General features: G+C 43.1%; 1 protein-coding gene across 1 annotated transcript; it reads right to left on the minus strand.

Moving 5' to 3' along the window:
• Positions 1-27530: 27530 nt before the first annotated feature.
• Positions 27531-56785, minus strand: SNX18 (sorting nexin 18). The gene is made up of 2 exons (XM_006074169.4): positions 54929-56785; positions 27531-30189 (listed from the first exon to the last, which is right to left on the minus strand). The coding sequence occupies exons 1-2, from the start codon at positions 56553-56555 to the stop codon at positions 29936-29938; spliced, it is 1881 nt and encodes a 626-aa protein (XP_006074231.1). The 5' UTR covers positions 56556-56785; the 3' UTR covers positions 27531-29935.
• Between the last annotated feature and the right edge of the window lie 15304 nt (positions 56786-72089).

The raw sequence follows: 72089 nt of genomic DNA on the forward strand, positions 1-72089 counted from the left end.
CTCATGCGAAGAATTGACTCATTGGAAAAGACTCTGATGCTGGGAGGGTTTGGAGGCAGGAGGAAAAGGGGACAACAGAGGATGAGATGGCTGGATGGCATCAGCAACTCGATGGACATGAGTTTGAGTGAATTCCAGGAGTTGGTGATGGACAGGGAGGCCTGGCGTGCTGCGATTCATGGGGTCGCAAAGAGTTGGACACGACTGAGCGACTGAACTGAACTGAACTGAATATTTGTTAAGGGCTTCCCTGGTAGCTCAGATGGTAAAGAATCTGCCTGCAATTTAGGAGACCAGGGTTTGATCCCTGGGTCAGGAATATCCTCTGGAGAAGGGAATGGCAACCCACTCCAGTATTCTTGCCTGGAGAATTCCATGGACAGGGGAGCCTGGTGGGCTACAGTCTATAGGGTCACAAAGAGTCAGACACAACTGAGCAACTGACATATGCACAATATTTGTTAAACTTGGACTTTGTGGAAGTGTTCTGTAAATGCTTTTTATTTTGTTGACCAGTTTTTATCATCCCCATCAAACAAATGCCTACCGTGGAATTCTGTGTGTGTGCGTGTGTGCCTGCCCGTGTGTTCTAGCCAGTGTAAACTGAGCCAGACTGTATGAACTCATTAAATAATTAAATGTGTCTACATGTGGACAAATGAATTATTGACAGATGAATATTGAGTCCATCTGGCAAATGCAAAAGCATATCTTGTTAGAAGGAAAACATATTTCTTTTGCTCAAATTCTATATTTAGAAACTACTGTTTCTTTGTTTTTCAAAAAAAAAATAATTTCTTGAAAGGGAGGAAGAGGCATTTTGTAGTACAGCTAAAGCCAGCCACATTCCCCCATCACCCATACCCAGGACCTTGCTAGTGAGTCCTCTTGGGAACAATCTAAGATTCTTCCTCATCTTTGATTAATTTTCCTTTCTAGTCCACAGTCCTTCTAGTCTCTAAGCGTCATGGATTTTATTCCTAAAGTCCTCACACAGGTACCTTCCTCTGTATTCCTACTAAACAGACCCTTATATCACATTATGCTTGGGGAGTTGTAGGAAGTTTGAATTATTTTAGCTTCTCCCAAGCTCTCTAAACCCAAGCTACTCAGATGGCTTAAGTGAATGAGTGACTGATAAATGGATGAAGAAGGGAATAAGTGAAATTTGCATCTTTTAAAGTAAACAAATAGCTGAATTGGTTCCCGATTCTATAATCAGTTTCTTTATTATTTTAAGCAAATAAAATATTAAAAATTAATGTAATTATTGGCTAAAGTATATTTGATACTGACCCAGGCACTGTTAGGGGGTGCAAAAAATATTTATGACATGTTTTTTTGAAATGAGGCCATTTTCAGTCCAATTAGAGAGTTAAGATCAACAAACTTTGAATAATTAGTAAATAATTAGCTGCTTAAACAATATGGTAAGTGAAATTGAATGGTAGATGAGTGTGGGTGTACTTATGAAAGGAACAAAAGACATGGAGATTATTTCAAAGGGATCAATTAGCTACCTTATGTAACCATTCTTGACTCTCCCCACAGTGTCTGGCATTGCACATTAGGTAATTTAATACTTTTTTTTTAAAAAAGGCATTTGGGGGACTTCCCTGGTTGTCTAATGGTTGGGACTCTGCGCCTCCACAGCATGGGGCACGAGTTTCATCCCTGCATGCCATGTGACATGGCCAAAAATCATCATCATTTTAAAAAATAAAAATTAAAAGTAAGAAAAGCATTTGATTTCAGAGATAGAAACCTGTCCTGCTCATAGAAATGAGGAGAAAATTATTCTAAGGGTTCAGGGACATTGCGCAGGACCAGAGTAGGAAGTACAGCAGGCCCCACACAGTCAACAGGGGAGCCCCTGGGACCAGGTCACTTCTCTCCATCACCGTCTCTCTCCCTGGGGCAGGAGGAGCTCTTACTGCTGCTATACATCTAATTTATTCTGGTCTCTCTGGAGATTAGTCAAAAATGCAACTTCAACTCCCTGGTCTCCATGGCCTTCAGCTCACTGCCTGTGGCTTCCCATTCCCAAGTACACACACAGCTGGAGAATCGGCTAGGCTTAGCAAGGGCTGACCAGCTGCTGCATTGGAAACAGGGTGGGTTAGGGCTCTGGGGCCTCTGCTGTGGGGCCTGGGGGTGGGGAGGAAATGATTGGCATCTGCATTCCTAAAGCCAGTGAACACACTCAGATTCTATCTCCTTCTCTAGTTTTATCACAGGGAGAATGTCTTTGTTTAGAGAAAGGATTAATTCTCCTTTCTTCTCTGGGGCAACTACCCTGGCAAGTGAGAAGTGGAAATGTCTGTGATGTATCACTTTGCAATGGATGTGTTTGTTTCAACAGTAAATTAAGTCATCAGACTTGATTCATGGGCTAAGGTTGAAAAGTTGGGAGGCATGGCACTTAGGGGACCTCCAGAAACAGCACATTAATTTTCCAGAGCAATGGACCCAGCCCTTCCTGAAGAGCTTTAATTACAAATGGGAAGGAGGTGGGGCCCAGACAGTCTGGGAGCAAACAGGGCATTTTGTGTCCTAACTTGCAACCTCAGTTGCAAATCTGTGGCATTCTTTTTGCTTTGTGTCAGGCTTGGATCTGACCTAGTTTAGTTCTTCACACCATAGGCTCTCAGAATTCACGGGAGTTTCAACAGTCACACGTGGTGCTGCGGCCACTTCCTTAGCTCCTACACACAAAACCCAGAAGTGGATGGAAGGAAAGAACTATGGGTAACTCCTCCACCTTCCTCCTAGCCTTTACAACTTCAGCCACCCCGTCTCAGTTTTTCACAGGCCTTCGGGATGCCAAGCCCTCAGCTTATACTGAATCCCACTTCATCCCTACATCCACCTTAGTCTCCTGCATCCCTTCTCCTGAGTTACTCTGTTCAGCTTAATATAGCTGAAAGAACAACAGGGACTGAAATACTAATCCTAGCTCTGCCATAAATTAGCTGTATGACTATGGGCAAATTGCTTAATCTCTCTGGGCTCCAATTTTCTTCTCCATAAAAATGAGACCCTACTAAAAGCAAAGTCCTAGATCTATGATGCTGCTCTGTATCCCCTGAGCTGGTTTTCTCATCTCTCTTCTTACAGAAGAAAAATGCTTTCTAAGAAGATGAATGACTTGCTGAGGTGTCGTGGCCAAGATCTGATGGAGTTAGAGGACTGAGGTTTAAACTCAAGCTCAGAATCAAATCTTCACTTAAAACAACATAGCTCCTTGTTCCCCACCAAATAAACACCAGGACCCAGGGCTGCTGTGGCCCCATTAGGAGGAAGGGGAATGATCCTTGCATTGTTCAGCCATGTTTGAGGTTCACACTTCTACTCTGATGAATTACATGAGGTTAGGCAGATCAGAAGGGGAGGATGGTGCTGAAGGAGCCAAAAGGCATCAGGAAACTATTCTGTTCTTGGTGCTCACTGATACCAGCAGGGTAAAGGCTGATGATCCCAGGGGGCTGAGGTCTACTGTGATCGAACCCAACCATCTAGTTCAGATGGGGAATCATGAAACTCTCAAAGGGCTTCATTCCCATTGGCCACTCTTCTGAAAGGGGTCCCAAGGACTCCAAGCCTCAGGAATACTTGCATCCCATAGTTGCCTTGTGCTCCAATCACTATGGTTACATAATATATCCCCACCAAGCTTAGTGGTATGGACCAACCACTCATTATGCTTATGGATTCCATGGGTCAGGACTGTACACATGGGGAGCTGGCTTATCTCTGCTGCACCCCATCTACTGCCTCAATTGACTGACTCGAAGCATCGGGGTGTGTGGCTAGAATCATCCTAAGGTTGGTCCTCTCAGACGTTAGGGATCAGGACTAGGAAGACTCAGACAGCCGGGTTCATTGGGCATCCCTGTCTTTCCTTCCAGCACAGTGGCTGCAGGGTAGTTGGATTCTTCACAGGACACCTCAGGACTCCAAAGGCATGTGTCCCAAGAGAGCCAGAGCCAGGAGGCAGCCGCACCTTTCATGACCCTGCTCCAGGAGTCACTCAGGAGCACTTCCACCACATTCAGTTCATCCAGCAGTGACAAAGCTGGAGGGGCTGGGGATGGCAAGGTGCTGGAGCAGATAGGGCTGAAAGTATTGTTGTGACCAGCTTTAAAAACTGTAGCCTGTTATCCTTAAGGTCAAGATTCTTCTCAACAGTTACACGGCCACCTCTATGGGATAAGGAAGCTGGCCTCATGAATAAATCAACCACCTAGGGCTGAACAGGTTGGTGGTTTTCTCTATTCACCCCCGACACACACACACAATTAGGGTTCTATTAGCAAAGGAAGAAAACTAGATCTTGAGGAGGCATTCAGAGACTTCCCTCCAGCCAGGCTAGTTTTCTGGAAAATCCTAGAGTGTGGCGCACAGTAGGAGACCAACAAGCTCTCAGCTGTCATTTGTGGGGCGGGGTGGGGTGGATAGAACTGGCAAATGTGCAGTGTCCTCAGTCTCCCCCTCCCCCACAACACATAAGCTGCCTAAACTGCTCCATCCTGCTTTTGCAACCAGTAGAGGAAGAAAGCCACCTGACCCTTAAGGACTGGGGCCACTAACTGTCCATCTCCACTAGTGACCACAACTTTAAAAACCCAGGGAGTCTGGCCAGGGGCACTTTCTGCAGCAGTCACAGTGCCAGCAAGCATTCTTTGTTTTGTTTGTTTGTTTTTTGTTTTCTGGACTTTTACTTTTTATTAATTTTTAAAAAAAATTTAGTGAAGTATAGTTGATTTACTGTGTTAATGTCTGCTGTACAGCAAGGTGACTCAGATACGTGTGTGTGTGTTAGTCGCTCATTCGTGTCCAACTCTTTGGGACCCCATGGACTGTAGCCTGCCAGAGTCCTCTGTCCTTGGGATTTTCCAGGCTAGAATACTGGAGTGGGTTGCCATTCCCTTCTCCAGAGGATCTTCCCGAGCCGGGGATCGAACCCAGGTCTCCTTCGTCGTAGGCAGATTCTTTACCATCTGAGCTACAGGGAAGTCCTGTAGTAGACACAATGTCCATTTGTCCCAAAGGAAATGGGGACGTCTCTGTGGGGGCATTTCCTGAAGGTACCACCTCCCAGATATTCAGAAAACATGAAGATTTCAAGCTCTTCCGATCAGCTAGCCTGCAATGAGCACCTACGTGAGCAGCACAGTTTTCTTTGGATTTCCATACTGAACCAAGAATTCAGAGCAGTTTTTGTTGCGCTCTAGTCATCCAGACTATTATGTTCAGAGTGGCTAACGACTTTGAGAAAATGGCAAAAAGCACTGCCAAGCATCTTAGAGTTAAAAAAGGTTTTATTTTTTTCTCCAGGCACTTTTGGAGAAGACTCATGGTCTGTGGAAGAAAGGAAAAGAGGAGCTTGGAAGGGCTTGCAGCCACGCAACTTTCAGAGCTAAGCACTTAGCCTGCTGCTCTGACTTGGCACCGTCAGAGACCGGGAGGGGCACCGTGGCTCCTCTCCAGGTTTGCCCCATGCCCGTCCTTCTGTGTAGAGGAAGTCACAAATGAGCCAAGAAACAAACAGAGAACTGAACTTGAGAAGGAAAACGCAGGAGGCCTCATCCAACCCAGGAGCCATAAAGAAGCGGCAGAAAAGGTCTAGAATGCGCGGGGTACGTTTCCGTAGTCGTCTGCCAGGATTACATTTCTGAGTCATTTCTTAACGCTTGGCAAAGAGGCTTAGATGTTTAAAACTGCTTTTGTGGCTCGGGAACTGGAAGTATCACATCAGTAAGAGCAATGGGATTTAACCTTTTTGTACTATAATCACTTTCATTTTAAAATATTTGATGTTTTATAGGAGTGCTCAGTTAGGTTGAAGTTTTTACCTGTCCCTCCAGTCACCTAACCAAGAAGGTTTCCAGAAGGGACAGGACTGTCTTGAAAACTTTAATATCCTTAACATTGGGCATCCTTTAATATAATGCTGGTAGGTGATCAAACTTTGTATTTCCTGGTACTCTCTTGTTGGTGTTTATAAGTTAATTGATATTTAATGAAAGCTAGGCCCTGTGGAGGAAAGAAATGAAGTCTGTGAGAGAGGTTATGAGTCGCCCACTTTATTGTATAGAATATAATATCATGCTAATTATTGAACTATATTTCTTAGACCTATTTAAGATTGATTAAATAAGTGATGATAAATAGGAAAAGGAGTACATCAAGGCTGTATATTGTCACCCTGCTTATTTAACTTATATGCAGAGTACATCATGAGAAATGCTGGGCTGGAAGAAGCACAAGCTGGAATCAAGTTTCCCGGGAGAAATATCAATAACCTCAGATATGCAGATGACACCACCCTTATGGCAGAAAGTGAAGAGGAACTCAAAAGCCTCTTGATGAAAGTGAAAGTGGAGAGTGAAAAAGTTGGCTTAAAGCTCAACATTCAGAAGACAAAGATCATGGCATCTGGTCCTATCACTTCATGGCAAATAGATGGGGAAACAGCAGAAACAGTGAGAGACTTTATTTCTGGAGGCTCCAAAATCACTGCAGATGGTGACTGTGGCCATGAAATTAAAAGGACTCTTATTCCTTTGAAGGAAAGTTATGACCAACCTAGATAGCATATTCAAAAGCAGAGACATTACTTTGCCAACAAAGGTCCGTCTAGTCAAGGCTATGGTTTTTCCAGTGGTCATGTATGGATTGAGAGTTGGACCGTAAAGAAAGCTGAGCACTGAAGAATTGATGCTTTTGAACCATGGTGTTGGAGAAGACTCTTGAGAGCCCCTTGGACTGCAAGGACATCCAACCAGTCCATGCTAAAGGAAATCAATCCTGAATATTCATTGGAAGGACTGATGTTGAAGTTGAAACTCCAATATTTTGGCCACCTGTTGAGAACTGACTCATTGGAAAAGACTCTGGTGCTGGGAAAGATTGAAGGCAGGAGGAGAAGGGGACGATGGAGGATAAAATGGTTGGATGGCATCACTGACTCAATGGACATGAGTTTGGGTAAACTCCGGGAGTTGGTGATGGACAGGGAAGCCTGAAGTGCTGCAGTTCATGGGTTCACAAAGAGTCAGACATGACTGAGCAACTGAACTGAACTGATGGTTACTGTGCACCTATGAAATGGTGCACAGTATGTTAATATGGGTAACTGTGTTTGGTTCCAAGGGCTGCTATAACAAAGCACTTGTTATAAACTCTGGTGGCTTAAAATGACAGATATCTGTTCTCTTACAGCTCTAGAGAACAGAAATCCAAAATTATGGTGTCAGCAGGAACATGCTCTCTGAAGGTTCTAGATGAGGGTCCTTCCTCAGCTCTTCCCAGTTTCTGGTGGCTGCTGGCAATCCTTGATATTGCTTGACTCATAGATACATCACTCCAGTCTTTGCCTCCATCTTCACATGGCATGCTCCCTCTGTGGCTGTGTGTCTTGTTCCAGTTTCTCTCCTTATAAGGACATCAGTCATTAGCTTCAACTACCCTGAGGCCTACCATGTCGTGAGGAAGCTCAAGCCACACAGAGAAGTCACATGCAGGTATTCTCATGGACAATCACAACTGAGTCAACTCTGTGAGTGTAAAAAGAAGCTTCCAGGTATTTCCATTCCCCAGATATTCCAGTTACCCCTAGCCATTTGAGTTTTCCTAGCTGATGTCCTAGACTTCATGGAGCAGAGGAAAAATATCCCAGCGCTGTCCTCTGAACTCCTCACCTAAAGAATTCATGAGCTGCAATAAATGGTTGCTCCTTTATACCTCTAAGTTTTGCATTGGTTTTGTGTGGCAATACATTGGATGGTTTACAAAACATCATGAATAATACAGTCACATTTTTTTTAAGTATAAATGGATGTGCATGCATAGGAAAAGCTTAGAAATTTGACCCCAAAATTCTTAACCAGATCATTTGAGGGTGGGGGTGGGGGGGTACCCTCTTCTTTACATTTTTCAATATTTTCTGAAGTTTTTACAGTGACTTCATATTGTATAGACAATCAGGAAAAAAGAAAACAGTTTTCATTTAGAAAAAATGTACCACTTAACTCTGGGGGTTTTAGCCACAAGTAATGAAGGACAACTGATAATGATTGAGGCCTCTCTGCACTCTAACCATTATCAACACCCAAATTATTTTGGAATCAAAGTTTATTTTAGCTAAGTCCTCTGGGACTCACACTAAGTCTAGCCTCTTATATAGAGGCTGGGTTATATAGAAGAAGCAGGAACTATAAAAGAGGTTGGGGCAGTTTCTTGGGCACTGCCCTTCAGACCCAAAGCTCTCTTTCCTTTGGGAATGAGGAGGGCAATGGTTGTGCAGCAGTTTGGGGAGGGGAGAAGGTGGCCAGGACAACAACAGAAGTGGGAGTGTGTATTGAGGGCCTAGATGATGGAGGCCAGGTGATGCGGCAGGGAAAGGCATAGCTTCTGCTTCTCCAAGGCTTGGCATAGGGATGCCCACACCTGCCACAGAACTGGGCTCGTGTACTGTTGTTATTTCTTTTTTCTGAAAAAAACAAAATTATTTATTTGGCTGCACTGGATCTCGGTTGCAGCATGCAGGATCTTTAGTTATGGTGTGCCAACTCCTCGGTGCGCCGTGTGGGATCTAGTTCCCTGACCAGGGGTTGAACCTGGGCCCCCTGCACTGGGGGCTCAGGGTGCCAGCTACTGGACCACCAGAGAAGTCCCCTGCTGATATTATTTCTACCACCACTAACAAAATTTCTAACATAAAGTGTGTCACTGGAGCACATCCTTCTTCTCCAGAGATGTAGCACTTAAAGGTTAACAACACGTCCTGCCAAGAGCACAGACACAAATCTTGGCGTGACAAATGAGGCCTTGGCCCTCTTGAATGGTCACACTTTGGAGACTGAGGGAAAGCAGAGAGAAACAAAAGGCCACAATTAAAAAGCACAGTCCTTGTGACTTCCACAAAAAAATCAGTGTCAGGACAGAGCCAAGGGTGAATTAAGTATTATATGCAAGGTTTCTAAGGAAACTTTAGAAGCAAATAGTACATTAGGAGGCAGACACTCGTTACACACAGAAGTTCCCAAACCCAGGGACCAACGTTCCCTTCCAGAAGCAATTCCCCACAAACACAGAACATTCCACGCAGAGACCCCAAGCACAGCTGGCACACCAGCAGTCTCCACAGGGGCGGAGGGAGCCCCAGGAGACCAGGCAAGAAGTGGACGCCAAGGTACTTTGAGCTGCTGGGCCAACATGAGATACTTCCTGAGTATCCTCCAGGGTGCCATCACTCTCTTTACAGCCAATAGCCACTTCTGCTAAGTCTGTGATCTTGTCTGTACCACTTGCTCGTTAGCAGATACTCTGGTGGTTTAGAGTGAACTACTTAAGCGGCTCTGGTTTCTATAAAGAGAGTAAGATGTGCAGTGGAAAGCAAGGCACATCCTTCCAGTGCCTTCCTTTTGTACTTCCCATCACATGGCCCTGATGTTTTTCTAAGGACAAAATGAACCATCTTTAACTCCCAGCCAAGGCAGTTTAGGGCTGGGGAAAGTCCCCAATCTGCCTACTCTAAAATGCACAGGACACCTTCTGGCTGTTTCTGGTCCCCTGCTGATTTGCCTTCACTGTACAAAGAGCTCTGACAGATCTTTCACACCCGCCCCTCCTCAACCTGTCCTGGGTCAGAAAAACCTCACTCTAATTCTTTCCCAGTGACTTTGTCCTCACACACAATTCATGAGGGCCACAGCATAGTATCAACTCTCCCCACCACATGTGCGTGCGCACACACACACGCACACACACGCGCATCCATACTTCTGCTTAAAGGCTAAGTCACCTTTGTTCCCAAATCAGCAAAATTTGATTGTACTTGCACAAGTTTGACAAATCTAAAGAAAGAATGTGGGGTGGACAGTATTTTGTAAAATCCTAAAAGAGAAGAAAACTAAAGAAGCAAAATTATTCCCTTCCTCAAGATTATAAAAAGAAATTCCAGTAAATGTCCACCTTAAATGTTTATGGTTTATGTTTTGTAAAGAAAGGACTTCCCTGGTGCCTCAGATGTTAAGGAGTCTGCCTGTAACATGGGAGACCCCAGTTCAATCCCTGGGTCAGGAAGATCCCCTGGAGAAGGAAATGGCAACCCAATCCAGTACTCTTGCCTGGAAAATCCAATGGATGGAGGATCCTGGCAGGCTACAGTCCATGGGGTTGCAAAGAGTCAGACATGACTTGAGAGACTTCACTTTGTAAAGAAATCTGATATGTATGAATTTATTATTTTGTTGTAAGAATTATAATTTGTTTTCTGGGGACTTCCCTGGTGGTCCAGTGGTTAACACTTCATGCTTCCGCTGTAGGGGGCATGGATTTGATCGCTTGTCAGGGAACTAAGATCCTATATCCCCATGCTGCAATGCAAAAAAAAAAAAAAATATATATATATATATATGTATAAAATTTGTTTTTAAACAAGAAGCAAATTGGTCCCCATTTATTTATGAATAATGATATCTTTTCTGCAATGATTTGAGGGCCTTCTTTTGCATCTACTTGTTTCCATTAAAATTAAAATCTATTTCTAGACATCATATTCTGTTCCATTGATCTGTTTAATTCTGCCTTCATGTCATACTATGGTAATTATTATAACTTTATAATAAGGCTCAATATCTAGAAGGCAAAAAATTTCTTTTGTACTCTTCTTCTCTAGAATAGCACACTTTAATTACTAGATTAAGTTTAGCATCATTTTAATAATTTCCTTCAAAAATTTACTGGAGTTTTGATTGTGTTTATATTAAATGTGGAGACTAGAGGCAAGTTTTATGATTTTTAAGACTATACTTTCTAAAAAATTCTCTCTCTCCATTTATTCATTATAATCTATAATATTCTCATAAAATTTCATAGCTTATTTTTATGTGTTTAATGTTTTTTCCTATATGTTAAACTTTTGCTACTATTGTGAATGATATTTTTCTCTGTGTTTTATAAATGATTATTATTTGAATATAAGGAAGCTGGGTTGAATTTCTTTGATATTAATAATAGATTGCTTCCATTAAAATTATTACCTTCTAAACCATAATTGGGGAATGTTACAGAGAGTTTCAGAAAGAGATTATTACATAATGGTGACAATACTTCTTTATGAAAATATGAATTCATAGTAGAGAAATTTTTTTTATTTCACATTTTTATATATTATACCATAAATTTCTCTGTAGCTTGAAACAGCTACTGGTTTCTCATTACAGAATACACCATCCATTTTCATAGCATAAATACAGCATTAAGATCTAATGATGGAGTTACATATGTCTCTTCAAAGATTGAATTTCCTTCAATATGTCTTTGCACCTACAAAAAAGTAGAATCCTAATGCACTCATGCTTGTAAGTAAGAGACAGGGTCTCTATATGGTCCATCATTGACTGAAATAAGTCTTTTTCATTAAAAAAATTTATTTATTTTGGCTGCTTCAGGTCTTAGTTGTGGCACATGAGATTGGGTCCCCACCTAGGAATTGAACCTGTGTCTCTTGCATTGCAAGATGGTTTCTTAACCACTGGACCACTAGGAAAGTCCCCAAATAAATCTTAATTGTGGTTATTTTAGAACATATAGTAACTTCTAGATCAGAAATATTATATTCTAGATCAGAGATATATATTATAATATTATATCTATTTACTCACACCAATCCTAATTCAAAAATCTATGAGGAGATCAGAAGAGTGTGCATAGTATATTACCATGTATATAAAAAGGAGAGACAGTCTACATGAATGCTTATATATGTACAGAATATCTCTACAATGATATATAAGAAACGCATCAGTGGTAGCCTCTGGAGGATACAGGTAAGCAGGAGACTTCTTTTGTGTATTCTTTTGTACCTTTTGAATTTTCCATGACATGAAGGTGTTGTGTTTATTAATCTTCTATGCCAGACAGTAATATTCCAGGCTAACAGCACTCTGATGAGAATGAGATGGGAATTTTTAAAACTTTCCAATGGGATATAAGTTGGTACAATTATATTTGACATGTCAGAAGCCTTTAAATTTTTCCTTTATCCGCATCTCAGCTTTTTGCAGCTGGATAGACTCCTCAGAGCAGAATTCCTGCATATGGTAGGCAGAATCCTGGTTCTCCCAAATGATTTCCTGCATCCTGATTCCTGGAACTTGTGAATATGTTATGCTATATGGCAGGGAGGAATCAGGCTGCAGGTGGGACTGAGGGAGCTAAGCAGATGACTTTGAGATGGAGAGATGATCATAGATTACCTAGGTAGACACAATGTAATCACTAGGGTTGTATAAGCAAAAGAAGGGGACAGGAGAGTCAGTGTCAGACTGATGCATCATGAGAAGGATTCAACCAGCCATTGTTTCTTTGAAGATGGAAGGGTACAGGAGCCAAGGAATGTGGGCAGCCTGAGGAAAAGGCAAGGAAGTGACTCTTCCCCTAGAACCTCCAGAATGAATGCAGTCCTGCCCAACACCTGGAACTCAGCCCAGTAAGAGTAATTTTGGACTTCTGGCTTCCCAAACGTCATGTTGTTTTAAGCCGTTACGTCTACAGTAATCTGTCATAACAGCAATACAAAACGAATGCACTATGTCCAAAAAGTACTCATCTATAACAGTAAAAATCTGAAAAGAATCTAAATGTCCATTAATAAAGGAATAGAAGATAAGTGATGCTACATTTATATAAAGGAATAGCGGGGCTTCCCTGGTGGCTCAGACCAAAAAGTAAATACTTTGTGGTAAAATTTATTCAATACTTCTGAGAAAATATTAACCTGAAAAAATAACTTGTATCTCGTTTCAATTATAAAAATTTCATGTATTATAAAATGCATGTAATAGATATGTCATTATTAGTCCAGGGTTCAGCTCTAGAAAAGAAACTATTCAAGCTATTTCAAACAGAAAGGGAAATATAAAGAATCAGATCCATGCAAAAAACTGTAGGAGTGGCTCTTAAGGGGTCTCCCGAGAGATCAAACCAGTCCTGCCAGGGTTAGAGCTACTACTGCTTGGCTCACAAAGCAGAGGGTCAGGTGGAGTCCTAGCTTGAGAGAGTGTATCCAAAAGGCAGAGGAGAAGAAACTGTGCCTTTTCTTACCAGTCCTTTCTCATAACCATCACATTCTATTCAAATGATATAAGGAATATTTAAATATCACAAACGATTGATCTGCCTATATATTTATCATATTTTTAGAAAACAGGCCAGAAACAAACAGGGAAGATTATATTATCATTAAGAACACAGGCTCTGGAGTTAGATGGTATGCATGCATGCTAAGTCACTTCAATCGTGTCTGACTCTTTGTGACCCTATAGATTGTAGCCCTCCAGGCTCCTCTATCCATGGGATTTCCAGGCAATAATACTGGAGTGGGTTGCCATTTCCTCCTCCAGGGGATCTTCCCAACCCAGGTATAAAGATGTGTTCCTTGAGTTACATGATCTGGATTTAAACCCCTCTGGAGAGTTACCTCGCTCTTGGTGCCTGAGCACCTTTGTCAGGAAAGAGCTCTTAGGATGGAATGAGCTCATGGAGGCCAAGCACTTAGCAGGGAGTTCCATGGGTAAAGGAAAACTGCTCAATTAATGGGAGCAATTATTTTTATAATACTTCCCTATACTTAATAGGTATTACTTATCATGTACTAATTTTATCATCAGAAAAACAAAAACCTCATTTCAGAAAAATCCAAACTGAATGCTAAGCTTCCCCCAAATAATCATGGTCTGATGAAAAAAATATATATATAAATTTTTAAAACTTGCTGCCTTGTATGAGATTTTGTCCTTTGTATATCTGCTTCCTGTTGATAAGGGGAATAATAATGACACACAAGCTCTATTCAAAAGTCAGTAGTCAGAAGACCCGGAGGATTTTTCATTCTCAAGACCATGAATTCAACAAATGACATTCTCCATATGTGTTTCAGAAAAAGCACCCTATTTCATCATTTGACAATGAATGAAGTAAGTTTTGGGAGACAAAGGGAAAATTTCTGCTCATAAAAAGGGGTAAAGGAGACAATTGGCTTAGTGATTTACTAGCTTGACTCTTTATCATAGAGCCATCTTAATATGGACATTAATAACTGATAAAATGTAAACTTCTCAGAGCTCACCCCTTGGTAGTGGCTACTCGATATCCAGCCGGTCTCCTAATGAAGAGCACAAATTCAGACATCACCATCTCTCCTTACAGGATGGGGATTCTGAAGGTTTACATTTCACATAGATTTGTCACTCAGTGCCATGCCTCCCTTTGTGATCAGCAGTTTCACATTCTCTTGCCAAAATGAGAATACAAGTCCGGTGCCTTTCCCATTACCTCACACTGCATAGGGCACCATCCAAGAACCACATGGGGGTGATTTAGTTTAAATAGCCGTCTTTTAAAATTAATTTTAAAACCTCCATGCTTTTACTCCTTTCCAACCTTCAGCAAGTTTTGGGGTCAGAAAGACATTCACTAGTACATGAGTAGTAGTTAATCCAGGACTCCCACTGAATTTCAGCATGACATTTTATGGCTTGTTCATTGTCTGCATCAAACAACTTTACGGTCCCCAGAGATGAAAAAAGCATCCAAGTACATGAACTTTAAGGGACCTAAGTATAAACTCCAATGGGAAGTGGTTTTACTTTTATTCCTAAATTCCATTACACATAAGTAAAGGAAGTAAGGCTAATAATTTAGTCAGCATTCGAGATAAGGACCAAACAGGAAATAACTTTTTATGTGATGTCATCCAGGGCCCACGTCAGAAGAGGAACAGGAGGGGCAAGCCCTTCATCCATTACAGATCTTTCCCAGCCCTCTCTGGATGAAAGAATGATATGGGCAGAGGCAGCTCTAATTATATATATGCATTATATATATATACATTATATATATACTATTATTATACTGCTCTGTGTGACCATGATGTAGACATTACTCTAATATTGAAAGAATGAAAGGAAGGAAGAAAGAAAAGGAATTAACATCCTATTACTTAGTAAGATAAACCTTAGCTGGGGAAGCCAATGAATGTTTCTAGGAATTTTATATTCCAGCTAAGTAAGTGTGTGCCCTGTGTCACTTTTAATATGACCATGTCTACCATGTCCTTGGACAACAAGGAGATCAAACCAGCGAATCCTAAAGGAAGTTAACCTTGAATATTCATTAGAAGGACTGATGAAGCTGAAGCTCCAATACTTTGGCCACCTGATGCGAAGAGTGGACTCATCAGAAAAGACCCTGATGCTGGGAAAGATTAAGGGCAGGAGGAGAAGGGGGTGACAGAGGATAAGATGGCTTGATGGCATCACTGACTCAATGGACATGAGTTTGAGCAAACTCTGGGAGACAGTGAAGGACAGGGAAGCCTGGTGTGCTGCAATCCATGGGGTCACAAAGAATCGGACACAACTTAGTGACTGAACAACAACAACTTTAGAGAATATTTGGGATAGTGTTCTCAGTGTAAATCACTTTCATCTCACTCATGCACCTTTAGTGATTAGGCATGAGGACACAGGAGAAAGATAAATGCAGTTCAAATCCCAGTTTGTGTGACTCTGGGCAAGTTAATAATACCTACCACAGAGGATTGTCGGGAGGATTAAACAAAATGATGCATGGAATTGCCCAACACAGTTGGCACTTAATAAATGTTTGCAGTAACTTCCTCCTATGACTGCTTAGTAGATAACCATCTCTTAGATTTTTAAAAATCACAGGTAAAACACATAAAATTTACCATCTCAATAATTTTTGAATGTACAGTTTAGTAGTATGTAGTATATTTCCAGTGTTCTACCACTGATCTCCAGAAATCCTTTCATCTAATAGCAAAACTGAAACTCTCCACCCATCACACAACAAGTCCTATCTTCCCCTCTCCTCAGCCCTGGCAACCACGAATCTAATTTCCATGTCTATGAATCTGACTACTCTAGGTAACTCTTATAAGTGGAATTTGTTTTTTTTATGACTGGCTTATTTCAGATAATCAAATTTTTAGATTACTCTTTGAGACTTAAATTTTTATACTCAGACAAAAGTTTGGCCACTACATGTTATATCGATATATTGCTCATTTATCTATTTCACTAAAAATCATAACGTTTTCCAAAATGAAGGTGATCTATTATAATGTTAGATCATATAAATTTCAGTGGATGAATTTTATACAAGTACAGTCCATCCTCAAATCATCTGCCATGTACCGGCACTTGTGTCTTATCCCCTTCACTGCTTTGGAAATTCTTGGAGGTCAGGCAGTGCCTGGTGTGCATTAAGAATATATTAAATACTAATGAACTAATTAATAAATTAATAAACTAGTGGATTCGGATTCTATTTTATGAATTGCTAGCAAGAAAATGTTCAACACGGGTTATTTCCCTTCTCATTGATTCTGTGCCACATCTTTAGTCATCAACTGATGGTACTTAGAGAATGCAAAATTATTTAAATATTAACCTAAGCAAAGCACAGTTTCAAAGATTAAGTAGATGAAGAAAACACTTGCATTAGACCTTCAAAATGCAAACTCAATCAAGTTTTGGATCACAAACACTTTTGTGTCTCATCAGCTTCTTAATGTCAATGTACATGTCAGAGTTCCTTAGTTTTCAAATTCTGGAGTACTAATTGACTTTTAAGAGTAAGACTGGCAAATGTTTAAACATTAAAGATTCAGAACTTAGGAATTTCCAGTCTAGTGGTTAAGACTTGGGGATTTCACTGCCAAGGGCCTGCGTTCAATATCCCTGGTTGGGGAACTAAGATCCTACAAACAAACAAAAAAACCCGAAATAATTCAAGAAAAATTTTGTATGTCTCCCATCAATCCCCAACTCTGCAAGTTCATTTCTAGTTAATTTATTCAACAAAGACAGTCATATAAATGTTCAAAGATGTGGCTATGTTAAGCTAAATAATGGTCACCCAAAGATGCCTAGCAATTTAATCCCTAGAACCTGAATACCTGTGAGTATGTCATGTTCATGGCAGGAGGTAATAAAGATTGCAAATGGAATTACAGTTGCTAATCATCTTGCCTTAATATAAGATGCTCCTGGATGATACCAGGTGGGCCCAATGAAATCCCAAGGGTTATTTAAATGTGGATAAGGGGTGGGTGGCACAAGAGTCAGTATAGGAGTGATTCGGTGCTGGTGTGGGAAAGACTCATTCAATGTCTGCTGGCTTTGAAGATGGAAGAAAGCCAGGAGGCAAGGAAGGCAGTGATATTCAGAAGCTGGAAAAGGCAAGAAAAAGGATTCTCCCTTGAGTCACCAAAGAAAAAATGCAGCCCTGCCACTACTTTAATTTTAGCTCAATGAAATCTATTTTTGTTTTCTAACCTCCAGAACTGTAAGATAATATATTTATTTATTTTTATTTATTTATTTCCTCAACTCCCTAGTTGTAGCATGCGGGATCTAGTTCCCCAACCAGGGATCAGACCTGGGCCCCCTGCATTGCGGGGCTGTATTCTATCCACTGGATCACCAGGGAAGTTCCAATATATTTGTTTTAAGCTACCAAGTGTGTGATACCTTGTTACAACAACAATAGGAAATTAATACAGTGAGTAAAGAGCTCACTACAGCATCATTTGTGACAAAAAAAAAAAAATTGTAAGCAAATTTAAAGTGAGTAAAGTAAAGTGAAGTCACTCAGTCGTGTCCGACTGTTTGCGACCCTGTGGACTGTAGCCTACCAGGCTCCTCCGTCCATGGGATTCTCCAGGTGAGAATACTGGAGTGTGTTGCCATTTCCTTCTCCAGGGGATCTTCCTGACCCAGGGATCAAACCTGGGTCTCCCACATTGCAGGCAGATGCTTTAACCTCTGAGCCACTAGGGAAGCCCAAGCAAACTTAACACCCATTAATAAAAGCCTGACAAAATATTGCATTGTTACCATGGATGTTGAGGATGTTAGGTTTTCACCAAAGATCAAGCTGCTCCCCTCGAGGTACTCTCTCTTTCTGTTTTTGGCAGGGGCCTGCCCATCAATTTAAAATAGAAAACAGGGGGCTGCCCTGGTGGTCCAGTGGTTAAGAATCCACCTCCCCGTGCAGGGGACACGGGTTTAATCCCTGGGTGGGTAAGATTCTACATGCTGTGGGGCAACTAAACCCATATGCCCTAGAGCCTCTGCTCCACAAGAGAAGCCACCGTAATGAGAAACCCATGCACTGCCCCTGGAGAGCAGCCCCAGCTCGCCACAACTAGAGAAAGTCTGAGTACAGCAACGAAGAGCCAGTGCAGCCAAAAATGAATTAAAAAATTTTTTTAAATAGAACAAAGGTTCTAGAATATAGTAAAGAGATTCCAGTTAATTGTAAATGCATAACAAATAGAACACACAACACTGAGATTATAGTACTCTGGGTTCACCCAGTCTTATTTCCTTCTTATAATCGACCTGTAAATACACCAAGCACTTGTTAAATGCTGGAAAATACAGAGAAAAGCTGGCTGACTAGAGGAGGAAGAGAAGAAGCAAAAGGATATCATTCAGTGCAAGACATGGCAAAGCAGAGGGAAGACTGGGTACCTTGAGGGCACAGGAGGTTCTCATGCAGGAAGTCAGGGTGGGAAGGCAGGACAGGGACAGTTGCCAGGAGGAGGCAAAGCCTGAATCCAGTCCCACAGGAGGCGTGAGATTCAGCCAAAGAAGACTTGGAAGCCCGTCCCAGTAGAGGAAACAGCTTATACAAGGCTGGTTGGTATGAGGTCCACTGTGGGTGTGTATCCCAGGTGGCATTTGAAAAAACCAGTCAACTTTAAAACCCTACACAAGGACTTTCACATAATTAGCTTTGTTACATTCTCTGAACCTCAGTTTCCCCACCTTCATGACAGAATCATAAAAATCTTCCTTTCAAGAGAGAATTAGCGGATCTGCACAATCTTGGGTGGGAAAAGGAAGACCTGGCTCCCAGAAGTCCCTGCCCTGCACTCTGCTCTGCAGGCCGAAGCCACTCCTAATTCTCCAAAGCCCTGATGGATTAAAGAAGGAAAAAGATTTTGTGGTATATTCTATATTTAACAGATCATTCATTTTAACACATACGAAACACAATGAAATAACATTATGTATTAATTCACAGTTAATGACAATGTGTTCTGAGAATGGAACAGATTTGAAATTTATATAATGAACAGTTTCTTCTTTCAATCCCTTCCCTGTATATGACTCTCTGTAAGGCCTCACGTAGAGGGTACATTTGAGAGCCTAGTGAATAAGATGCTGCAACAGCCTGCCGGTGCCAGGCCCTGTTTATATTGACTGGAAGAAAGAAGGCCAAGTTGTGCATCAAAATCATCTGAGGAGCTTTTAAAACAGGCTGAAGCCTGTGTCCCACTTTCTAGATTCTGACTCAATTGATCTAGAGTGGGGTCCAGGCATTTTAATGTATGTGTGTATATATATATATATATATATATATATTTTTTTTTTTTTTTTTTTAAGCTCTTCAAGTGATGCCAATGTAAAGCCAGGGTCAAAAAATACCATAAATGAAAGTAGGAGAGACTGACGCAGGAACCCCTTAAAGTTTTATCAATTCATTTGTGATATTCAAAGAAAATGGTAAAAAAAAAAAACAAAACAAAACACAGATGAACAAATGGGAGCCAAAGGAAGTTTCAATAAAGTCTCACGAAGGACACCCTGGGCGCCCAGCGGGTGTTGGTCATGGTGCAGGCCCGACCATGAACAGCAATGCATCTTCATGCATTTGCAGATGCATAGTGAGAAGGACTGTGAACAGTCTGTTAAAGTTGTCTATTCAGTTTGCAAATATCATGTGGCAACATCCTGACTAAGCAATTGGGAGGTCCCCAGGGTGGATGGAGAGGCAGGCACTGGGCCCTCAACCCCTGTGCTGGAGATCCCAGCAATGGTCAGAGGTAGCCTCCATGGCAACCAGGCAGACATCACCGTGCCAAGTGAGAGACAAGATTCTCAGACTGTGACCAGGATAGTCAAGCTACTATTGAAATACAGATGTGTGCATACAGAACCATGCAAGTTAATATTCTGTGTCAGAGCTCTCAGGTTCTTACACCTGGGGACAGTGATGAAGGGGCCCCTAGGGACTTCCATAGGGTATTCTCTGAGAGCTTAGTTACAAAATCAATACTTAATGGGAAGAGTCATGCTAAGGAGAATGAATGGCTCTTGAATCAGAGCAAGATGGACTGTGAAATTACAGAGTAAGAAGTTATCTAATTGGAAGGAGTGGTCATCAGCCATGGAGCCACAGAAAACCAGGAAGGCACTGTACCTGTGCTTCGTAAGTTCCATAGTGGGGACACAGCACCCCGGTCAGGGGTCTCCACCCAACTGTCCTCATCTCCCACTGCCTCCATTTTAGTGTGGCCTCCACTGTGTCTGCTGCTGCTAAGTCACTTCAGTCGTGTCCAACTCTGTGCAACCCCATAGACGGCAGCCCACCAGGCTCCTCTATCCCTGGGATTCTCCAGGCAATACTGGACTGGGTTGCCATTTCCTTCTCCAATACATGCATGCATGCTAAGTCGCTTCAGTCGTGTCCGACTCCCATTGTGTCTGGACTATCACAAAGCCTCCCAACTTGTCTCTCTGCTTCTGCTTTTGCTGCTCCCAGCAAGCAGCTAAAGTCACCCTGTCAAAATATGAGGCAGGTCATGCTCTTTTCCTACAAACCTTTCATTGGCTCCCATCTCAGAGGAAAAGCCAAAGTCCTTACAACAGCCTATATATGGCCACCTATGACCTGAATCCACACCTCTGGGCCTCATCTCTCCTACTCAGCCCTGTGTTACCTCTACCCCTCTCCCCACTTCCCACTCCCATCCCACCCTGCCTCCCTTGGTGATCATTCATCATTTTGACTGTCAAATCCTCAAACATGCTGAGGCCTTTGCATTTGCTGTTGAATTTCTGGAATGTTCTTCCCCTGGGTGTCCACTGGGCTTACTCTCAAGTCCTTCAGGTCTTTACTTCAGGTTGGGAGGCCTGTCCTGACCTCTTTATTTAAAATAACAAATTCTCCCACCTCTACTTATCCCCACCCCCACCCCAGTTTATTTTTATCCATGCCACTTATCATCATCTAAATATACCGTATTTCACTAATACATTGGATTATTATGTCTTGCCCACTAGAATGTAAATAGGTGAGGGCAGAGATTTTGGTTGGTTTTGTTAACTGCTATATTCCTAGAGCCTAGCACAATACCTAGAAAATAGGCATTCAGTAAATATTTATTAAACAGCCAGGATATCTCTACTGTGCCAATGGATTCATCAAGCTTTCCAAAGTAAGTGATGATGTTGGGGTGACTACATTTTCACAGCAACCTTTTGATGAGGGTTTGGTTTCCCATAGAGTAGAGCAGGAGAGGATATGTAGTCTAGTTCCAGTCAAAGTTTTCCTATTGAAGGAGTAAAAAAACACAGCAGGGCAGTGGTGACTTCCTCATCTTATTTAGGGCTTCAGACTCCAGACAGCTTCCATTGTAGTGAGTTCTCAGTCTTGACCCATGAGACCCTCTGCCCCAACACTCAGAGGCCAGGAGGCCAGTTTTCCTCTTGATTCTGGAGCTCAGATTGTACCTTTGTGTTTAGGGAAACTCTGCCAGTTGTGTTTAGGGAAAACACACAGCAGCAACCTGGTGTTTGTGGATTTGACAGGCAAAACGATGGCTCATGGCTGCTTTGGGCTGACTGCACTGCCATTCCCCAGCCCCCTCCTCCTGTGGCCACAGGCTCCTTCCTCCTGGAACCAGAACACAGGTCTGTCTTTGTGGAAAACGGCCCTCACAAGAAGGCTAACCACTTATGCTGGTAGTGTAAATGCAGAGGGCTAAGATTTTTTTGGCCTTTCCTTTTTTCCTAAAATGCAATTTGGTGTAATTCGTGAACCGGGGCAGTCCCAGACATCCTTTGTTCTCTAAGCACAGTCCCCTCTCCCGCACTTACTGCATGGGCCCTGCATGCTGCCTGCTGGGCCCCCAGGAGGAGGACAGGGTGGGTCCTCGAGGGGAATATCATGCCTACTCCTCCTAGGCTCAAGCACTTGCACCTCTGTTCTCAAACAGGAGGACCGAGCTGTGGGGTTAGGTGATCCCGGAGTCAGGTGTGTGCATGCGTGCTAAGTCGCCTCAGTCATGGCCAACTCTTTGCAACCTCATGGACCATAACCCACCAGGCTCCTCCGTGCATGGGGATTCTCCAGGCAAGAATACTGGAGTGGGTTGCCATGCCTTCCTCCAGGGACTCTTCCCAACCCAGGGATTGAACCCACGTGTCCTGCGGCTCCTACGCGGCATGCAGGTTTTTTATTTCTGAGCCACTGGAAGCAGTGTTGGAATCAGGTGACCTGGGTTCAGATCCCAACTCTGCCTCTTTCTGGCTAGTGTAACCATCAGAGAACGTCTAGAAGCCTGTATCCTTGTTTGCAAAATGGTTTCGTTTAAGTCGGTTCTGTAGATAAAGTACTTAATGGCCAGTAATAGTACCTCACCTAGAGCATAACACACACTCTAGAGGTAAGCAGCAGGAAAAAGAAATCCATCTCAGCCCAGGATCCACGTGTGCTTATTTGCTAAATGTCATCACAAAAGTGACAGGGGTTCAGGGAAGGGACCAGATGCAAGGGCGCATTGTGGAAGGTTTCACTGGGCAGGGAGGAAGGCAGGAGAGCAAACTAGACTACAGAAAACAGGACTATGGTTTGGCCCTACCTCTCTTCACAGTCTGGCTTACCTAATAGCTTGGTTGGGAAAGAATCCATCTGCAATACAGGAGACTCGGGTTCGGTTCCTGGGTTGGTAAGATCCCCTGGAGAAGGGACAGGCTACCCACTCCAGTATTCTGGCCTGGAGAATTCCATGGACTGTATAGTCCATGGAGTCGCAAAGAGCTGGACATGACTGAGCGACTTTCACTTCACTTTCACTCTTTACAGTTTACTTTACCCATGCTGGTAACAGTATACTTAGTAATGCTGTTGCATTTCAACAAGGACTATCACAATGAAGGCTAATTTGCTCACTATTGTGAGTCCATTGTCCACAGGAGATTGTTCCTTCTACATCTGGACAACCTGCTTCCAGGTCTCAGGGGTGGTTCTAACCTCCTTTGTATATATATATATTTTTTTGACTAGTACCTCTGTCAACTTTAAAATTTATCCTTATTTTTAAAATAGAAAATACATTCAACCTTTCAAAGATATAAAAAGTCATATAATAAAAAAATCTCCCTCCCACCCCTGTCATCCAGTTCCCAGACCCCAAAGCAAACAATGTTACTCTTGTCACCAATTGCTTGTCTCTGCTTCCAGAAATAATCCAGGCGTGTATAACCAAATAGAATTTCCTCTTTTACTCAAAGGGTAACACATTCTTTTTGTCATGTAATTTTTCTTGAGAAAATTCTATGTTAGTATATGAAGATATTTCATTTTTTTAGATTTTTTTTAGATGTTTAGATTTTTTTTTTATATGTTTTATCAAACATCTAAAACAGTAATCCTTCAGGTAACTGTGCAATTTATCATGGGATCACCTATCAACATGGGTACCTAAAATGTCAAATTTTCTTTCCATGGATTGTAGAATAGAAGCCATTAAAAAGCACCACTTGTTAAGAAGGCACCCCCCTCCTTCCCCCAAGGGAAGGCTTTGCTTTCCCATAGGTATTTGGGTTCAGATAAAGGACATGGACTTGGTCTCACGTGGCTGTAGCTTTCTAATGAATATGCAGCTAGCACCTCACTACTCCAGGTGACTCAAAATGAGTTCACAAACAGAGACCAGGACATAAGTGATCAAAACTACAGACTCTGCACATCAGCAGATACACTGAAACACTGCAGGATTTAAGCTGAAACTAATTTGCTAGATACTAAACCATACTCCAACTTTTAAAAAACATTCTTCTCCCCAAGTGAACCATTCTGAATTAAAAACAAAAACTTTGCATTTCCTAAAACCGTGAGGTTGAACAAAAGCTGAACTACCACGTGGTCTAACCAAACTTGGTTACATGGATGTCTTCTTTAATACAGGGCACAGTTGCTCCAAAAGTCATTCGAAGGTATTAAATTCAACTTCCCAGAATGAACACAATGACAGTCATTTAGAAATGTGTCTAAATGTGCATGAGGTCAGGGCTGAGACACTGAACACAGAGCATGTTGCCCCTCTTCGTTCATCCTAGGCCTCAAGTATATAATTTTAGGGTATGAACACAGCAGACATCAATAAAATCGTTATTAATTTGGTGAACAAAAGCAGAATTCTGAGCTGTCTTCTTCATCTTGGTAAGAGCTACAGGACAATTTTGTAAACATACTGGTATTTAAACTCTTTAAAACCAAGTAGGGAGCCTTATGGACAAGGGATGGTCTCTAGAGAGCTGAGCCCCTGCCCATCCCAGCAGGAAGAATTTAGAGTCCGAGAAGCAATGAATTATGCTGCTAGGCAGAATATGTAAGGATGCTGTGCTAGGATTCTGGGAACCTAGAGAGGGGTTTAGACCTGAGCCAGAGCTGGATGGGGGACAGCTGGCCAAGACAGGTACACGGTGACAATGGGAACTCCTGTCTGATGGGGACCGGGGTGTGGGTTCCTTGTAGCTTATACGAGGTCCCTATAACATCTCATCCCTTCTTACATAATCACCATTTATCATTCTTAATCTTGCCATGCACTGGGCTCAGGGCTCTTTATGTGTCATTCAATTCTTGCAATTTCTGTGAAGCAGTCTATCCTATTCACAGACAGAAAACTGGCTCAGAGAAGTTAAGTGACTACCTCAAGGTCACACAGCATTTGGGAACATTACTATCATTTACTAAGTACCTACTTCTGGAATTTTTATCACTTCCCATGGTTGTTATTTAGAGAGGGAATACGCTGAATGTGAAGGACTGTACATACTGGCTAATCTACTGTCAATAATTCAATAAAATCTAAATAGGCCTATCTTACAATGGAGGAAATGGAGGCTCAGAGATGGGTTGGTGAGTTGCCTGAGGTCATTCAGAGAGTAGGAGCTAGGATATGACCCCTGGCTCCAATGCATTCTCTTTCTCACAGACATGCTGGGTCAGCTTCCCCATTATGTTGGCAGAGAAGCCCAGCAACTCAGCAATTACTAAATCCTGAGAGCTATATTTCTTGGAGTAACTGAACATTTAAACCACTAGAAAAATAAGATCTGATGCATCTGGCCACTTCAAACTTAGAAATCATTTCCACATATGCTGATGGGATGCACAGCAAAGGAATGTCACACATCTTGTGTCTTTCTAAGTCCCTTTTAGGGTAGCTTCACAGGTAACGCTGGCTTCTGGTACAAGTTCATCCAAGGAAATGGAACTTCCTCAATGGCTCAGCAGGTAAAGAATCTGCCTGCAATGCAAGAGACCCAGGTTTGATCCCTGGGTTGGGAAGATTCCCTGGAGAAGGAAATTACAACCCACTCCAGTATTCTTGCCTGGAGAATCCCATGGACAGAGGAGCCTGGCAGGCTACAGTCCAAAAAGGCACAAAGAGTTGGACATGGCTGAGTGGCTAAACATGACTTAACAAAACAAGCCACTTTTGGAAGCTCCATCTCTGCCACAGGAATAATGGGATTGGGAAATCAAGACCAAGTAGGAGGAACTCGTGATCCCTAGAAAGGCTTTAGCTATGACTCAATCCTAGATTACCTGCCCACAAAGTCAGAGGTCCGGGATAGAGGCAAATCCCCAAGTTGGGTTTTTCCAGGAGCCTGCCCCCAGATCCCTAGCATAGCACCCTTCTGTACTCTGCCTAGAAGTTTACTCCACCACTCCTCAGACTCATGAGAACTTACCACGTGGAAAATCGTGTGTTGCTTCTACCTGTGACCAAGGGGAACTTGTCATGGCTAATTCTGACCCTGACCAAGAGGAATTAAATGCTGAATTTCACATTAGTTCCTGTGGCTTCCTTTCTTCTTTCAAACACCCTTTAAGAGACCTTCTCCTTCTCATGTCCCACCCTCCAATCTTGGGCCACAGATGACATCTCCAGCTTGGGTCAGGTTTCCACCACTGGCCTAAGGAAATCTGTGAACTGGAAGATAGCTTGGCCATTTTAGATGTATCAGAAGAGGCTGAGAAAGCCAAGCCACAGGAAAATAAATAAATAAAACAGACCCATAAAGATAAGACCCTGACAGATTACAAAGCCCCACATGGATGGCAAGCTTAGTTCTAGATGGGGTGTTTGGCCCTGTGTGGGATTTCCAGGTCCCTGTACCCATCGCAACCCTTCACATTTTGGATTAGGCTAGTTGGAGCTGGCTTGCCGCTGGCAACCAATAGTGACAATTCCCAACAGAGAAAACATGTAACTACTTAAGCACCTACTATGTGTCAGGTGCTAGACACACAGTAGCTACTATTTCAAAACACCTCACTCACAATTTATTGTTATAAGTTCAATAGCTACTGAAGTTACTAACACAAGCAGATATTCAGTGGGACTTCCAAATGGCTTACGGATTTAAGTTAATCAAACAGTACAGAATTTCATGAACAATTTATATGGCAACTGCAGATGGACGCTTAAGACAGTGAATTCAGTCTTCTATTTTTCTGTTTAAGTCTTTCACATTAAATAAATGCCTCCTTGATTACTGGAGAAAAAAATAATTATAATATTCCATTGAAGCTGAGAAATAAAGCAACCTTTGTTTATTTTTTAAAAGATAAACATGGCTGATCTGCACTAATCATAATATTTTGAAGGAAATAAAACAATATTTGATATTTTTCGTCTAGAAATAAACAATACTCTGTTTTACTTAGTCTGTCAGCCAAAGACAAGGCTGGAAATGAGAATATTGGATAATGCCTATGGATTTAAAAGTATCAACCATGGTATTCAATTCTGAGGAAATAAAAGCATAAATGGATAAGCATTACAAGCATAAGCTTATTGCATAAGTATTATGCAATAAAAGCATAAGCATAAACTGGCTTAGTAAATTAATAGAAAAAAATGAACTTAGGAAAGAATGACATTTAAAGGTTTATATATAAACTTTACATGTTTCATTTGAGAGACCAAAACATTTTTCAAGTCCTTAATGATGAGAACAGCAGCAAAATTCAAGACAATTAAAAACTGGCATTTAAGAAACTGCTGTATTGTTATGAATAAATGTAAGACAAGAGTACCAGTGAAGCCCAAGAAAATCCCACTTAAACTCCATTCAAGCCAATGAGCACTGGCTTTCCATTTCACTTTCCAACGTGTTCCCTTATTCCAGGTTTGAAATATACCTTCAGATAAGAGAGTCTAGAAGAGTAACAGAGTTCCAGTACACAGCTGCAGAACCAGTCTTGCTGCATTATAGTTTCAGCACATGAACAACTACAACTGTTTCCAATTAAAATAGCAAAGCCAGGCTCAAGTGCACGCCCTGTTCTAAATACATATTTGAATCAAAACTTATGAATTATAGAAAAAAAGACAAATAATAGCATGAAGGGCATGATAGTTTATTTTTTAAAAATTGTACCACACTGATCATAATGACCAGCATACACATTATGATGGCTTTTCTCTTGGGTATTAACATCGCAGTATTTTTGTATACTGAAATGTTTCAATAGGACCAAGAACGTTAGAGAGATAAAAACCTTAGATGAAAATGAACACTAATGAATCTGGTGTCCTACCCCATAGAATTAATTTAAACCCCTTATGAATCAGTGGCATTATCATGTTATGTAGCTCTGAAGAATGAAAGTTCTCTTCTAAATAGGCAGCATGAACCTATACCTTCTTCCTCTTTAATCTTTAGCTCTTACAATTTGAACTATGTCCACCCTGGCCAAAGCACAATCATACAAGACACCTCAGATAATTTCCATGCTACCATTGCACAAGTTTAGTGATTTTTACTTAAACAAACAAAAAGTCAAACCACTTTCAAAAAAAAGGAGGCAAATAAAAATGATTTTCCAATCATTTGAAAAGCATAGTGCTTATTTGTCCAATACAGACTCAAACTTAAATTAAATGCTATCATTATCATCTCTAAACTTCTGCAATAAAATTAACATATATATATATATGGGTTTCATTTATAGAACTGTATCTTGCAATCAACAGGAGAAAGTTATTTTTTTAGAGAACAATATATTTGGTTACAGTTCCACATGTCGGTAGTAGAGACAAAGCCACATGATGTTAAATCTGGCTCTAAGTTACCTAAGGTATAAAATTTTGATCAAATCTGATCTTAAAAATTCAACCCATGTGAGATTACTTTTTAGAGTAAATGTGCTATTGAGAAATCATTTCAATAACCTTCACTTTGTATGACTATCTGCAAATTGACCCTTTTCTTTTAATCAATGTGACTCACCAACATTTCAAACTGACCTCTTTACTTCTACGTTACCACTTGAATACCCAGGGATTTCTGAGGCAGCATAAGTTTGACTTCATTAAAAACAGTAGACACTTTAACCTTTCAGTGACAGCTTTACAATCTGTAAACTCAAGAATCACATTATTGAGCTCAGCAACTATAAAAACATTGAGATTCTGGTATTTCAAACCAAAATCTCTTTGTGCTTTTTAGATTAAGCTGCTTTTGAATATTTTTGGTATTTATCAGCCATTTGTATTTCCCTTATAGTAATAAAAGAATATACTTAAAGTAATTTTTAAGGTTAAATGTCCTGGGGGCTTATCAATACTTAAAGAAAAAAAATTACTTTTTTCCATCAGCATTTGGAATAGTAGAAATTATTTCTGGTCCCTCATTAGATCAACCAACATTACTTTTCATCACGTATAACACTGAATTTTATAGACATCCCTGAAAAAGTTTTTGATTAAGTAAACAAGTGAATCACAGTGGAGTCTCAATCAGTTAACAGTGTAGATCCATTAAAACACACACACACACACACACACACACACACTGAATATTAAAAAGAAAAATTTCAAGCTAAAAAAGAAAAAAAAGAAAACTCTCATAAGAATTAAAACCGAGTGTGTATTGTCACTGATTCTGTGCTCGTGTCCCCAACAGGTTAGACCCCTTCTCCGGGTTGTAAGACATGTTCGATTAAATCTCCACGTCAAGTTTCCAGGACACTTGAGTGAAGAGACTAGGACTGCAGCATCTAAGGGAGCAGAGTGGCACCATTCTCTTCCCTAGCAGACACCCTGTCTGAAGGTGAACATGAGGCTCCCTCCGCTGTGCTCGCCAGCATCTATCAGGAGACAAAACTCGCTGGGCAAACTGATGACAGCTGATCCTCCCGCCCTGCCCCCAGTGCCGACAGGAGGTTCCCAGCAGTTCGTCATTATGTGCACTGGCCTTTCACTCTTTCCATCAGAAAAGTTGTGGTTGCTTTAAAAAGGGGGTACGGGGTGGAGAAATGAAAAACCAAGAGTCTAAAGGCACAAAGTCGCATAGCTGCTCTAGTTGGAGTTTGTAAACAGAGAATAGGCTGAATTTAGGTAATCCCAATCTATGAGAGTAAAAAGGCATCCACAGCAGGCTTTTAACCAGCCAGCTTCTTTGAGACCCTTCATGGGTTTTGAGGTCTACAAAGTACGCACTAAAATACCCATACTTCAAAAAGCAATAAGGCAAATAGTATACTCATTATTCCAAAAGTTACAATGGTAGTGTAGGCATACAGAGTATAATTTAGTTACAATGTGTGGTACTGTTTCTATTATATAAACATATTAACTGCTTCTTTCCTACATAATTATATATTCAGCCCAGTTTCAGTTGAACACAAAACCATCCTTGTACCACTGCTGATAGTTGGCAATAGTTCTTTGATAGCAGTTTGTATTCTGCTGTAGAAATTATCCTTGAACTGAAAAAAAAGTCCACAATCCAACGTCCAGTCATTAAACACTATCATATTTGTGAAGAGCCTCTTCCAACTTCTGCGTCACTTTTTGGAAAAATATTATTTGTTGTTGTAAGAAATGCTGCATTTGTGATTTAAAGTCTCTTACTCGAATTTGATGGAAGTGGTGAATTTCAGCCAAAGTAGCAAAAGAAATAGTGTTACAGCGATCCTGAATGCCATCAGCCTTTTGGACTTCCATCTTCCCTTCTTCCACGTGTCGCCTACTCTCCTTTACTTTGGTAAGAGCTCCTGTGGTTTAAAAAAAAAAATTAATTAAAAAATACATATAAAAAAATAAAAAAGACATATGTATCCCAGTGTTACAGCTACACAGTAAACAGAATGTTGGGCATTATAAATACTTGCCTGAACTATTTTGAAGTCCTTTGGCATTTAAAGGGGTGACTATAATTATTTATTAAAAAAGAAGAAATCTGGTAAAGTTTCTGAAAACACCTCCACTGCTACAAATTCACTTATCAAAACTAGCCTTTGCCATTGACCAAATAGTATGTTTCATCTCTTCCAACAGCAGAGATACTATATACTACAGACAAAAACTGCAAGGAATTTTTCCTAAAAAGACAAACCAAGAAACTCTGCAATTTTAACATTCTTAAGGGACAAAGTGTAACACCACTCTGTGTGTGTGTGTGTGTGTGTGTGTGTGTGTGTGTTAGTCACTCAGTCACATCCAACTCTTGGTAACCCCATGGACCAGCCCGCTAGGCTACTCTGTCCATGGAATTCTCCAGGCATAAACACTGGAGTGGATAGCCATTCACTTCTCCAGGGGATCTTTCCAACCCAGGGATCAAAACTGGGTCTCCCACATTGCAGTTAAGATTTTTTTTTACTGTCTGAGCCACCAACACCACTATATACACACACATTAAGAAGGTCATCTCTAAAGTGGAGCATACTGCAGGCATGCCTGATTCTGACTCCACATTCTACCAGGAGATCCATACCTGTAGCATAATGGCCCTGTGCAGTAAACAAATGCCTCCGTCTCTTTACAGGCTGTAAAGATCAGTGAGTGTGGAGTTTGCCCTAATGGTCACCTGGGAATGAAGCCAGAGGTGTCATAGCTTCCGGCCAAGAAACATCACCAGAGGATGCGGGGCCGGGGGGTTGGGGACGGGGTGGGGTGCAGAAGATGGTTTCTGTCGCAAGTGCCACAGGAGGGCAGATCTTCCCCTAGAAGCACAGTCATAAAAAAAGCACAAAAGCCTGAGGATGCATAGGAGGTAGGAAAAATAAAGACTATTAATGTGTATTAAAAATGAGTGATGATAAAGTTCAAATCACTTGAGCACAGCCAGCTCAAGAATCCAGATTCCTGACCCCACATGCATCCATTCTACTGAACCACGATGAAATACGAGAGAAACACTCAGGGCACCAGGCTTGCTGGTCTGAGGATGTGATGATGCTAAGTGGAGGGAAAGGGAGCCTGTTTAGAAGGCAGTGGGGAAGCTAAGCAGCTTTGTTGTGGAAATGTTGTTTTAGCCAATGGTGAAATATACAGGAGAAAAGCCCTGTATCTAAATTTCTTCAAATCTACAAAATAGAGTAAACCTACTATTAAATAAAATCCTTAAACACTGTTTTGTTTTTTTTTGCACAACTCAAAGACCTGAGAAATTAAAACTCATCAACAACAAATGTTACAGATATAAATGTATGTATGTTTGTATATTTTCATTTATTTATTCTAAAGATCTTTACCTGAAAAGCAGGAGAGCCCTGGAGCAGAGAGAATACCCTGCTTCCCCCGTGACCACACAGTGGAGATGTCATCTATGTTAACTGGGCTACAAGAAGACCCCTACCCAATCCCCTAAGTAGCCATCACATTTCCCCCACAGCAGACAAGACTCAAGAAGCAATGCAACCTGCCTGCCTGTGGTCTACACTAAACAGAGAACGCTCCTCCTCCTTAGAGACAGAAAAGAATAATTTCTTATAGCGAACTTATGTTCATTATATTTGTACAAGTGTCATCGTTAATATATAAAAATTGAAGTTGAATAAACTAGGAAAGCATGAGACAGAAAACTAAAAAAGAAAAGAAAAAATTACCTAAAAGATGACTGAGAATATGAAACTATGAAATTTACGTTGAAAATGGTTGAGAGAGAGCTTGCTGTTATTGTTTAGTTGCTAAGTCGTGTCTGACTCTCTTTTTGCAACCCTGTGGATTATAGCCCGCCGGGCTCCTCTGTCCATGAGATTTCCCAGGCAAGAATATTGGAGTGGGTTGCCATTTCCTTCCTCAGGAGATCTTTCTGATCCAGCGAAGGAACCTGTGTATCCTGCTTGGCAGGTGGATTCTTTACCACCGAGCCACCTGGGAAGCCCAAACAAGGCATCAAGAGAGCAGAGTCTCAGGCGATCTGACTGTTCATGTGATTCAGGGCCGAGGTGCCTGCTATTGAGCATGGAGGACAAGCACTGGAGCCCTGCCCTGCACAGATCCCTGGGCAGCCGAGAAGCAGCTGGGTACCGGGACTATGCTGCGAGGGTCACTTGCTCTAGTCACTGGAGTCCAGCACAGAGGAACTCAGAAACCTGGCCCTGAGCGGCGCCAAGGTCAATGAACCTGCAGCTCGTCAGCCTCCAGATGAGATCACCATCTTCTCAGAAACGACATTCTATGACACAGGCCTGCAGACGTGCATCCGTAAAAACCAATTTACAAATGAACAAGCCTGACGTTTTCACAACCTGAATCACATCAGAATACATTTTCAAAACTCCTGGACACAGTACAAGTGTTAAATCTCTCCAAGGCCTAAAGACCTTTTGGCATTTGTCACCTTCAAGCTTTCTGAGTGTACATACTAAAAAGGAGTTGTGAATCGAAGACTCACTTTTCTCCCAGCTATGAATTTATTTTGTAAATAACACAGAGCCCTGAACAGTTGGGTTTCTGGGGCAATAATCTCAGCTCATTTACCAACATTTGTGGAGGGCCTGGCTTCCCCAGTGGCTCAGTGGTAAAGAATCCACCTGCAATGCAGAAGCTGCAGGAGACATGAGTTAGATCCCTGGATGGGGAAGATCTCCTGGAGGAGGGCATGGGAACCCACTCCAGCATTCTTGTCTGGAGAATCCCCATGGACAGGGGAGCCTGGCGGGCTACAGTCCATGGGGTTGCAAAGAGTTGGACATGACTGAAGCAACTTAACACACAAAAGGACAGCACAGACCCGGCAAGGGGGATGCACATGGCGGGGCTCACACTAAGTGTTCAAGTCCCCAACCTCCGGAACTCTCAAGGAAGACACCTTGAGAAAGCACACTGAGGGCCAGCACATAGCCATGGCGTGAAGTGACAGAGCCGCAAAGCACGGAATTCTGCATGGCAACTGACTGTGGCTTCTTTCAAGAGAATGTAATCATGTCACAAGGGAAAATGCTTGGAGGACCTGCTCTGTGCCAGGCAGTGCTGAGGACAAAGGGTGCCAGGGTGGGGGCAGGAATAAGCGGAGATAACAGTAAATGGGAGCTGCCTAAAACAGATATCAAATATGCGAGGCACTTTCTGTGTACCAAGTCTAACCCTGCTGCAACTCTACTACAGACATTACTGCTGTTTTACAACAAGGAAACTGAGAAAGCCACCCACATTCTTTGAGGCCCGAAGTTAGCAGTAACCCAGTAAGAGGTGGGAGAGATGGGATCTGAATGCAGAACTGACTTCAAAGCAAACACCACAAATATTCAGAAAAGAAAGTGGAGACTGAAGAGACAAAAAGGCAAGTGGGCTGGTAAGCAGGGTGCTGGGGATGAGGGCAGGGGCTCCTGCCCTCCCCTTCTCTCTTTTCACCTTCCATGCTGGTCCCTGGCTTTTATTCTGACGTGCACGTCAGGAGACCTTGTGAGTATGTAAAATAAACCATATAGGTGTTGAAAATTTCCCTCTGGAATCTTAGTAACCTCATTCAATTCATTAATTGTGCCTGTAAAGCCTTTTAATATGTATAAGATGTCTGATTTTCTTATCCTTGAAGCATACAATTAGGGTGCTACAAAAAAAAATCAAAAAGGCAGCACATATTTCATTATTTTGACAATTTAAACTCAAACTTACATGGGGGGTGGGGGGTTTTGTCTTCCCCCCACTTCCCCCCTTCTCACCGACTTAGATTCTAATGGAAAAGTATATAAGTCAAAATAGGAAGAACAGAACAAACCACTGAAGAGAAGCACCCAAAGGGCAATTTCACTTGGAATTTTGGTTTAAGGCACTTAATACAATTCAAATCTATTAGCATAATGCATCAGGAGATTGCAAGGAGCAAGGAAACAGGTGAAATATGTTTATCAGAAACAGACATGGTTCCTATTTCAGGGACTCGAATTATTTTTTGAGGTGACAAGATTTACATGCTTGCAACCATTCAAGACCTACACAAGATAGAAAATGAAGGTATTGAACAGCATTCTATAAATGTACAAACTGGTAGAAGAGGGAGTACTCGGTGTAATCAAGGAAGATTATGTCTTCACAAAATTGGACCCATGAATTTGGAGCAAATTTTAAAACCACAATGTCTTTTAACTAAAATGTAGTTAAAGTGGTTTCCCTCCAGACCCACCTTCTGAAGAAAGATGATTAACAAAAAACAGGCTGACAGCAATATACTTTTTGAAAAATCGAAAGAGTTCCCGAGCTGACAGCAATTCAGTTCTCTAAGCATCTGGTTGTTACATTTCAGGAGGACAACCCACAGACCTTCAACTCCAAGCCCCCCCAAAAGTAAGTTATCTTTTGTAAAATATTATTGACAGTTAAAAAATTATTTCCTTCAAGAAGAAAACCATTCTGTGTTTAAATATTCACCTCACAAGCCTCTGATTAGTTTTTGCCATACAGTTTTAACAAATACTAAGGGTTTAGTGTGTTTTCTTATGAGAAAGATAAAGTCAAATCATTCAATAAGCTAATTATGGAAGTTAATTAGTTTACTGTCTGAGAGTATACAGAAAAAAAAGAAAAAACCACTGGGGAATTGATGAACAGAACTACTTTCTGGAGTTTCCCTGAAGCTCCCCTCTACCCCACTTCTACCCACTGCACTTCTAAACTCTGGCTTCTCTCAAGGTCAAAGTGGGAACATACTTTTCCAATAGAAATGATATTACAAACATCCATTAGATATAAGTAAAATAGTTTTACTATTAGAACTAGGACTTAGGTTTTGTCACAGACGGTGTATTCTTGCAGTTTATTTGCCAATTCTCAAACTGGGAATTATCTGTACACACATCTACGCTTCCCATATTTCCAAATCTAAAATATTAAACATCACAAGGCAGAGATAGCCACATTTTCAATCAGGTTTAGCTTCTAAAGAGTGAAGAGTTGGAGAAAGAAAACTATTGGGGGCAGGGTTAGATCCCTACAGACTTGCTACTTCTAGGAGAGCTTAAAATATTAACTTGTAGCTAAGAATCAACTGCAGAGGTACAATGTAACCAGCTGCAGAGTTGTAACAAACATTACAGGCATATTTTAAGTATTCTCTCAGCTGTACCAAACCCAAGAGGAGTGTAAATAAAAGCTAGAAACATGGGCCAGAATCTAAAGACCAACAGGAACGCATACTTTTATCATGCAGTCAATACAAAAACAGGCAAAGGTTTTCAAAACCTGTATTTTTTTTTAACTTTATTTTGTATTGGGGTAGAGCCAATTAACAATGCTCTGACAGCTTCAGGTGAACAGGGAAGGAGCTCAGCCACACACATACACGTACCCATTGACCCCCAAACTCCCCGTCCCCAAAAGCTGTACTTTGATAGTGGCTAATTTAGGAGGAATCTAACCCTACCAGGCCTCTGCTGTCACAAACATCACACTGTCACCCTGCTTTTGTAACAGTAAGGAAAATCAAACAATAAGGGGGAGAAATTATAAAATAAAGCCTAAGGTGAAAAGTGGTTGCTTCTGCATTAAACAAAAGACCCATAATACTCATGGGTAGGGCAACTATTTTAAAGTGAAAGAAAATTAAAAATAGGAGGGATCAGAGGGAAACATATTTCAGAGTAGGAACACAAGTACATAACTACAAAATTATTTCTCGGGCTAAAAGACAAACATTATATGGGGTTATATATGGACAAAATAAGATTTTATCAAGAAAAGAAAATAGAGGCAATTATTAAATTCTGATATTAAATAAGAAGAGGCTGACATTACAGAACAATGAACACATTCTTCATTAAGATACTTATAGCCAATAACAAGACAAAATAACAAGAAGGTAATATATGAAAAAATGGTGCAGCCTCCCCAAGTTACACAACTAAAAATAAATTCTTAAAGGGTAATAGAAGTACAGGAAAAGGTATTCATGAACGTGGGCAATGTATTTCCATCACACCCATGACTGTGCTCCCCAACAGGCAAAAGCAATCTAGCTCCCATGCAGGACACTGGGCTGAGTTGGACACATTTCAGGTGTTTCTTCCTCAGGGAATCTCTGTGGCGGGGAGGCAGAAAGGAATACAGAGATGCGCTTCCCAGGTGGTGCTGGTGGTAAAGAACCTGCCTGCCAATGCAGGAGACATAAGAGATGCGGGTGTGATCCCTGGGTCGGGAAGATCCCCTAGAGGAAGGCATGACAACCCACTCCACTAACCCTAACCCACTCCAGTATTCTTGCCTCAAAAATTTCATGGACAGAGGAGCCTGGTGGCTACAGTCCATGGGCCCCAAAGAGTCATAATACAGAGTCACCCCTCCTAAAAAGGCTTCCAGGCTAAGAAGGAACTTGCAGCTGAGCACTCAATCTAACTATTAAAATAGTTGGACAAATTATTAAAGGATTTCCACAGGATAGAAAGTTCACTCAGGAACTGATCAGCCTAAACCTTTATTCCAAAGGATGGAGCAGGACCATGACAGACTTCTACCACTACCACTGGGGAAGCTGGAAGAACTGAGTCCTTTGGTAAGAAGGGCAGAGTTGGGTCTCCGATTTTTTTTTTTTTTCCAATGAGCTATAGGTTGTGAAGGTTAGACGAGGTTTTGGTGCAGTTTTTTTCAGTCTCTCTAGCAAGAGGCTGTGACTTGCCCAAAGTCCCACAGCTAATTCCTGGCAAAGAACTCGCCCTTCCTACCTGCCTGCCAGCCCTGCCACTCTCCACTTAACATTCCAGTCAGGGCCTCTGCTCCACTCTCTTGAAAAGGGTCCTTCCCTTTCTACATTTGGAGTCATAAAAGGAAAACTAAACCAGTATTTCAACTTTGCTTTAGGACCTGCTATTAACAAATCTCCCAGACTTTTTTGGCATTCTTAGCTGACTCTGTACATGCAAAATTCCTAACTGTGTTCATTTTGATACTTATTAAAATTACTCAGGCTCAGAGAAAGGCATTTTGCCCATTTTCCTATCACCAAACCCAGCAGAACTCATGTCCTAACTTCATTCCCACTCCTCTCCTCCCATGTTCTGGGTATTTTACCAATGTGAGCATAATTTTAAAGCATGCTCAGGCCAGAAGGAGCATCCTAATTAATAACCCACATGCACTCAATTTTAGAGGAATGATATTATGCACACTTGTGGGGAACACAAAATAATGACACATAAAAGAATCCAATCACATGATTAAGTTCATTATTTTTATAACCTTAAAGGGCTCAAACTCATAGATTAATTACAATCCAGGAAGTCAGCACCATTTTCAAAAGCATCACATTATTTACACAGCATGCCATTAAATTATGTACATCAGTAAAACTGTTCAGGAAGCATCTCATTGCCATTTTGGTTTTTCTAGAATGAGAGCACTGAAGCTCTGGTATCATCTAGTCAATGAGAACATGTGAAGAATAGCCAACAGTCAGGAACAGTCTTCCCTTCTTTAAATTTTGAGAGCAATCGCTTAGGGAAATATGTTTGGAAACTGTACCCAGTTTTCTTTTTTAAAATATAATGTTTATTTTTTCCCTTGCAATTTAAAAAGTAATACACATACATGTAGAAAATGCGGTAGGATTTCAGGCTTGGCCAGAGACTGCCTTGCTCTGGAAGGGATGTCTGAGCCCTAGAGAGCGAACAGTGATGCCAGGGCAGAAGAGAACAGGACGGCACTTAGGGACAGCCAACCAGCTGGCTCTCTGTTGCCCTCAAGCAACGACGGCTGCTCAACCCTGTTTTCAGAGATTTGATCATTCCGTGTTACATGTGTCAGTTTTGATCAGTTCCATGAGCTGAAGTATAAAGCACATTAGCCGATACTGTTACACTACACTGAACCCTGCTGTATCATCTCCTTCTGATTTGCAGAAAGAAAGCACTGCCCTGGCAACTTCTGACCCAGCAAAACCAGAAAGGGGGAAAAAACAAAAAAAACAAAAAAAAAACCCCAACCCACTCACATACTGCAGTGCCTCAGACATTTTAACCAGGGAGGCTCTAAACTCAGTTGAGTTTATCTGGCCTCCCTTCAGTTTCTCTGGTTAAGGCCCTCTCTTCCACCTTCACCTTCTCAGGCCCCACCCTACCCCCCAGGCTTGCTGGCTGCTCCAAAAGCTCCCAACCTACTAGTCTCTGTACCTGAACTTTGCCTTCCTTTCCTTAACCAAATCTCTTATTCTCCTATGCTTTGTCCCTCCTCGGACCAATTATACAAAAGGTTCAGTCACTAAGCAACAGGGATCCAAAGGCTACATTTTCTTCCTTTAAAAAAAAAAAAAAAAAGAATTAGAAGAAAAAAGTAAGCGCTTCATTTAATTTTGAAATCATGAATGTGCCAAGAACATTAACAAGATTTTGTCTTCCTGGGGCCCTGCCCCAGAAAACGCAGGCAGTGAGGGACAGAACAGGAGACGGGCTGAAGGGCACAGGGACAGCTGTACAGAAGCTGCGTGAGCTAGACCTGTTTTTCTTCATTCCCTGGTACTTGTGAAATGTTGAAAGAAAATGCTAATTTGGCCAACGTGGCCTATTTCGCTCCTACCCTCCCATCACTGGTACCCACCCCTGGGTCCCTGCTAACTCCCCAGTAACTCCTTCCCCCTAAACTTTTCTCCCTCCTTTCGGTTTCCATCCACCCACTTGTTGACTCTTCTTCCCCTCTCTCTGCTCCAATATTTACTTTTTGATTTTTTTTTTTTAATTAGTAAAATAGCTCCCAAAACAAAGACTGACATTTACATAAAAGGGGCAGGATAGGATGGCTATCCATCCAGGGAAAACAGTCCCATGTGAGTACCTGCTCTATGCAAAGCTGTGGTCTGTACTCTGCATGTCTAGTTTTGTTTTGATCTTTAACTTGGAAAGAAAAACAAGGATGACTCTTTTGTTTTCAGAGGTGGACAAGAGGCTTAAGCAAGGTAAATAACTTTACAAGGTGCCAGCTACATGTGAATCTGGGTCTGCTTCATAACCCACGCAGTTCCCTGTACCTGCCCAACTGGGGCTGCCTCCTGCCTGAGACCTCAAAACCCCATGGACCAGGCCCAGAACACAGGGCACCACACCACACCAAGCCTCCAGAAGCCTCATGTTGGGATAAGCAACCCATGAATCACCTCCATGGAGAAGGAAAGGGCAACCCACTCTAGTATTCTTGCCTAGGAAATCCCATTGACAGAGGAGCCTGGAGGGCTACAGTCTATGGGGTCGCAAAGAGTAGGACACAACTGAGCAACCGAGTAGGCATGCACGAACCGCCTCCAGGCCCTCACAATTCTATTTATTCCTGCATCAAGTCTGACTAAGTGGGCTCCAGATTTGGACCATGTAAATAAACTTGAGAGCGTGCAAATAGTACCACTGAACTCATCAGTGAGAGCAACTTTTTGAAGGGACAAAATGTCCCTAGAGCCAAGAACTATCAAAATTCAAAGATACAAGTAATTCAAAATTCACTTTCAATTCACAATGAGAACTTATGAGTCATTCAAAAAAAAGAGAGAGGGTCAGGACCAGGATAATAAATTACAAAAAAAAAAAATTAAATAATAATAACAACAACAAAGACCTGATTGCTTGATGATGAAAAAAATTAAAGAACCTTAAAGAACTCAGGCCTCTAAGTTTGGGTCCTGAAGATACAATAAGAAGCTGTTTGTTCTGGTAAAAGTCTTATTATTTCCTAATTAAGCAGCCCTTTTAGCTCCATTCAGCAATCAGCAGAAGTGTACAGGCAGGATGACATTTAGTATGAATGAAAACACTCACTGACGTGCACCGCATCTTAAAACAGTGGATTACTTCTACTCACTATGTACATACATCCATACAGCTCACCTTGTCCAGAAATGAAGATGAAAATCACGGGATTATATCTCTTGTGGCTCATTTGGTAGCATAGGTTGTTCTGTTCACAGCTAGGAAATGTTATATATAATAAAGGTTCTCGTGTTTCAGCTTATATTAAGTGTTAAATACATGATAAAGATACTGGGGTGACAGATTCAAGAGAATACTGTAAAAATAGTGCTTTTATTTCAGAAGACTCTGGATACAATGGTGAAAATGTTGATGTGCTTATGGCCAAGCAAAGAGAGATAAAGACCAAAATTTGAGGATAAGAAAAACATTTATCATTTTCTTTCTTAAAGGTTTTCTACCCACAGAATCATAATAACATAAGGTAGAAGGAATATTCTTGATAATCATGAACATACAATAAAACTCAAATAAAACAACTGATGCTGTAAAACAGAATCCATGGTGTGGTTAAAATTCAGAGAATACACTTGATGCCTGAGGTGCACAGTGGATAGTTCCTAATTCCTAATCCTTTTGTTTCCTGATATACACGCATGGGTATAGGTCTGTACAAATAAAGCAGCATTAGGGATATTTGCAAGCTGCCAAGCACTTTGGATTTAAATGACCTTTGACATACAACAAAACATACCTATACCTAAGACTAAAATGGACTTTGGAAACTACCTTTAACCAAATGTAAAACCTTAAGTTTCTTTTTTTCTAGGAAGATAAAGGGAGGCCCAAGCTAAGAGGTGGTGCAGTAGTAAAGAATTCGCCTGCCAATGCAGGAGATGCAGATGCAATCCTTGGACTGGGAAGATCCTTGGAGAAGGAAATGGCAACCCACTCCAGTATTCTTGCCTGGAGAATCCCATGGACAGAGAAGCCTGGTGGGCTATCGCCCATGGAGTTGCAAAAGAGTCAGACACGACTGAGCACACATGCACACAGACTAACATAAATCTAATAGAAGCTGCTAAGCAGACAGGACCTTCTCTATGGGGGAAGGAATAGAGTGAGGTGGCACTGGCCCTTTAGAAAAGAAACAGACATGTTAGGTACACATCCAAAGCCAGATCCATGATTCCCAGGACCGCTTCTGAGAGGGCTGCAGTTACTACTACAGTTAGAACAATGTTTTCAAAGGATCTTTTTCTTTCTTTCAAGTATTCTTCCCAAATAATATCTAGTTTTTAACTTTAGAAATGTAATTGTAAACCCCAGCGTTACCAGCTGCTATTTAAGCTACGGTGGGTACTAAGTGGTGAGCAGCCCAGCATTAATGGCTTCCTACAGTGCTGTTTGCTGTGGCCATTATGATCGGCACTTCACATCACTTTACAATCACTACACTTCGGGGAAGATTCCTAAATCAACAGTTTTAAACTTAAGCACACTCTTGGCCCTGGGGTGTCCCTGCTTTCTGCCTATGGCGGGGACCAGGTTTCCACTGGCTATGAGTCTTTACTCTGGCCACATCTAGACTTCCTGAACTAATCATAAATAAACAACTGAAGTCAAAACAATCTACCAATAGAAATACAGTATTTTAAAAGACATAAAATATAACTCAAAACACATGAAAACTTATAGATTACCCATGCTGACATTTACTAGCATTTATAAAGATTTCTCACTGCAGGCAATAGGTGGGCTTTTGTGAAAATCACAAATGTCAATATGACGAAATATAATAAAAAGTCCAGAAAATGGGATTTTCTAAGGATCCCTTCAGCCCCATTCCTTCTCTTTCCCTCTTTCTTTTCTTAAACCTACCTATTTCTATTCTTGGCATCACTACTTTCTGTCACTCAAACTTAATACTTCAAAGGTAACTCTAGACTCAAGCTTCCCTGGTGGCTCAGTGGTAAAGCATCTGTCTGCAATGCAGGAGATGCAAGAAACGTGGGTTGGATCCCTGGGTCGGAAAGATCCACTGGAGGAGGAAACGGCAACCCACTCCAGTAGTCTTGCCTGGGAAATCCCATGGATAGGAGAGCCTGGTAGGCTAGAGTCCACGGGGTCACAAAAGAGTTGGACATGACTTAGCAAGTAAACAATAACTCTAGATTCAAGAGAGCCACCCCTCACCAGTCCTACCACTCTCCCTGACAGGTGTCTTCAGTTCACCTGCTCTTTCGAAGCCTGCCTCGAGCCTGGTCTACTAACAAGCCTCTGCAGGTCTGTACTCAGCCAACAGGAGCAGCTTCTTGGGAACCAGGTTGCACTCAGGGGACGCATGCCAAGAGCTCACAGTTAGGTTCTATGGCTCACCGCCTTCCTGCCGGCAAAGTGGGGATAATGAGAGAATTTACCTCAAAATCTTCCATGAGGTTTAAATAGATATAATCCAGTGCAAAGCACCATGCCTGATGCACAAAAACCCTCAATGTACATTTGCTACTTTTATCACAGTTCAGAAGTCACGCTTCAGTTTCAAACCTTTAGTGGCTGCTGACTGCCTATAGGATAAAACAATTTTCTAGCAAGCATCCTACCTATTGTAGCATAAAGAGTACTGACCTCAGGTCAGGGATAAAAGTGAACTCAAATCCTAGGTCTCCTTATTAGCTGCATGATCCTGGAAATCACTCAACTTCCTTGAGCCTCACTTGGCACCCAGTTGGGGAGTTAAACAGCTATACTGGGTTGAACAGTATCTCCTCACAAAAATTCACATCCACCTGGAAACTGTAACTGTGACCTTATTTGGAAACAGGGTCTTTGCCCACATAATTAGTTTGGGTGAGGTCATACTGGATTGGGCTTCCCAGGGAGCTCAATGGTAAAGAATCCGCCTGCCAATGCAAGAGACGCAGGTTTGATCAAAGATCCCTGGGGGAAGAAATGGCAACCCACTTCAGTAATCTTGCCTGGGAAATCCCATGGATAGAGGAGTTTGGCGGGCTACAGGCCATGGGGTTGCAAAGAGTCGGACATGACTGAGTGACTGAGCATGCAAGCACAAGGCCATACTGGAAGAATGGGCCCTAAATCCAATGTGGTAGAATCCTTAAAAGAAGAGGAGATGAGCACACAGGGAGAATGCCAGGTAAAGATGGAGGCAGAGACTGGAGCCATGAGTCTACATGCCAAGAACAGCAAGGATTGCCGGCAACCACCAGAAGCTGGAAGGATCCTCCCCTCCAGCCTTTGGAGGGAGAGCGGCGCTGCCGACGTCTTCATGTCAGACTTCTAGACTCCGGAACTGGGAAAGAACAAACTTATACTTTTCTTAAGCCACCCAGTTTGTGGTAATTTGTTACAGCAGTCCTGGCAAACTAACTCAACAGCTAATCATTAATGCTTAGAGACATATTTGCCACAGAAAATGGTTATTCCAGGTGTCACACAAAGAAACTGAGGCTGAGCGAAGCTGCTGGTGGGAACTCAGCCCCATATGGTTGAGGTCCAGGCTCATGACCACTCTGCTGCTACACCCACCCCTGAATGGAATTAGACGCAATGGTTGTGACTGCCCGGAATACTGCTGCTCACGCAGTAAGTACTTAAAAATGGTAGCAACAGCCACACATACATCAACTCCCTAACCTGCTTGACCTCCAAGGGTCAGCAAACATTTTCTTTAAGGGTCAGACAGTAAATATTTGATGCTTTGCAAGTTGAGGCAAAATTGAGGCTTATAAAACCATTAAAAAATATATACATATATATATAAAACATCCTTAAGCTCAAGTGCTATAAATGAACAGGCACCTGGGTGGGTTTGACCTGTTGGCTGCAGACCCCGCTGCATCTTCCAGCATCTTTGCTGGCAGCTCCATAGGCTCAGTGTGCAGGGCATTTTATTCTCCCTGCCCCTTCCCCCACTCCTGTTGGCCAACACCTCCTTCTGTCTGCTCTTCCCCACCCGCAAAGACATTCTCTTAGTTTAGTATTTCACCATGTCTTGCCTGAATTATTACAAGAATTTCCCATCTTGCCCCACCCCGAGCCACCCTTCACACCTGTCACCAGGACTGCAGGCCCGAGCACATCAATACCCCTGTTGATCTTCCATGAGGCTCCCTCCATCACCTCCAGCATCAAAACCACAAGGACCTTTCTTAAGAACACCAGTGTCTAGGCTACATGTTCCTGCCTTTCAGATTCAGTGCATCCAGAAGGGGCCCTATGTCCAGCTGCAACCATGCCAAGGCTGATGTGAGAGGCAGCCGGGTTTAGTCCCTGATTTTTGTACTTATGGTTCCCTCTGCCCAGAATGCCCTTCCCTGCGCTGCCCACCAGGCAAACTCCCAACTGCTTTCAAAACTCTTCTTTGGCTGAGACAGGGAGGAGCCACCCTTGAACTCTGCATAGTTAACCACACCTCCTCTGCCCTACTTCACACCGTGGCATGTGCTACCGTGCCTGTATGGGTCACACAGGATAGTGACAGCTAACTCACCTGTCAGCCTCCCTCAGTGACCTAAGCTCTGGGCATGGAGCGTATCAGCTCTTATATGCTTATCAAACCTATCCTAAAGCATTCCCAGATCAACCACGCACTGTCCATCGATGTTCCTCCAAAAGGCAAAATACAACCATCTTTCAAAGGGAAAACCAATGCTACCACCCAAACCTCTAACACAACCCTGGACTCTCACGCACTATTATTCCACAGGCACTAAGTCAGATCCACCTCTCATTTCAGTTTTCTGCACACACATTCTCCCTCCCTCATGGAACTGCATTTTCCCTGAGGGCAGGCACCTCCTGCCCAACACCCACACCCAATGGTTTGTGCATCCAAGTCACTCAACACCCTGAACACACATGCTCTAATTCACATGTTTTGAATTAAGCAAAAGGGACCCCAGGGAAAGAGTAGTATCATGAAAGCTTCCCAAAGAGGAGAGAAACATACGATACACGAGTTTAAACACCAAGAATCAATATAAAGTTCAATCATGAGGTACATAATTCTTCTGGCACATAAAATGAAGCATTTTCAAACTTCCTCTCCTCCTCCCCACTCCAATGAATTTTGGAAAGTCATTTTGTAGATACTTAAGTCTAAGATTTAAACTGCTCACATGTTCATGACTTCACCCATAAAACACATCCAAATCCTATCTTTATTTCCTGTACACTTTTAAATCCTGTTATCCATCATCACATAAATAGAAAAACAAAAACATTCTATAAATTACAGAAGAAATCTATTTCAAAATTAATCAAGAAGTACTTTGGAGTGCCTACTTCATTAATTCAATAAGCATTCATTAAGTACTTACTATGCATGTATGAAATAGTGGAACTTTATACTTGAGGAACGTAAAAACACGATCCCTGCACACTAACCAAGCAACATACAGTCTCTGGCACACCAGTCAGCATTCTATCAGCAAAGACGACTTAGAAAAGGGCTGGGATACTCCAAGGACAGGAACTTGACCTGGGGCTTGACTGTGAATGTGCCAGGTAGGGGAGATGTGGAACAGAATGCAGGAGCCTGTCTACCCTCAAGGCTTACACTCAAGTCCTAATAGCCCATCCCCACCCCTGTGTCACTCACAGCCTTTCTCATCTCAGTTGATGGAAACTCCATTCTTAGCATTGATGAAGCCCAAACCAGACTCACTCTAACATCTCCTCTTCCTCTCAGGTGCCACATCCGTTCCTTTAGGAAAACCTGCTGATTCTATCTTTAAAATAAATCTAGAGTGAAACCTCACTGTCTCATCATCTCTCAGCCACATTATCAGATTTACTGGCCCCTAGCTACATCTATGGGGTCACACAGAGTCGGACACAACTGAAGTGACTTAGCAGCAGCAGCAGCTCCTACTTTTGACCTCCCCACCATGCCTCATCCCTGCCCATTCTCTTCTCAGCACAGCAAGTGGAGTAAGTCTGTTAAAAGGTCTACTGGTATATCACTCCTTCCCTCAAAACCTGCAATGGCTCCCGTCAAACTAGGGCTTTCACTCCAAATCCTGACAATGACCTACAAAGCCCTGTAAGTCGAACCTTCTGGGACCTCACCTCCTACTCAGACTCACTTAGCACCCATCACCTGGTCTCCCTGCCGCTCCTCAGCAGGCCCTGCACACACCCACACTAGCACATTTACTCCAGCTGTATCTCCTGCCTGAAGAACTCTCCCCCCATCCCTGTTTGGTTAACTCCCTCACCTCCTTAAATCTCATCTTCTCAATGAGGCCTCGATGATCATGCTTTTCAATACATACCTCATTCTGCCTCCTGCCTCCGCAAGTCCACTTGTTCTGTTCCACTTTTATTTTCCCCCTAACATATACCATGAGGTGGGTGACTCTCACTGTGCTCCAGAGTCAAGCTCCGGGGTCGCCTCATCAGGTCGACCAGCATCGCCCTGTGTCCCTCCGGCCGCAGAGACGAACTGACCCAGCCTTACCTGGGCCAGGCCACCGCGGTGGGAAGGGAGAGGGTCTTCTGCACCCAGAGCGCCTGTGGCTTGGCGGTCTGGTCTACTTCTGTGCCACCCTTAGGAGCGTTCATTCCCCCTTGGCCCCAAGGTCCCCCAGTGACCTGCTCTGGAGGTGGGGACAGGCCCAGACTGTGGCACTGAGGCGGGTGGTGGGCACACCTGGGTCCCGGTTGCCAGATTCTTTCTGACCGAGGTGTTTTTCCCGCTGCACTCTGGAGGTGGGGGCCGGCCTGGGTCGTGAGGGGTGACCCAGAGAGGCTGGTGTGGGTGCAGGTGCGGTTCCCCGAGAGTCCCTTGGACTGCAAGGAGATCAAACCAGTGAGTCCTAAAAGAAATCAACCGTGAATATTCCTGGAAGGACTGATGCTGAGGCTGAAACTCTAGTACTTTGGCCACCTGATGCGAAAAGACCTTCACTGGAAAAGACCTTGATGCTGAGAAAGATTGAAGGCAGGAGGAAAAGGGGATGACAGAGGACGAGATGGCTGGATGGCATCACAGACTCAACAAACTTGCTCAAATGAGTTTGAGCAAGCTTTGGGACCCACCTGGCATGCTGCAGTCCATGGGGTCGCAAAGAGTAGGACAAGACTGAGTGACTGAACTGAACACATACCAAACTTGGACACACATTTATAATTACTCAGTGTGTGTTTTTTCTTTGTGTCTCCACCCTGCTAGAATGCAAACTCTACAAGGGTGGTGATCTTTGCTTTGACTTCTGGTGCAACCGTGGCATCTTTACTAGTGTCTGATGGGCACTTAAAAATTTGTGAATAAAATCAGGTTTACCTTTCAGAGGATCCCATGAATAAACTGAATGATGTTAAGCTCCCCTCCCTGACCAGTGTCTCCCTACCTGCTAAATAACAAATAAAACTTCTTTATCAGAAAAAAAAAGTCACATCACAGTGAGAGACACAAAGTTCCAAGGAAAGGGAGAAGAAATGACATGTGGGCTAAAATTCATTCACATTGAAGTTTAACAGAGCTACAAATGCAAGATCAACAATACAAGACTGGCTCTACGTCTGAAGAGGAGACAGTACTTAGAACTCAAGGTGAACTACAGCTTGTAGGAGGGAAAACAGCCAATTACACCTTCTCTCTTTGGTGGCCCTATTAATTACACCCTCATCTGGGTCAGAGGAAGGCTGCTCCAGCCACCCAGCACACCTGGGAGCTCTCATCACAGGCTGGAGGCCAGGGGGTCATCACTTTCACATTCGCAACACCTGGCAGGGGAAGCCCTGGATGCGTGTTTGCTGATCCAAACTAAATGTGCGTGACTCTTCTTTCATGCCAACCGATAAAGGATTTTCATGCCCCTAGATTACAGAGACACATAAACAAATAGAATGCTCTTGAAACTAGCCTGAAACAAGGTCAAAATGTTCACTATATACTTTGGAATATTTTATTTTCGGTTTTTTTAATATTTTGTTTTCAATGCAGGAACGATGCTATTAAAAAAGTTAACCAACAAAACGACATCTAGGAAACCGGGAACCTCATAGTTTGAGGTGACAGAACTGAAGCTCAGAAACGCCAGCACTTGTGGAAGGACACAGTAATCTGGAGGAAGAGAGAGGCTGACAAGAGACAATTTACATAACCTCCCTAATGTGAACAACGGCAAACTGGTGACTCCAGTAACACCAATGATTATTCCTGTCACCATTTTTCCTGGTGTGCAAAACAACAGCTGCTGTAAAATACAGCACTCAACTATTGTACCCGTGACCCTATGCGGTTTTACACTTTGTCTGCAATTCTGGTGGTAAAAGGCCTCCTGAAGGGATAATAAGATCTCTGGAATTGTCTTTTAAGGGAGAGAATCTCCCATCTTAAAAGTACCTTTATACTTTGCAAAATCAATTGCTTAGTGAGCAACTATTAAGAACCGTAACATTTGGTCCTCATGATGACCTTATGAGGAAGTGTTCCCTCTGTCAGGGAGAAAACGGGGCTCACAGAGGTTAAAACAGCTGCCCAAGGATCCCCTCACATCTGGTCACCCAGATGTCAAGTTGGCCCATGGTGACCGGACTCTGCTGTGGGGCTCCAGAGTTGACTCAGCCCCCTATCAGACCCAGACCAACCCCATCTGTTCTGTGCAGCCCCGGGGACTCTCAGCACCCTGGCACACAGCTTCCCTGCCACCAGTCAAAAAACTCCGTGATGGGACTTCCTCTGCACCTCCACTGCAACAACAACAAAGACCTCTATGAGGATCAGAGTCCTGTCCGTCCCTCTTGCTAACACAAATTGAGTCTGTGCTCTGTAAACATGGGATGACAAATAGTTCAGGTCTTCTGGGCACAGTCTCTCTAAACAGAGCTAAGCATTAGTGTGCTATTTGTGTGTGTGTGTGTGGTCATCATAAATAGATAGCAAATTAAATCTAATTTGATATGAAACTTTAGTTTTAAAAAACACTTCAAGAGACAGCATATTATTTAGCCTGAAAAGAAAAGTGTCATGTTGGTAAGAGTTGTTTAGGTTCCACACGGTCTTTGAAAATTCAAAAATGACCAGATAGGAGCCTGTGCATATGACACTTCAAGAGGCCAGACAGTCCAGCTGAGCCCAAGATTCCTCAGAAGACCGTGAGTGGCAGTTCGGGTCCATGCCACCTCTGGGCTCTACAGTGACCAGCCTAACGGATCAGACTTCCTGATAGGATTCTGTAGAGGGCTTCACGGTTCAAAAAAGAAGTAGGAAAAACCAATGACAAGGTGATGTGAGTAGTGTCCCACCTAGATTGTGACCAAGACATTCAGTGGCCAGTCACACTGATGCTTTAACCAAGGGATTCAGTCATCTAAAACAAAAATCCCAAAGGCAAATTTGTCTCCACTAAGAAAATATAGATTGGGCCAAATCTTAAGGCTGGAACTGAAGTCTCCTTAAAAAATAACTAGGAGTGGATGGGAGAGGAAAAATGGTACAGTTATCAGATCAGATCAGTCGCTCAGTCGTGTCCGACTCTTTGCGACCCCATGAATTGCAGCACGCTAGGCCTCCCTGTCCATCACCAACTCCTGGAGTTCACTCAGACTCATGTCCATCGAGTTGCTGATGCCATCCAGCCATCTCATCCTCTGTCGTCCCCTTCTCCTCCTGCCCCCAATCCCTCCCAGCATCAGAGTCTTTTCCAATGAGTCAACTCTTTACATAAGGTGGCCAAAGTACTGGAGTTTCAGCTTTAGCATCATTCCTTCCAAAGAAATCCCAGGGCTGATCTCCTTCAGAATGGACTGGTTAGATCTCCTTGCAGTCCAAGGGACTCTCAAGAGTCTTCTCCAACACCACAGTTCAAAAGCATCAATTCTTTGGCGCTCAGCCTTCTTCACAGTCCAACTCTCACATCCATACATGACCACAGGAAAAACCATAGCCTTGACTAGACGAACCTTTGTTGGCAAAGTAATGTCTCTGCTTTTGAATATGCTATCTAGGTTGGTCATAACTTTCCTTCCAAGGAGTAAGCGTCTTTAATTTCATGGCTGCAGTCACCATCTGTAGTGATTTTGGAGCCCAGAAAAATAAAGTCTGACACTGTTTCCACTGTTTCCCCGGTACAGTTATAGATGAGACTAAAGCAAAAAAGGTGAATGACCTCAGTTGCTAGCCCAGACGTTTCAAAGTAAGGATGAGCTTGTAAACAGCCCGCTTAATAGACCTCTTCTCTGTATTTCTGGCACAACCATCTCAGGGCTATGTTTAGACACAGGAGAATGGGGAGCAGAGAGGGAAGGGCTTGCAGTGGCCCAGCCTCACCTCGAGTGCCCTGCCGGGACTCTGGCTGTCTTTAATTAATGTCTGGGGGACAGAAGACCAACCCTCCCTGTGCTGACAGGAAGCACAATGGTGAAATTCTACCCACAAGACTGACAGGCTCACTACTGGTGTACCATTCCTGAGGTCCTGGGGTTGTTTTTTGTTCAAAAGGAAGCTCCGTCTGGACCATTTACAGAGGGCAGTGAAGTAGACCCCGCGTGTTTAATTTACGAGCACAGAAAACAGGACTGCCTGTTTATTTGTCTGGTTCTGCATCCCCGCTTCACATACTCAGACTATACTTTACCAACCAATCACCTTTACATGATTTTATACCTTTTCTCTGGAATACAATTTCCCTTTAAGTCACTGCCTCTGGCTATCTAGTCCAGATTCATAAACAAAGATGAAACCAACATTTCTCATCATCTAACATTACAGTCTTTCCCTTTCACAGAATTCCCCAAGAGATAAGCCCAAAGCTTTTAAACCACCATCACTCGCTGCCCTCCAGATTAAGCTTCATTAAATACCAGAGATTAATCGTATCTTTGGAAACAGAATTGAATATGCTAAGAAACTGATAGTGAAATATATTCTACACACCACACCAAACTCACTAACACCGGCATTATAAAAGCATACAGCAGGCAGGGACAATGAAGAGAAGGGGATAAGAGGCTGTCATTTCAAGAAAAGAAAATCAAGAGCACAGGGTTACAAAGCTCACTGATAGACCTGTGTAGGCTGGTTATCAGCAATCAATGAACCGTCCATGAACAAAGAATTTAAGGGGCTCCTGTGACAACAAAGCAAAATATGAATAAAATTCAAGTTCTGAATTCCATCTACTGTACTTCAGACTACAGAAAACTGCCTTCTTCCTACACTGAACTCCATGAACCAAAATAGGTCTGTTTATCTAAAACTTCATCAGTAGATTAAAAAAAAAATCAGAATTCTAACATTCCCTTTTCGCTGAAGGAAACACAAGGCTCTCTTCATTTTTGCAGAAAGCACTTATGCTAAAACCATTATTAAGTGGTGGTTTTAGTACTAAGTATGGTCAGTAAACCCCAGCTGACCACACTGCAGGGTGTTTATGTTTTCCACCCTCTTTCTGGAGATGGTTCCTTATGAGCTTCAAATGTCCATCCAGAACCCAGTTGGGTTTTCTGAATGGGGCGTGAAGGCAGGCTGCAAAGCCGGTGGACTTCCTCCCTCTGCACAAGTATTACTCAATGGTTGGGTACCCGGGATGTTCTGTAGAGAAGGATCTAGCAGGACCTGTTTCCCTGCCTATTTTTTATTCCTTAAGTCCATACAGAGAGGGGATGCCAGGTGATCGAGAAAAGAAAACTATCTGGAAGTATGTGAAAAGATCATCGATTTGCCAGAGAAACCCATGACAGGATGTACAGTTAAACTCTGGCCAACAGTCCAGCTCAACACGGTCCAATGGGAACCTAGAGCAAGGAAGGAAACAGGCCTCATCTCTGTTGTCCAGTATGATAGCCGCTGGCTATAAAGCACTTGAAGTATAGCTAGTATGACTAAGGAACTGAATTTTTAAAATTTTATTGAACTGTAACTAACTTAGAGAGTTACGTGTGGCTTACAGACTCAGCATGGAAGAACTCAGGTCCAAAACTCTGGGAAAGCTGGCTGATGGCAGCGGTTTCCTGGATAAGAAAAAAGCTCCAGAGGAGCCTAATGGTCCCGTCCTCTCCCCCCAAGGACTAAGGGAGAAAAAGAACTAATTAACTCCCCTTCTTAACTGCTTCAGTAATCAAAAAGTACTTTCTAATCTTTTTCTGACTCAATTGAATGTGGGTCTCTTAATATACGATTGCGTGTGTGCTAAGTTGCTTCAGTCGTGTCTGACTCTGTGTAATCCTATGGACTGTGTAGCCTGTCAGGCTCCTCTGTCCATGGGATTCTCCAGGCAAGAATACTGGAGTGGGTTCCCAAGCTTTTCTCCAGGGTAATATATGATTAGAACATGTAAAATGTAAAAGGGATAAAACCACTTTTCTCTTACTGAAAACAACAAAGACTTAATAAAAACTTTGGGTCAAATACTTACAACAAAAGATTGCACAAACTGCTTCAAGATTTTCACTTTTTTTTTTTTTTTTTTTGACTCTTCTCTCAAAAGTCACAGTAAGGCCTACAATAGGATTATGTTTTGAGATCCTGAAGGAAAAAACAACTTGTAAACAAAATTCCCAAGTGCTGAGATGAAGATTCATCCCAACAGCAACTGTGTAGTAGGGGTGGGAGGGGGACGTTTCTTCTGCTCTATACAATCATGTGAACATCCAGAACATGTTCAAAAAGCTTCAGCCGTGCTTAAAGCTCATCTGTATTCCTAAAACGGCCAACACCAGCATCCTTGATAAATGCTGGCTGTAAACAAATGCTTTTAGCTTTATGCACTGCACGCTATAGCTTTAAATGGCAGTACATTCTAAAGACATGTTATCCAGGGACACACGCTCCCTGTACATCACACACCAAGGCTACAGCAGAAACAAACCATGTTGAATATCAACTGATGTTCTTTCTGAAGTTCCTGAAGATTATGTTTAGGGCCCTTGAATTGTTTAAACAATGTAAAAATGGTACTGTTTTTAATGAAGGAAATTTCTCAAATTCCAATAGGAGGTGATTTTAGTTCTAGTGTTAAAAAATAGACTTTATAGCAAACATCAAGTATTTTCTAATCACTTCGACAGCAGAGCCACTCAACAAGGCTGAGTGTGTGGACAGTAAAACCACTGAATGAACTGATGCTGCCCTGTAGTAGCAAGCCACCTGAGTGTGACTGCAGGCGTCTGTACCTGGCTCCACCCTTTCAACTGTTTACCAACCATCTGCATAAACTCACAGAAACATGTAAAAAGGCACCCAGCACTGGATCCAGAATGATGTAACACAGTGGAATTTAAATGTTAGACCCTGCATTAAAGGCTCAAAGAGTCAGCTGCACCAGCACCAACTAAAATATCAAGAATCCATAGCAATTTATGCAAAAAAGGGGGGTCACAGGGAACAAAGATGCAGGTTCAATGCAGGTCAATAGTGATATGGCTGCCCAAACAGCTAATTTAACCTTATACTGCACTTACAAGATGTAAATTGTCAAAACAAGTTACTCTTCTCCACTGAAACTAGTATTGCAGAAATTTGGGGCAGTGCATTTTAGCAGGGACTACACCAGCATCAGCACGTTTGCCGGACCCCCCTCTGGAGAGTTAGAAGCCTGTCACCTACTCGGAAGAGGCAGGAGTGCAGCAGAGGGAAAGGAAGCTGCTTTTCCAAAAGGTCTGATGGGCTGACATGACGAGGAGGAAACTTACTTTGTGTGTTTCCAGGGAACAGAAAGAGAATCAAGAGAGGCAAACTTCAGCTTAATACCAGGAAGAACAGGTTAAAGATCTGGGCTGTTTGTAAATGAGCTGTCCCACCTGAAAGGGCAGCAAGCGGCTCATTACCCATGGCCAGAGGCACTGGCCCAAGGAGTTTTCCACCCCCTCAGGAAGGTGGTTAGTGACGTCCTCTTCCCCTCCCCCACACTGAACCGAAGACCTTCTCAGCAAGGCTGCCTCCCCACTCCAACCCCTCCCCATTCTCCCTCTCTCCAGGCAGGCTATCAGAATGCAAGCCAGCGAGTAATGTTAAGGCAGGAATTACTGCTCTAATTCTGCTCTAATTTATTTTCTAAGAAAACAATCTGCAAACTTCAGTCTTCAGGGACACTAACGACGACTAAATAAAACAAGCTCTGAGAGTTGGGCAGCTAACTCGCTGAGATACCAGAAACTCTGCTCTCAGACACAATACTCAGATCCTATACATTCTACATCTTAATTTCAGTCGGTTAGTAGACACCAAATTCAAAATGACCAAGCTTAAAGACAGTAATTTTCTTAAAACTTCCTGAAATTTGGCTGAGTGTTTTACCTTATTTTACAAAGGTCGCAAGCAAGAAGCCTGTGCAGGAAATTCCTATGCCGCCCCATTTAAGTAGTACCTACAGAGAACTGACCCTAATTTCTCTACCAGTGCAGGGGCTGAGACGAGCAGAGGGGCGAAAGCAGGACTTACCTTTATCTGCAGATACCCACTCCTGCCCCTGATTTCCACACTTCCCGAAACCCACGGCTAAGTGACACTGCCAGTGTTCAAATGGATGCCTAACATGGCTTGGGTCCCCTTCTGATTCTACCCTAGACACAAGATGACCGATCCCAGAAGCTCATTACCCAACTATTCAAACTCTAAAATGACAGCACTGTCTTCAAAAGTGCTCTCTCAACCTCCTCTGAAGAGTGTACCCGCAGTCTGTCTGGAAATATTTTAAGGAGGAAGCTACCAGCCCACCATCCGCCCTACCCTTGGGGCACCGCCTGGCCGCCCACATTCCTGCCAGGATCCCGACCTGTGGGATATTAATCTGAAACAGACAATGGGACTTCTGTCAAAGTGACCCTCTCAGCCTGAACAACACATCCCACACCGTCCGCTCTTAAGGCCAGGCTTTACCTTTCTGGACGTGGATGATGTCGGGGAAGTTGGCCAGGTGGCCCTGATACAACGCCAACAGGTCCATGACCGGGTCCAGGTCTTGCCTGGGCTGCTCGGCGAAGAGCTCGCCGATGGCATCGTAGGCATCTCCGGTGAAGGCGATGGCCTGGTTCAGGCCGACCGAGAAGGCCTGCTGGTCCAGCTCAAAGGCCTGGCTGAGGCCGCGGAAGGACTGCCCCACCCTCTGGTACTCCTTCTTGAAGCCGGTCACCTGCTTGCGCGCGAACTCGTTGGCTGTGTGGTTGAGCTGCAGCGCGCTGTCGTCCATCTTCTTGGTGAAGCACTTGAAGCCTTCGATCTTGCTCTCCACCTCCTGCAGGTCGAGGGCGGCGGCGGGGGGTGTGCTCAGGGTCAGGAAGAAGTTGGCGCCCACCATCTCATCCTTCTCGGCCTTCCTCTTACCCTGCTTCCAGGCCTTCTCGTCGGTGCTGCTGGGGCAGGTCAGGAAGTGCTGGAAGACGTCGCACTGTGCCAGCACCGGGTGGCTGGCCATGTGGTTCATCCACCAGATGAGGCCCTTTCTGCGCTTGGAGATGAAGTCCTCCTCGAAGCGGCCGGTGGCCTGCTTCTCGGGCAGGTGGGGCACCGAGATGACCGGGAACTTCTCGGCCAGGCGCGCATACAGCCAGTCGAAGTGCTTGTAGCGCCGGTGCACCGGCACCTGCGTGTGCGTGGGCACCAGCTTGTACGAGATGTAGCTCTTCATGCCCTTGAACTTGGTCTGCTTGGTGGGGTCGTCGATGGTGCACTGGAAGGGATAGGGGTTCTCCTGCCACTCGGGGCCATAGGGGCCCAGCACCACGCACAGCTTGTCCCCATCCTTCACGAAGCCCGATGCCTCACCCAGCACGAAAGCCTCCCCGCCCGACTTGACGAAGGTGGAGAAGCGGTTGAGGTTACGGCTCACGGTGGCCGAGCTCTTGGCCCCCGACGGGTGGTGCTGCGGGGGCGCAGAGCCGCTGCGGGAGCCCAGCGACAAGTCGGAGCGCGTGGACAGGCGGTAGCGGCCAGCAGCGCCGACGCCCCCAGACGACGAGCCGTCGAGGTCCGGGTAAGCGCCGCTCCCCAGTGCGCCCGGCTCGTCAGCCACGGTGGAGCTGTCGTCCCACTCATCATCCCAGTCATCGTCGCTGCCCTGGCTGGCCTGGTAGCCGCCGCCGCCGTAGAGCTGCTGCGGCGACGGCTGCAGGGCGCTCCCGCCGTACGAGAAGCCCGCGCCCGGCGGCTGGAAGGTGCTCACCGGCGGCGCCTGCTGCGGTTGCAGCAGGGGCTGGAAGGCGTCGGGCGGCGGCTTGAAAGAAGTGGGCGGCGCGGCAGGCAGGGGTTCGAAGCCCCCGGGTGGCACGTTGGCGTAGCGGGCCGGGGCGCCCGGGCCGCCGTCGCCCGCCGGGCCGGGCTCGGGGGCGCGGATCACCTGCACGTAAGAGGCCGGGAAGAGGCCGCGGTCTCCGCGGCTGTTGATCCCCTCGAGCCAGCCCTCGATGTCCTGTTCGCTGCACAGGCTCAGCACCTCGTGCTCCCGCAGTGAGATCTCGCCCGGGTTCTCCGACCTGAAGTCGTAGAGCGCCCGGGCGCGCAGCGCCATGGTCCCGGCACCCCGATGGGCTGCCCCCCGACCTCCGGCGCCCTGAGCCTGGCGCCCGCCCGAGGGGCCTGCGGTGGTGCCCGCGCCCTAGCGCGCGGAGAGTAGCCCGGAAGGCAGTACACACTCCTGGGCCCCCACCCGCTGGTCGCGCCCTCCGCGCCGCTCCGCTTGCAGCGCAGACTGCCGAGCTGGGCCGCCGCCGCCACCGGTCGGGGGCGGGGCCCGCGGCCTCCCACGTCCCCAGCTGCGCTAATCCAAGGCCGAGAGCCTCGCGCCAGGCGAGAGCAACCGATGGCCGAGCCGCCGCGCACACCCCCAGGTTCGACTCTATGGCCGCCACTGCCCCCTTGTGGCCAGTGCCGTTCAGTGAGGCGCAGGGGCGAGAGCTTGAGGGTGAAGATTTCTTTTCAGAAGTGAACTGAGATTTTTCTTTTTTAGGCTTTTAAGTTGAAAAAAAAAAAGTATCCTTGAAAGTAGGTTAATATTTTCATTGCTGATTAACGTTCCCACTCTGAGCGCTCAGTGAATACTCGTACAATGATATAAACCCACGCGTCTGTTGAAGGAGTTTCAATGAATGTTAGCTATTGCGCTAAGAAAAACGCGATGCGGGGAGGGGCGCTGTAAACTGAAGGAGAAGCTCCCTAACATCTACCCACTGGAGGTTTTTGGTCAAAAAAGAGAGGAGCGTGACAAGAGCAAAGTAAGGAAGGCGCTGCGTTTCACCAATTAAGAGGCTAAGGGTGGTGCGGCGGAGGGAGGCATTGGAGAGTTTACACTAAAATAAATGTGCTGAGAGAGCTTGCGTTTTGCCTGTGTCCCTTCCCCTTCCTAAAACGCTTGAATGAGAGTTTAAGCTTCCGCCCCAGGCTACTGGGGTCGATCTGTCTTCTGATAATCCCTGCCTGTATGACCTTGAGCAAGTCACTTTTTGTACTCCGGAATTTGTTGTGGGGATTTGATAATCGTGGAATCCCTATTTACAGATGAGGAAAATGAAACAGAGAGCTAGCATTATAGGTGGGAAGCACAGTTTAAGTGTTTGCTGCCGCTGTTGCTGCTGCTGTTGCTATTTTGAAAAGCAAAAACCTCGTCCTCCTTCATAAGAAAGAAACAAAAGAAAGCGAAGTCACTCAGTCTTTACGACCCCATGGACTGTAGACCACCACGCTCCTCCATCCATGGAATTTTCTAGGCAAGAATACTGGAGTGGGTGGCCATTTCCTTCTCCAGGGGATCTTCCCGACCCCAGGGATCAAACAACAGGTCTCCCGCATTGCAGGCAGACACTTTACCGTCTGAGCCACCAGGATGCTAAATTGCTTCAGTCGTGTCAGACTCTTAGCGACCCTATGGACTGTAGCCCACCAGCCTCCTCTGTCCATGGGATTCTCCAGGCAAGAATACTGGAGTGGGTTGCCGTTTCCTTCTCCATCATAAACAGAATAGGGGTCCTAAAATTACAGTCCCCGGATATGTGCTGGAGGAAGGGTACCAGTGCTCAGACCCCTGCTCCTAGTCTGGACTCAGTGACCACCCCTCTCCATTCATTTGTCTCACTATGTTTATATTACTTTTAAGGTAAGTAGATAAAATCACTTCCTGAAGTTTTAATCAACTCCAATCTCCTAGAGTTGCCTTATTTCACATCTTCTTTTCTTTCAGAGTATAATTTGCCTAAAGCTTTTTCTTCTCAGAATCCCCTCTTATTAAGTCTAGCCTAATTATTCCTTTGAAGACACCTCTAATTGGTTGTTAGCATTCATATGTCATTAATTTCATCCTGTCTTCCGACCCTTTTCAAGCAAATCTGGGAAACAAGCCAGAAGAGTATACAATCATTATAAGAGCTGTGGAATTCTAAGCTTCCTGCACAAAACCACCAACCCAGTATACCAGAGTTACTCCCACAGTATTTATCCCTAATACAAACCCTTATTTCAGTTCAGTAAGCAACTTCTGAATTACACCACTTGTAGCTGAAAATTCTGGGTTAGGACGGTTCTCACAGCAGGTAACAGAGGTCACTGAATTTTGATGTCAGCAATTGATGTGGTCAGAATCATGACGTCAACATGTATGAAACATCGAGAATACAATTTATTTTACTGATTAGCTCCTGAGAAGCTAGTCCAAAATACTTAAGTTAAATATATTCCGTTTCACCTTTACTATTCATCTGGTAGTTAACCTTTTAGATTAAAGAGTTATTAAAGTAGCATGAAACTTGCAATGCTTTGGGATTTCAAATAGGAAGGAAAACTGAAAATCTGTTTCAGGTGTGAATGTTGCTGAAATTTGAGGGGATGGCATTTATAGACAGGTTGGGCTTCTCTGTAGAGTCATGGCTGGGGAACTGCTGGATTCCAGAGGTTGTTTGCAGAATCAGTGTAGGAGCAAATGTTTAGGGGTCATGAATGACAGGGACATGGTTCCTAGCTCCATGGCACCTTAATAGCAGGAAAGACACCACCCCTTAAAGGCTGTGGATAGCTAGAAAATATACTCAAGTATTAAAAACTTATAAATGTTCACTCAAGGAAGTAGATACAGTAGTACATTGTAAAGAGATTTCTCTAGAAAATGAAGCATATTATTCATAACTAAATTTACAGAATCATCATTATAACCATCAACTATTTCCATCTCATTATGCTTTTCTAAAAACAAGTCACTAGGGAATACTAAATGGCTCCAAACAACGACATTTTCACACTTCTTTCCTTGGCCAAAGAGGCCTTAGGTGGCTGGGCTCCTGCCCCTCTTTCTATCCCTCTCTTCCACTGGAGAGAAACCACAGTGGTTTCTTTGCTATTTCTGGAACAAGAAAAGCATGCCTTGCCTTTTTTTTTTTTTTAGTAGACTTTGTTTTTTAAGAGCAGTAGTAGGTTCATAGCAAAACTGAGCAGAAAGTAAAGAGATTTTTCCATATACAGCCTGCCCCTCTACTACCACCCCCATACACAGCCTCCCCATGGACACATCCATCACCCAAAGTCCAGAGCTTCTGTTAGGATTCACTCGGTGTTGTACATTCTATGGGTTTGGACAAATGTATAATGACATGTATCCACCATTACGTTCATATAGAATACTTCCACTGCCCCAAGACTCCTCTGTGTTCTGCCTGCTAATCCCTTCCCTCTTCCCTCCCTCCTAATCCTTGGTAAACACTGATATCTCTTCTGCTCCAAAGTTTTGCCTGTTCCAGTGTGTCATATAGTGGGAAACATATTATGGAGCCTTTTCAGATTGGCTTCTTTCATTCAGTAATATGCATTTAAGATTCCTCTGTGTCTTTTCATAGCTTGGTAGCTCATTTCTTTTTAGCACTGAATAATATTTCATTGCCCAGGTATGCCACAGTTTATCCACTTACCTACTGAAGGGCATCTTGGCTGCTTCCCAGTTTTGCCAATTATGAATAAAGCTGCTGTAAATATCTCTGTGCAGGTTTTTATGTGGCTGTAAGTTAGCAACTCCTTTGGGTGAATATCAAGTAATGCGATTACTGAAGTATGTTTAATTTTGTAAGAAAATGCCAATGGTCTTCTGCAGTGACTATACAACTTTGCATTCCCACCAGCAATTAATGAGAGTCCCTGTTACTGCAAATCCTCACTATCATTTGGTGTTATCAGTGTTCTGGATTTTGGCCCTTCTAAGCAAAATCAATACCCAGTTCTGGATGTGACTGGTGAAAGAAGCAAGGTCTGATGCTGTAAAGAGCAATATTGCATAGGAACCTGGAATGTTAGGTCCATGAATCAAGGCAAATTGGAAGTGGTCAAACAGGAGATGGCAAGAGTGAACATTGACATTCTAGGAATCAGGGAACTAAAATGGACTGGAATGGGTGAATTTAACTGAGATGACCATTATATCTACTACTGCGGGCAGGAATCCCTCAGAAGAAATGGAGTAGCCATCATGGTCAACAAAAGAGTCCGAAATGCAGTACTTGGATGCAATCTCAAAAACGACAGAATGACCCCTGTTCGTTTCCAAGGCAAACCATTCAATATCACAGTAATCCAAGTCTATGCCCCAACCAGTAATGCTGAAGAAGCTGAAGTTGAACGATTCTATGAAGACCTACAAGACCTTTTAGAACTAACACCCAAAAAAGATGTCCTTTTCATTATAGAGGACTGGAATGCAAAAGTAGGAAGTCAAGAAACAGCTGGAATAACAGGCAAATTTGGCCTTGGAATACGGAATGAAGCAGGGCAAAGACTGATAGAGTTTTGCCAAGAAAATGCACTGGTCATAACAAACACCCTCTTCCAATAACACAAGAGAAGACTCTACACATGGACATCACCAGATGGTCAACACCGAAATCAGATTGATTATATTCTTTGCAGCCAAAGATGGAGAAGCTCTATACAGTCAGCAAAAACAAGACTGGGAGGTGACTGTGGCTCAGATCATGAACTCCTTATTGCCAAATTCAGACTGAAATTGAAGAAAGTAGGGAAAACCACTAGACCATTAAGGTATGATGTAAATCAAATCCCTTATGATTATACAGTGGAAGTGAGAAATAGATTTAAGGGACTACATCTGATAGATAGAGTGCCTGATGAACTATGGAATGAGGTTCGTGACATTGTTCAGGAGACAGGGATCAAGACTATCCCCACAGAAAAGAAATGCAAAAAAGCAAAATGGCTGTCTGAGGAGGCCTTACAAATAGCTGTGAAAAGAAGAGAAGTGAAAAGCAAAGGAGCAAAGGAAAGATATAAGCATCTGAATGCAGAGTTCCAAAGAATAGCAAGAAGAGATAAGAAAGCCTTCCTCAGCAATCAATGCAAAGAAATAGAGGAAAACAACAGAATGGGAAAGACTAGAGCTCTCTTCAAGAAAATTAGAGATACCAAGGGAACATTTCATGCAAAGATGGGCTCGATAAAGGACAGACATGGTATGGACCCAACAGAAGCAGAAGATATCAAGAAGAGGTGGCAAGAATACACAGAAGAACTGTACAAAAAAGATCTTCACAACCCAGATTATCTAGGTCTGGCTCTGACCTAGAGCCAGACATCCTGGAATGTGAAGTCAAGTGGGCCTTAGAAAGCATCACTACGAACAAAGCTAGTGGAGGTGATGGAATTCCAGTTGAGCTATTTCAAGTCCTGAAAGATGATGCTGTGAAAGTGCTTCACTCAATATGCCAGCAAATTTGGAAAATTCAGCAGTGGCCACAGGACTGGAAAAGGTCAGTTTTCATTCCAATCCCAAAGAAAGGCAATGCCAAAGAATGCTCAAACTACTGCACAATTGCCCTCATCTCACAAGCTAGTAAAGTAGTGCTCAAAATTCTCCAAGCTAGGCTTCAGCAATACATGAACCGTGAACTTCCTGATGTTCAAGCTGCTTGTAGAAAAGGCAGAGGAACCAGAGATCAAATTGCCAACATCCGCTGCATCATGGAAAGAGCAAGAGAGTTCCCGAAAAACATCTATTTCTGCTTTCTTGACTATGCCAAAGCCTTTGACTGTGTGGATCACAATCAACTGTAGAAAATTCTGAAAGAGATGAGAATACCAGACCACCTGATCTGCCTCTTGAGAAATTTGTATGCAAGTCAGGAAGCAACAGTTAGAACTGGACATGGAACAACAAACTGGTTCCAAATAGGAAAAGGAGTACATCAAGGCTGTATATTGTCACCCTGCTTATTTAACTTATATGCAGAGTACATCATGAGAAACACTGGGCTGGAAGAAGCACAAGCTGGAAGCAAGATTACCCGGAGAACTATCAATAACCTCAGATATGCAGAAGACACCACCCTTATGACAGAAAGTGAAGAGGAACTAAAAAGCCTCTTGATGAAAGTGAAAAGGGAGAGTGAAAACTTTGGCTTAAAGCTCAACATTCAGAAAATGAAGATTATGGCATCTGATCCCATCACTTCATGGGAAATAGATGGGGAAACAGTGGAAACAGTGTCAGACTTTATTTTTCTGGGCTCCAAAATCACTGCAGATGGTGATTGCAGCCATGAAATTAAAAGATGCTTACTCCTTGGAAGGAAAGTTATGACCAACCTAGATAGCATATTCAAAAGCAGAGACATAACTTTGCCAACAAAGTTCTGTCTAGTCAAGGCTATGGTTTTTCCTGTGGTCATGTATGGATGTGAGAGTTGGACTGTGAAGATAGCTGAGCACCGAAGAATTGATGCTTTTGAACTGTGGTGTTGGAGAAGACTCTTGAGAGTCTCTTGGACTGCAAGGAGATCCAACCAGTCCATTCTAAAGGAGATCAGTCCTGGGTGTTCTTTGGAAGGACTGATGCTAAAGCTGAAACTCCAATACTTTGGCCACCTCATGCGAAGAGTTGACTCATTGGAAAAGACTCTGATGCTGGGAGGGATTGGGGGCAGGAGGAGAAGGGGACGACAGAGGATGAGATGGCTGGATAGCATCACCAACTCAATGGACATGAGTTTGGGTGAACTCCGGGAGTTGGTGATGGACAGGGACGCCTGGCGTGCTGCAATTCATGGGGTCGCAAAGAGTCGGACACGACTGAGCGACTGAACTGAGCTGAATAAGCTTGTAGTGGTATGCCACTGTTGTTTTAATTTGCACTGCCCTGATAACATATGATGTGGAGCATCTTTGATGCACTTATTTGCCATCTGTATATCTTCTTCAGTGAGGTGTCTCTTAAGGTCTTCGGCCCATTATTATTTTTTTTTTTTTTAACAGCTTTGCCAGTTTCTTTATTATTTTTTTTAATTTTATTTTTTAACTTTACAATATTGTATTGGTTTTGCCATATATCAAAATGAATCCACCACAGGTATACATGTGTTCCCCATCCCAAACCCTCCTCCCTCCTCCCTCCCCATACCATCCTTCTGGGTCGTCCCAGTGCACCAGCCCCAAGCATCCAGTATCACGCATCGAACCAGGACTGGCGACTCGTTTCATATATGATATTATACATGTTTCAATGCCATTCTCCCAAATCATCCCACCCTCTCCCTCTCCCACAGAGTCCAAAAGACTGTTCTATACATTGGCCCATTTTTAAATTGGGTTACCTTTCATTTTTTATTTTGAAGAATCTTTTGAATATTTTGGATAATAGTCCTTTATCAACTGTGTCTTTTGCAACTATTTCTCCCAATCTGTGGCTTGTCTTCTCATTTTCTTGATGTAATCTTTCACAGAGCAGAAGTTTTTTATTTTAATGAAGTCCAACTTATCAATTATTTTTTTTTTAAGGATAGCACCTTTGAAGTTATATCTGAAAAGTCATTGTCATACCCAAGGTCACCTAGGTTTTCTCCTATGTTCTTTTCTAGGATTTTTATCATTTTGCATTTTGTACATTTAGGTTTCTGATACATTTGAGTTAATTTTTGTGAAGGGTATAGGATTTGTGTCTAGATTCATTTTTTTTGCATGTGGCTGTCCAGTTGTTCCAGAACTATTTATTGAAAAACCTATCTTTGCTCTTTTGTCAAAGGTCAGTTGACTCTATTTATGAGTCTGTTACTGGGCTCTCTGTTTCACTGATTTGTCTGTTTTGTCTTTCACCAATACTACACTTTACTGATTACTCCAGCTTTAGAGTAAGGTTTGAAGTTGAGTAGTTTCAGCAGTCTTAACTTTTGTTCTTCTCCTTCAACTTTGTGTTGGCTATACTAGGTTTTATACCTCTCTGTATAAACTTGAGAATCAGTTAGTGGATATCTACAAAATAACTTGCTGGGATTTTGATTGGAATTGCATCGGATCTATAGATCAAGTTGGGAAGAATTGACATCTTGGCAATATTCAGTATTCCTATTCATGAACATGGAATATCTCTCCACTTGTGTAATTGTTCTTTCATTTCTTTCCTCAGTTTTTGTAGTTTCTCCATGTACATCTTGTACATGTTTTGTTATATGTATGCCTAAGTAGTTCACTTTGAGAAGGTACTAGTATAAGTGGCATTGTGCTTTTAATTTTATCTCCACTTGTTCTTTGCTGGTGTGTATAGGATAACAGTTGGCTTTTGTATATTATTCTTGCATCTTGCAACCTTGCTATAATGTATTATGGATTTCATGGTGGGGTGGAATTTGTTGTTGATTCCACTGGATTTTTCTGCATAAATAATCATATCCTCTGCAAACAGTTTTATTTCTTCCTTTCCAAACTGTATAACTTTTCCTGTTCTTCATTGCCTTAGCTAGGACTTCCAGTATGATGTTGGAAAGCATGAGAAGAGGAAAGATGGGGACAAGTTGTGCATGGTGCTCGGCCCCTGTGGCCCCAAGTGGCAGGAAGAACCCCTCCCCCTTCCAGTGCATCATCAATAGCCCCACCTAGCAGACCAAGTTCAAGGGCATGAAGAGCTTCATCTCCTACAGGCTGTACCCATGCACCCTTTCCTCAGTCATGTGCAATCTACTGTAAGTCCATCAAAGGCGTTCTTCATTTCTTTACAGTGTTTTTGAGCTCTAGCATTTCTTTTAGTTCCTCGAATTTCCACTTCTCTGCTTGCACTGCCCATCAGTACTTGTATTCATCAGAGCCCTTAGCTTTTTCATCATAGTTGTTTTAATTTCCCAATCTGATCATTCCAACATCCTGGCCATATATGAATCTGGTTCTAATGCTTGATCTTTCTCTATTCCAACTGTATTTTTGCCTTTTAGTATGCCTTGTAATATTTTCTTGCTTGCCAGGCATGATGTATTGGCCTTTAGTGATATATAGTAAGATGTAGGGGGCTGGGAAACATTTTAGTCTATGATTAGGTCCCAAGCTTTTGGTGAGGTTGTGTCTCTGGATTGTGAACTTCACATGTGCTTCTCTTAGGTGAGGCTAGATGGCTAGAGGGTGCTGGAATTGGGCACTTCCCTGCCCCCAGATCAGCTGGGCTCCATTAAAGCCCAAGCAGCTTAGGCTCTGGTGAAAGTTTCTCCTGAGGGAAGTTCTTGTTAAGAAGAACAGAATGCTCTGGAATAGTTCAAAATGGTTCCTTTTTCCCTGCCAGAACATCTCTCTGACATTCACTGTGAGCATGTGGTAGAGATCTAAGAAGTAAAACTCATAGATGTGTGGGATGCCCTGATGACTGGGTCTCCCTGGGGTTTGTGACTCTCAGAGTTGTCCACACTAAGCCTCCAGCAATTCCTGAATTACAGTTCAGATTTTCCTATCCAGCCCTGGTTCCTGCAGAGGTTTCTACTCTAGGAAGTTGTGATTCTCTATATTCTCCCATGGGTCTCTGCAATTTGGGGAGTTTGCCCTGTGACCCCACTTTTCTTACAGATCTAAGAACGGTGGTTGATTTCCCACTTTGCTGAGCTTTACTCTCTTTGCTGTTTTCTCTGTCTAGATTCCTCTTTCCCCAGAGGGCCACCATACTGCACCTTCACTTCATTCCAAATCAACATGAATCTTCCATTGTTCCTTTCTTCTCCTGCCTTGGAGAACCTGTAAGTAAGAGGCAGGGAGCTTGGGCCCCTGAGTCACTAACTGCAACTGGATTTTGTGAGAGAAAAAAAACCTTAGTTGGGTAAGCTAGTGACATTGCATGGGTTTGTTTATTGAGGCAGCTGTCTTCAGTTACTCTGACAAATACCACCTCCCCTTTCCCCATCTCCTTCTTTCATCCTGTGCTACTTTTCATCATAGCACTCACTACCTAATATAAACACATTAATATAGTCACGGCAGCAAGTTTGTTTGGAGGTACTAAGAATACAGCAATGAACAAAACAGTCATGGTAGGAAACCCACAAATATTTGTTCAGTGTACAAATGAGGGGATGTCCACTTCTTATCTCCCTGGAGGTCAGCTCTTCTCAGTAGCTCTTCCTGTGTCTGGCTCTATTTTCCTGTGCCTCTCAACTGCCAGCAGAAACTAAATGTTTCTAAGGACAGCTAAATGTATTTATGGACTTCCTCAGTGGCTCAGTGGTAAAGAATCTGCCTGCAGTGCAGAAGATGCACGTTTGATCCCTGGGTTAGGAAGATCCCCTGGAGGTGGGCATGGAATGCACTCCAGTGTTCTTGCTGGGAAAATCCCATGGACAAAGGAGTAGGTGGGCTACGATCCATGGGATCACAAAGATTCAAGCACAGCTGAAGCAACTGAACACACACACTCACACACATAAATACATGCATGTGCTAAGTTGCTTCAGTCGTGTCCGACTCTTTGCAACCCTATGGACTGTAGCTCACCAGGCTCCTTTGTCCATGGTGTTTTCCAGGCAAGAATACTGGAGTGGCTTGCTTGACCTCTTCCAGGAATTCTTCCCAACCCAGGGATGGGACCAGCGTCTCTTAGTTCTCCTGCACTGGCAGGCAGGTTCTTTACCACTAACGCCACCTGGGGAACCCATATATGTATATGTTTATGGTGGCTCAGATGGTAAAAAAAAATCTGCCTGCAATGTGGGAGACCCAGGTTTGATTCCTGGGTCAGGAAGATTCCCTGGAGAAGGAACTGGCAACCCACTGCAGTATTCTTGCCTGGAGAATCCCATGGACAGAGAGCCTGGCAGACCATGGAGTCGCAAAGAGTCGGACACTACTGAGCAACTAGATGATGTGATATGATATATATATATATAATTTTTATTTATTTATTTGGCTGCAGGTCTTAGTTGTGGCACACGGGATCGTCCATTTTCCTTGCAGCATGTGGGATCTTTAGCTGCGGCATGCAAACCCTTAGTTGCAGCATGTGGAATCTGGTTCCCTGACCAGGGATCAAACCCAAGCCCCCTGCAGTGGGAGTGCAGAGTTTTAACCACTGAACCCTGAGGGAAGTCCCAAATGACACCTCTTTAAAGCAACATCGTTAAAGCTAACTTAACCACCTAGAACACCACTCCACATTTTCTGAGATTGCTGAAAATTTCACAGCTGGCTAATCTGTTTGTATCCGGTTACTTGTATAATATTATATAAAACACTGCATTTACAATTTACCTAGAAGCTCTTCATTTACTGTATCAAGCATTATACAAATACATTCATAGGATTTTACAAGCACTTGCATCCTTTAAAATCTTATTTGCAGATGTATTTTCACAGACGCTCTTCCATGAACAGAGCAGATGTAATCTCACTGTTGCAGACGGCACAAAGGGCTCTCTGCTGAGGTCATGAAGCTGGGGAGAGGGCCAGAGTCTACTTAGCTGCCCTGAGAACTTCCATTGTCGTATGTCTGCCCCCTGCTGGCTCCTCAAAACTGCTACTGCTAAAGAGTACTGACCACTTGCTAGATGTTTTGTAAAAGATTTAACAGGAGGCCTGGGTTCAAGGACAGCTCTGTGTCTGAAAGGAAGGCTAATTATTATGTCTCTGGGACTACTTGATTTCACCAGGAGAATAAGTTCCATGAAGGCAGGGATTTTTTGTCTGCTTTGTTCATCGTTGTATGCCCAGTATATTAAATCAAATAAATATTTGTCACATGAATGAATGAATGAACAAACCTTTCTGATCAATTGTTTCTTAGTGTGAAAAAATGAGAATAAAAACAACTCAATTCATAAGTTTGCAATAGGATTTAATGAAGTATTTAGTTCATGTGGTATTTTATAATGTTCAAAGAGTAAAAGTAATTTTAATATAATTTTAAACATAGTCCAATTTTTTATTAAAATCCGTTTTCCAAATTGCGCAATTCATTCATGAGGTGAGCAGAGAGCTCAGTGACTTAGATACACTTTCGTATTTGGATTCTATGGTATTTGCTTCTTCTGCAGTGTTATTGAATATAACACAAGGACCTAAAAAACTATTGAACAAATCCCTCGTTTTTCAGTACTGGACCTCTTTCATACACAGCTCATTCCTACTCCAAAATCAAATCAAGAACCTGATTCAGTATTCAATTCACTGACACCTTTTATAAATTTTCCATTTTCTTCAAACATGTGTTTCCTAAGTTAACTCAGCTATCAACTGATGAGGGTGTTCTTATAGATAGATTTCCCCATTTGCTTTTTTATTTTTCCCTTTCAAATGTGGCCTCTGTCTCATATTCAATATATACAAAAGTTGATAGTGTTTCATTTTGCTTTTGGCCATATGGCATGCAGAATCTTAATTCCCTGACCAGGGGTCAAACCCATGCCTCCTGCAGTGGAAGAACAGCATCCTAACCACAGGACCACCAGGGAATTCCCCACAATTTGATGGTTTAAAAGTCAACATTCTTCAATGTTTTGTACTAGAAAATACAATTTGTCAAGCCAAAGCCTGAATCTGGCCTAATGTTTAATTTGACCAGCTTTCCTGGTAGCTCAGCTGGTAAAGAAACCACCTGCAATGGTTGAATCCCTGGTTCAATGGTTGAAACCCTGGTTCAATCCCTGGGTTGGGAAGATCCCCTGAAGAAGGGATAGGCTACCTACTCCAGTATTCTGGTCTGGAGAATTCAATGAACTGTATAGTTTGTGGGGTCACAAAGAGTCGGACACAACTGAGTTACTTTCACATTCTTTAGTTTGCTGCTGCTGTGAAGTCACTTCAGTTGTGTCCGACTCTGTGTGACCCCATAGACAGCAGCCCACCAGGTTCCCCCATCCCTGGGATTCTCCAGGCAAGAACACTGGAGTGGGTTGCCATTTCCTTCTCCAATGCATGAAAGTGAAAAGTGAAAGTGAAGTCGCTCAGTCGTGTCTGACTCTTAGCGACCCCATGGACTGCAGTCTACCAGGCTCCTCCATCCATGGGATTTCCCAAGCAAGAGTACTGGAGTGGGGTGCCATTGCCTTCTCCATCTTTAGTTTGACCAGCATTTAAAATGTAGGAGATTTCTCATTCAGAAATATATTTATTTCTGATTTCTTTTGGGAAAAAAAAAAAAGAGATCAGAAGATCTGGCTACCCTGGAGTAGCCCTTCTTCAAAGCAATTGTTTTTTAGATAGGGACATTCTTGCCAGTCCTTGTTACTCATTACTGGAGACCACCTTCCATCTCAACTCCTACAGACATGGAAGCATGTGTCCCTCACACATCCTCCAGGGCAGAAGCAATCACCCCAGTGGCATCACCATGGATACTTCACATCTGTCTCTGCCATAGACTTCTTCCAAGCCCCATACTCATTTTTAAATGCAGAATTCCTGTCAGTTTGTCCTTCCTTCTTTGCTTCCTTCCATCAAGCAAGTAGGCAGTAGGATATAAAGAAGATACCTACTTCATCCTTTAGGGACTGGTGGATGAACTTGTCGTGGAAGCCATCTGCTATGAACTATGACTAGGACGTATGCAGGAAATTACAGCATTTAGCAGATCATGGAAGGAGGTGGGATGATAGTTAGGGAAGTATTTCTAAAGCAAATAGTGCTTGGTTTGATCAATTCAGACCAAAACGGGATAGGAGGAGGGTAGAGAATGGCTTTTATTCCAAGAGGATTGACAGAAGTCAGAACCCTCCTTCCTTTGTTGTTCCTATACACATCTGCTCTGTGTGGGCCACTCCTGTGCTAGTGGTGACCAAGACTGACACGGTCCTGTGAAACCTAGAATTGTCAGGAGCCTGGGCAACCAAGTGGATGGAGGAGTCATCTGCTGAGATGAGACCTACGTGGGAGCAGGTTTGGCTTGGGAAGGTGAGAGTGCAGTTTTGGACGTTGAGCTTGAGATGCCTGTAGGACACCCAGGTGGAGATGTTCAGTAGGCAGTTACACACAAAGGTCTGGAATCCAGAGAGAGATGAAGGTTGCAGACATGGAATTGGAAGTCACCAGTTCATAGGTGGTGATTGAGGAGCTGTAAAATGCGAACTTACCATAGTAAGAGAGCATAGACAAGAGATAGAAACCATAGCCTATTCCAGATAGCCTCCTTCAGGCACCTCTTTTTGTCTGCATGCTTGAGAAGGAGGGTTTGGATATGTAAGAAGAAATGCAAGAGAGTGATGTCTTCGAAAATGAAAGAAAAAAATTCACAGAAGAAAAGGGGAAAGTCACATCAGAAAATGAAAATGAAGAACATCCATTAACATTTAGCCAAAGGGGTCATTCAATGGGATCAAAGTGTCCAAACCTGCCGGCTGACCCCAGACCTGCCCACCCTGGGTTTTCCTCCTCTAGTGATAGTGTTAGAGTGCAGAAGTGCTCCCAAAGTGGAAACTTCAGTTACACTTAATTCCTGCTGCTCCTCCCTCCCTCACCTATGTCCTGAGGTTAACCCCTCTCCTCCATCCATTCTACCATTACTTGAGTTTAGGCTCATTTCTCACTATAATGGACTGTAAATGCCCTGGAATTATTTGCTTTCCACTTCAGCCATACTAGCTTTCCCATTGTTTCCTCAATAGGCTCTGTGCCTGTCCAGACTTGGGACTTTTACACAGGCTCTTTCCTCTACCTGGAGTAGTCACCTGTCTTAATCTGCTTAGCACAACTGTTGGTCATACTTTGAAATCCTGTTAACTTTCTCCCAAGAACCATCTCTTGGCAACCCTGGCAGAATAATTTATTCCTTCCCTTGTGTTCTCACAGCATTCTGTTTATGCCTGTTTTATGGCATCTATCCCATTGTGTTACAGATTCATCACCAGGCTGCCCCCTTACATGGATCTCAGAGTGAAAATTCCAGGAGTTTGAAGTGATGGTTCTTACAGACTAGGTTATTCTTGGTTCACACCTATATTCTCTGTAGCTATCCTAATGGCAGGAGACACTGAAATATTTCATGTTGGAAGTCAACAAATATGTAGTAGCTATAGGGAAGCGAAAAACAGAGAAAAGGAAAGATATACCCATTTGAATGCAGTGTTCCAAAGAATAGCAAGGAGAGATAAGAAAGCCTTCCTCACCGGTAAGTGCAAGGAAACAGACGAAAACCATAGAATGGGAAAGATCTCTTCAAGAAAAATTAGAGACACCAAGGGAAGATTTCATGCAAAGATGGGGAAAATAAAGGACAGAAATGGTATGGACCTAACAGAAGCAGAAGATATTAAGAAGAGGTGGCAAGAATACACAGAAGAACTATACAAAAAAGATCTTCACAACCCAGATAATCACGATGGTATGATCATTTACCTAGAGTCAGACATCCTGGAATATGAAGTCAAGTGGGCCTTAGGAAGCATCACTATGAACAAAGCTAGTGGAGGTGATGGAATTCCAGTTGAGCTCTTTCAAATTCTAAAAGATGATGCTGTGAAAGTGCTGCGCTCAATATGCCAGCAAATTTGGAAAACTCAGCAGTGGCCACAAGACTGGAAAATGTCAGTTTTCATTCCAATCCCAAAGATAGGCAATTCCAAATAATGCTCAAACTACCACACAACTGCACTCATCTCACACGCTAGTAAAGTAATGCTCAAAATTCTCCAAGCCAGACTTCAACAATACGTGAACTGTGAACTTCTAGATGTTCAAGCTGGATTTAGAAAAGAAAGAAGAACTAGAAATCAAATTGCCAGCATCTGGTAGATCCTCAAAAAAGCAAAAGAGTTCCAGAAAAACATCTATTTGTGCTTTATTGATTTTGCCAAAGCCTTTGACTGTGTGGATCACAATGAACTGTGGAAAA

This window comes from Bubalus bubalis, chromosome 19, assembly GCF_019923935.1.
Source record: "Bubalus bubalis isolate 160015118507 breed Murrah chromosome 19, NDDB_SH_1, whole genome shotgun sequence".
NCBI classification, from domain to species: Eukaryota; Metazoa; Chordata; class Mammalia; order Artiodactyla; family Bovidae; genus Bubalus; species Bubalus bubalis.

Bases quoted from the DNA above. Each gene is read 5' to 3' on its own strand.
- SNX18 (XM_006074169.4), bottom strand. From the start codon at position 56,555: ATGGCGCTGCGCGCCCGGGCGCTCTACGACTTCAGGTCGGAGAACCCG. The intron at 30,190-54,928 runs GTAAAGCCTGGC...TTTAAACCACAG, and splicing joins CATCATCCACGTCCAGAAAG to GAGCTCTTACCAAAGTAAAG.